This window comes from Vicugna pacos, chromosome 18 (assembly GCF_048564905.1).
Source record: "Vicugna pacos chromosome 18, VicPac4, whole genome shotgun sequence".
NCBI lineage: Eukaryota > Metazoa > Chordata > Mammalia > Artiodactyla > Camelidae > Vicugna > Vicugna pacos.
The window spans coordinates 7,666,826-7,738,914 of NC_133004.1; positions in this window are offsets into that span (position 1 = coordinate 7,666,826).

Sequence of the window (72,089 nt, forward strand, 5' to 3'; positions counted from 1 at the left end):
GTGAAAGCCGTCCTTCACCTAGCTTGAAGGGAACACAAAGTTTCTTTTCAGTTGCAAACTCCACTCCATACATAGATATGGGGAGGTACAAGCCCCAACTCGGTTTTACAGTGAAAACGGCAGGCACTTCCAACCGGCACTAGGAAACAGACTGAGAACCCAGAGTAAGTGTTTCTCCTGCAACCCGTTCCCTTTGTGCTGGATGAACGAACGTCTCTCCACATGCTCAGTTCTCAGAGAGAAGTGTGTGTGAAAGCCGTCCTTCACCTAGCTTGAAGGGAACACAAAGTTTCTTTTCAGTTGCAAACTCCACTCCATACATATATATGGGGAGGTACAAGCCCCAACTCGGTTTTACAGTGAAAACGGCAGGCACTTCAAACCGGCACTAGGAAACAGACTGAGAACCCAGAGGAAGGGTTTCTCCTGCAACCCGTTCCCTTTGTGCTGGATGAACGAACGTCTCTCCACATGCTCAGTTCTCAGAGAGAAGTGTGTGTGAAAGCCGTCCTTCACCTAGCTTGAAGGGAACACAAAGTTTCTTTTCAGTTGCAAACTCCACTCCATACATATATATGGGGAGGTACAAGCCCCAACTCGGTTTTACAGTGAAAACGGCAGGCACTTCAAACCGGCACTAGGAAACAGACTGAGAACCCAGAGTAAGTGTTTCTCCTGCAACCCGTTCCCTTTGTGCTGGATGAACGAACGTCTCTCCACATGCTCAGTTCTCAGAGAGAAGTGTGTGTGAAAGCCGTCCTTCACCTAGCTTGAAGGGAACACAAAGTTTCTTTTCAGTTGCAAACTCCACTCCATACATATATATGGGGAGGTACAAGCCCCAACTCGGTTTTACCGTGAAAAAGGCAGGCACTTCAAACCGGCACTAGGAAACAGACTGAGAACCCAGAGTAACTGTTTCTCCTGCAACCCGTTCCCTTTGTGCTGGATGAACGAACGTCTCTCCACATGCTCAGTTCTCAGAGAGAAGTGTGTGTGAAAGCCGTCCTTCACCTAGCTTGAAGGGAACACAAAGTTTCTTTTCAGTTGCAAACTCCACTCCATACATATATATGGGGAGGTACAAGCCCCAACTCGGTTTTACAGTGAAAACGGCAGGCACTTCAAACCGGCACTAGGAAACAGACTGAGAACCCAGAGTAAGTGTTTCTCCTGCAAACCGTTCCCTTTGTGCTGGATGAACGAACGTCTCTCCACATGCTCAGTTCTCAGAGAGAAGTGTGTGTGAAAGCCGTCCTTCACCTAGCTTGAAGGGAACACAAAGTTTCTTTTCAGTTGCAAACTCCACTCCATACATATATATGGGGAGGTACAAGCCCCAACTCGGTTTTACAGTGAAAACGGCAGGCACTTCAAACCGGCACTAGGAAACAGACTGAGAACCCAGAGTAAGTGTTTCTCCTGCAACCCGTTCCCTTTGTGCTGGATGAACGAACGTCTCTCCACATGCTCAGTTCTCAGAGATAAGTGTGTGTGAAAGCCGTCCTTCACCTAGCTTGAAGGGAACACAAAGTTTCTTTTCAGTTGCAAACTCCACCTCATACATATATATGGGGAGGTACAAGCCCCAACTCGGTTTTACCGTGAAAAAGGCAGGCACTTCAAACCGGCACTAGGAAACAGACTGAGAACCCAGAGTAACTGTTTCTCCTGCAACCCGTTCCCTTTGTGCTGGATGAACGAACGTCTCTCCACATGCTCAGTTCTCAGAGAGAAGTGTGTGTGAAAGCCGTCCTTCACCTAGCTTGAAGGGAACACAAAGTTTCTTTTCAGTTGCAAACTCCACTCCATACATATATATGGGGAGGTACAAGCCCCAACTCGGTTTTACAGTGAAAACGGCAGGCACATCAAACCGGAACTTGGAAACAGACTGAGAACCCAGAGAAAGTGTTTCTCCTGCAACCCGTTCCCTTTGTGCTGGATGAACGAACGTCTCTCCACATGCTCAGTTCTCAGAGATAAGTGTGTGTGAAAGCCGTCCTTCACCTAGCTTGAAGGGAACACAAAGTTTCTTTTCAGTTGCAAACTCCACTCCATACATATATATGGGGAGGTACAAGCCCCAACTCGGTTTTACAGTGAAAGCGGCAGGCACTTCAAACCGGCACTAGGAAACAGACTGAGAACCCAGAGTAAGTGTTTCTCCTGCAACCCGTTCCCTTTGTGCTGGATGAATGAACGTCTCTCCTCATGCTCAGTTCTCAGAGAGAAGTGTGTGTGAAAGCCGCCCTTCACCTAGCTTGAAGGGAACACAAAGTTTCTTTTCAGTTGCAAACTCCACTCCATACATATATATGGGGAGGTACAAGCCCCAACTCGGTTTTACAGTGAAAACGGTAGGCACTTCAAACCGGCACTAGGAAACAGACTGAGAACCCAGAGTAAGTGTTTCTCCTGCAACCCGTTCCCTTTGTGCTGGATGAACGAACGTCTCTCCACATGCTCAGTTCTCAGAGAGAAATGTGTGTGAAAGCCGTCCTTCACCTAGCTTGAAGGGAACACAAAGTTTCTTTTCAGTTGCAAACTCCACTCCATACATATATATGGGGAGGTACAAGCCCCAACTCGGTTTTACAGTGAAAACGGCAGGCACTTCAAACCGGCACTAGGAAACAGACTGAGAACCCAGAGTAAGTGTTTCTCCTGCAACCCGTTCCCTTAGTGCTGGATGAACGAACGTCTCTCCACATGCTCAGTTCTCAGAGATAAGTGTGTGTGAAAGCCGTCCTTCACCTAGCTTGAAGGGAACACAAAGTTTCTTTTCAGTTGCAAACTCCACTCCATACATATATATGGGGAGGTACAAGCCCCAACTCGGTTTTACAGTGAAAACGGCAGGCACTTCAAACCGGCACTAGGAAACAGACTGAGAACCCAGAGTAAGGGTTTCTCCTGCAACCCGTTCCCTTTGTGCTGGATGAACGAACGTCTCTCCACATGCTCAGTTCTCAGAGATAAGTGTGTGTGAAAGCCGTCCTTCACCTAGCTTGAAGGGAACACAAAGTTTCTTTTCAGTTGCAAACTCCACTCCATACATATATATGGGGAGGTACAAGCCCCAACTCGGTTTTACAGTGAAAACGGCAGGCACTTCAAACCGGCACTAGGAAACAGACTGAGAACCCAGAGTAAGTGTTTCTCCTGCAACCCGTTCCCTTTGTGCTGGATGAACGAACGTCTCTCCACATGCTCAGTTCTCAGAGATAAGTGTGTGTGAAAGCCGTCCTTCACCTAGCTTGAAGGGAACACAAAGTTTCTTTTCAGTTGCAAACTCCACTCCATACATATATATGGGGAGGTACAAGCCCCAACTCGGTTTTACAGTGAAAACGGCAGGCACTTCAAACCGGCACTAGGAAACAGACTGAGAACCCAGAGTAAGTGTTTCTCCTGCAACCCGTTCCCTTTGTGCTGGATGAACGAACGTCTCTCCACATGCTCAGTTCTCAGAGTTAAGTGTGTGTGAAAGCCGTCCTTCACCTAGCTTGAAGGGAACACAAAGTTTCTTTTCAGTTGCAAACTCCACTCCATACATATATATGGGGAGGTACAAGCCCCAACTCGGTTTTACAGTGAAAACGGCAGGCACTTCAAACCGGCACTAGGAAACAGACTGAGAACCCAGAGTAAGTGTTTCTTCTGCAACCCGTTCCCTTTGTGCTGGATGAACGAACGTCTCTCCACATGCTCAGTTCTCAGAGAGAAGTGTGTGTGAAAGCCGTCCTTCACCTAGCTTGAAGGGAACACAAAGTTTCTTTTCAGTTGCAAACTCCACTCCATACATATATATGGGGAGGTACAAGCCCCAACTCGGTTTTACAGTGAAAACGGTAGGCACTTCAAACCGGCACTAGGAAACAGACTGAGAACCCAGAGTAAGTGTTTCTCCTGCAACCCGTTCCCTTTGTGCTGGATGAACGAACGTCTCTCCACATGCTCAGTTCTCAGAGAGAAGTGTGTGTGAAAGCCGTCCTTCACCTAGCTTGAAGGGAACACAAAGTTTCTTTTCAGTTGCAAACTCCACTCCATACATATATATGGGGAGGTACAAGCCCCAACTCGGTTTTACAGTGAAAACGGCAGGCACTTCAAACCGGCACTAGGAAACAGACTGAGAACCCAGAGTAAGTGTTTCTCCTGCAACCCGTTCCCTTTGTGCTGGATGAACGAACGTCTCTCCACATGCTCAGTTCTCAGAGAGAAGTGTGTGTGAAAGCCGTCCTTCACCTAGCTTGAAGGGAACACAAAGTTTCTTTTCAGTTGCAAACTCCACTCCATACATATATATGGGGAGGTACAAGCCCCAACTCGGTTTTACAGTGAAAACGGCAGGCACTTCAAACCGGCACTAGGAAACAGACTGAGAACCCAGAGTAAGTGTTTCTCCTGCAACCCGTTCCCTTTGTGCTGGATGAACGAACGTCTCTCCACATGCTCAGTTCTCAGAGAGAAGTGTGTGTGAAAGCCGTCCTTCACCTAGCTTGAAGGGAACACAAAGTTTCTTTTCAGTTGCAAAATCCACTCCATACATATATATGGGGAGGTACAAGCCCCAACTCGGTTTTACAGTGAAAACGGCAGGCACTTCAAACCGGCACTAGGAAACAGACTGAGAACCCAGAGTAAGTGTTTCTCCTGCAACCCGTTCCCTTTGTGCTGGATGAACGAACGTCTCTCCTCATGCTCAGTTCTCAGAGATAAGTGTGTGTGAAAGCCGTCCTTCACCTAGCTTGAAGGGAACACAAAGTTTCTTTTCAGTTGCAAAATCCACTCCATACATATATATGGGGAGTTACAAGCCCCAACTCGGTTTTACAGTGAAAACGGCAGGCACTTCAAACCGGCACTAGGAAACAGACTGAGAACCCAGAGTAAGTGTTTCTCCTGCAACCCGTTCCCTTTGTGCTGGATGAACGAACGTCTCTCCACATGCTCAGTTCTCAGAGATAAGTGTGTGTGAAAGCCGTCCTTCACCTAGCTTGAAGGGAACACAAAGTTTCTTTTCAGTTGCAAACTCCACTCCATACATATATATGGGGAGGTACAAGCCCCAACTCGGTTTTACAGTGAAAACGGCAGGCACTTCGAACCGGCACTAGGAAACAGACTGAGAACCCAGAGTAAGTGTTTCTCCTGCAACCCGTTCCCGTTGTGCTGGATGAACGAACGTCTCTCCACATGCTCAGTTCTCAGAGATAAGTGTGTGTGAAAGCCGTCCTTCACCTAGCTTGAAGGGAACACAAAGTTTCTTTTCAGTTGCAAACTCCACTCCATACATATATATGGGGAGGTACAAGCCCCAACTCGGTTTTACAGTGAAAACGGCAGGCACTTCCAACCGGCACTAGGAAACAGACTGAGAACCCAGAGTAAGTGTTTCTCCTGCAACCCGTTCCCTTTGTGCTGGATGAACGAACGTCTCTCCACATGCTCAGTTCTCAGAGTTAAGTGTGTGTGAAAGCCGTCCTTCACCTAGCTTGAAGGGAACACAAAGTTTCTTTTCAGTTGCAAACTCCACTCCATACATATATATGGGGAGGTACAAGCCCCAACTCGGTTTTACAGTGAAAACGGCAGGCACTTCAAACCGGCACTAGGAAACAGACTGAGAACCCAGAGTAAGTGTTTCTTCTGCAACCCGTTCCCTTTGTGCTGGATGAACGAACGTCTCTCCACATGCTCAGTTCTCAGAGAGAAGTGTGTGTGAAAGCCGTCCTTCACCTAGCTTGAAGGGAACACAAAGTTTCTTTTCAGTTGCAAACTCCACTCCATACATATATATGGGGAGGTACAAGCCCCAACTCGGTTTTACAGTGAAAACGGCAGGCACTTCAAACCGGCACTAGGAAACAGACTGAGAACCCAGAGTAAGTGTTTCTCCTGCAACCCGTTCCCTTTGTGCTGGATGAACGAACGTCTCTCCACATGCTCAGTTCTCAGAGAGAAGTGTGTGTGAAAGCCGTCCTTCACCTAGCTTGAAGGGAACACAAAGTTTCTTTTCAGTTGCAAACTCCACTCCATACATATATATGGGGAGGTACAAGCCCCAACTCGGTTTTACAGTGAAAACGGCAGGCACTTCAAACCGGCACTAGGAAACAGACTGAGAACCCAGAGTAAGTGTTTCTCCTGCAACCCGTTCCCTTTGTGCTGGATGAACGAACGTCTCTCCACATGCTCAGTTCTCAGAGAGAAGTGTGTGTGAAAGCCGTCCTTCACCTAGCTTGAAAGGAACACAAAGTTTCTTTTCAGTTGCAAACTCCACTCCATACATATATATGGGGAGGTACAAGCCCCAACTCGGTTTTACAGTGAAAACGGCAGGCACTTCCAACCGGCACTAGGAAACAGAGTGAGAACCCAGAGTAAGTGTTTCTCCTGCAACCCGTTCCCTTTGTGCTGGATGAACGAACGTCTCTCCACATGCTCAGTTCTCAGAGAGAAGTGTGTGTGAAAGCCGTCCTTCACCTAGCTTGAAGGGAACACAAAGTTTCTTTTCAGTTGCAAACTCCACTCCATACATATATATGGGGAGGTACAAGCCCCAACTCGGTTTTACAGTGAAAACGGCAGGCACTTCAAACCGGCACTAGGAAACAGACTGAGAACCCAGAGTAAGTGTTTCTCCTGCAACCCGTTCCCTTTGTGCTGGATGAACGAACGTCTCTCCACATGCTCAGTTCTCAGAGATAAGTGTGTGTGAAAGCCGTCCTTCACCTAGCTTGAAGGGAACACAAAGTTTCTTTTCAGTTGCAAACTCCACTCCATACATATATATGGGGAGGTACAAGCCCCAACTCGGTTTTACAGTGAAAACGGCAGGCACTTCAAACCGGCACTAGGAAACAGACCGAGAACCCAGAGTAAGTGTTTCTCCTGCAACCCGTTCCCTTTGTGCTGGATGAACGAACGTCTCTCCACATGCTCAGTTCTCAGAGATAAGTGTGTGTGAAAGCCGTCCTTCACCTAGCTTGAAGGGAACACAAAGTTTCTTTTCAGTTGCAAACTCCACTCCATACATATATATGGGGAGGTACAAGCCCCAACTCGGTTTTACAGTGAAAACGGCAGGCACTTCCAACCGGCACTTGGAAACAGACTTAGAACCCAGAGTAAGTGTTTCTCCTGCAACCCGTTCCCTTTGTGCTGGATGAACGAACGTCTCTCCACATGCTCAGTTCTCAGAGATAAGTGTGTGTGAAAGCCGTCCTTCACCTAGCTTGAAGGGAACAAAAAGTTTCTTTTCAGTTGCAAACTCCACTCCATACATATATATGGGGAGGTACAAGCCCCAACTCGGTTTTACAGTGAAAACGGCAGGCACTTTCAACCGGCACTAGGAAACAGACTGAGAACCCAGAGTAAGTGTTTCTCCTGCAACCCGTTCCCTTTGTGCTGGATGAACGAACGTCTCTCCACATGCTCAGTTCTCAGAGATAAGTGTGTGTGAAAGCCGTCCTTCACCTAGCTTGAAGGGAACACAAAGTTTCTTTTCAGTTGCAAACTCCACTCCATACATATATATGGGGAGGTACAAGCCCCAACTCGGTTTTACAGTGAAAACGGCAGGCACTTCAAACCGACACTAGGTAACAGACTGAGAACCCAGAGTAAGTGTTTCTCCTGCAACCCGTTCCCTTTGTGCTGGATGAACGAACGTCTCTCCACATGCTCAGTTCTCAGAGATAAGTGTGTGTGAAAGCCGTCCTTCACCTAGCTTGAAGGGAACACAAAGTTTCTTTTCAGTTGCAAACTCCACTCCATACATATATATGGGGAGGTACAAGCCCCAACTCGGTTATACAGTGAAAACGGCAGGCACTTCCAACCGGCACTAGGAAACAGACAGAGAACCCAGAGTAAGTGTTTCTCCTACAACCCGTTCCCTTTGTGCTGGATGAACGAACGTCTCTCCACATGCTCAGTTCTCAGGGATAAGTGTGTGTGAAAGCCGTCCTTCACCTAGCTTGAAGGGAACACAAAGTTTCTTTTCAGTTGCAAACTCCACTCCATACATATATATGGAGAGGTACAAGCCCCAACTCGGTTTTACAGTGAAAACGGCAGGCACTTCAAACCGGCACTAGGAAACAGACTGAGAACCCAGAGTAAGTGTTTCTCCTGCAACCCGTTCCCTTTGTGCTGGATGAACGAACGTCTCTCCACATGCTCAGTTCTCAGAGATAAGTGTGTGTGAAAGCCGTCCTTCACCTAGCTTGAAGGGAACACAAAGTTTCTTTTCAGTTGCAAACTCCACTCCATACATATATATGGGGAGGTACAAGCCCCAACTCGGTTTTACAGTGAAAACGGCAGGCACTTCCAACCGGCACTAGGAAACAGACTGAGAACCCAGAGTAAGTGTTTCTCCTGCAACCCGTTCCCTTTGTGCTGGATGAACGAACGTCTCTCCACATGCTCAGTTCTCAGAGATAAGTGTGTGTGAAAGCCGTCCTTCACCTAGCTTGAAGGGAACACAAAGTTTCTTTTCAGTTGCAAACTCCACTCCATACATATATATGGGGAGGTACAAGCCCCAACTCGGTTATACAGTGAAAACGGCAGGTCCTTCCAACCGGCACTAGGAAACAGACAGAGAACCCAGAGTAAGTGTTTCTCCTACAACCCGTTCCCTTTGTGCTGGATGAACGAACGTCTCTCCACATGCTCAGTTCTCAGGGATAAGTGTGTGTGAAAGCCGTCCTTCAACTAGCTTGTAGGGAACACAAAGTTTCTTTTCAGTTGCAAACTCCACTCCATACATATATATGGGGAGGTACAAGCCGCAACTCGGTTTTACAGTGAAAACGGCAGGCACTTCAAACCGGCACTAGGAAACAGACTGAGAACCCAGAGTAAGTGTTTCTCCTGCAACCCGTTCCCTTTGTGCTGGATGAACGAACGTCTCTCCACATGCTCAGTTCTCAGAGAGAAGTGTGTGTGAAAGCCGTCCTTCACCTAGCTTGAAGGGAACACAAAGTTTCTTTTCAGTTGCAAACTCCACTCCATACATATATATGGGGAGGTACAAGCCCCAACTCGGTTTTACAGTGAAAACGGCAGGCACTTCAAACCGGCACTAGGAAACAGACTGAGAACCCAGAGTAAGTGTTTCTCCTGCAACCCGTTCCCTTTGTGCTGGATGAACGAACGTCTCTCCACATGCTCAGTTCTCAGAGAGAAGTGTGTGTGAAAGCCGTCCTTCACCTAGCTTGAAGGGAACACAAAGTTTCTTTTCAGTTGCAAACTCCACTCCATACATATATATGGGGAGGTACAAGCCCCAACTCGGTTTTACAGTGAAAACGGCAGGCACTTCAAACCGGCACTAGGAAACAGACTGAGAACCCAGAGTAAGTGTTTCTCCTGCAACCCGTTCCCTTTGTGCTGGATGAACGAACGTCTCTCCACATGCTCAGTTCTCAGAGAGAAGTGTGTGTGAAAGCCGTCCTTCACCTAGCTTGAAAGGAACACAAAGTTTCTTTTCAGTTGCAAACTCCACTCCATACATATATATGGGGAGGTACAAGCCCCAACTCGGTTTTACAGTGAAAACGGCAGGCACTTCCAACCGGCACTAGGAAACAGAGTGAGAACCCAGAGTAAGTGTTTCTCCTGCAACCCGTTCCCTTTGTGCTGGATGAACGAACGTCTCTCCACATGCTCAGTTCTCAGAGAGAAGTGTGTGTGAAAGCCGTCCTTCACCTAGCTTGAAGGGAACACAAAGTTTCTTTTCAGTTGCAAACTCCACTCCATACATATATATGGGGAGGTACAAGCCCCAACTCGGTTTTACAGTGAAAACGGCAGGCACTTCAAACCGGCACTAGGAAACAGACTGAGAACCCAGAGTAAGTGTTTCTCCTGCAACCCGTTCCCTTTGTGCTGGATGAACGAACGTCTCTCCACATGCTCAGTTCTCAGAGATAAGTGTGTGTGAAAGCCGTCCTTCACCTAGCTTGAAGGGAACACAAAGTTTCTTTTCAGTTGCAAACTCCACTCCATACATATATATGGGGAGGTACAAGCCCCAACTCGGTTTTACAGTGAAAACGGCAGGCACTTCAAACCGGCACTAGGAAACAGACCGAGAACCCAGAGTAAGTGTTTCTCCTGCAACCCGTTCCCTTTGTGCTGGATGAACGAACGTCTCTCCACATGCTCAGTTCTCAGAGATAAGTGTGTGTGAAAGCCGTCCTTCACCTAGCTTGAAGGGAACACAAAGTTTCTTTTCAGTTGCAAACTCCACTCCATACATATATATGGGGAGGTACAAGCCCCAACTCGGTTTTACAGTGAAAACGGCAGGCACTTCCAACCGGCACTTGGAAACAGACTTAGAACCCAGAGTAAGTGTTTCTCCTGCAACCCGTTCCCTTTGTGCTGGATGAACGAACGTCTCTCCACATGCTCAGTTCTCAGAGATAAGTGTGTGTGAAAGCCGTCCTTCACCTAGCTTGAAGGGAACAAAAAGTTTCTTTTCAGTTGCAAACTCCACTCCATACATATATATGGGGAGGTACAAGCCCCAACTCGGTTTTACAGTGAAAACGGCAGGCACTTTCAACCGGCACTAGGAAACAGACTGAGAACCCAGAGTAAGTGTTTCTCCTGCAACCCGTTCCCTTTGTGCTGGATGAACGAACGTCTCTCCACATGCTCAGTTCTCAGAGATAAGTGTGTGTGAAAGCCGTCCTTCACCTAGCTTGAAGGGAACACAAAGTTTCTTTTCAGTTGCAAACTCCACTCCATACATATATATGGGGAGGTACAAGCCCCAACTCGGTTTTACAGTGAAAACGGCAGGCACTTCAAACCGACACTAGGTAACAGACTGAGAACCCAGAGTAAGTGTTTCTCCTGCAACCCGTTCCCTTTGTGCTGGATGAACGAACGTCTCTCCACATGCTCAGTTCTCAGAGATAAGTGTGTGTGAAAGCCGTCCTTCACCTAGCTTGAAGGGAACACAAAGTTTCTTTTCAGTTGCAAACTCCACTCCATACATATATATGGGGAGGTACAAGCCCCAACTCGGTTATACAGTGAAAACGGCAGGCACTTCCAACCGGCACTAGGAAACAGACAGAGAACCCAGAGTAAGTGTTTCTCCTACAACCCGTTCCCTTTGTGCTGGATGAACGAACGTCTCTCCACATGCTCAGTTCTCAGGGATAAGTGTGTGTGAAAGCCGTCCTTCACCTAGCTTGAAGGGAACACAAAGTTTCTTTTCAGTTGCAAACTCCACTCCATACATATATATGGAGAGGTACAAGCCCCAACTCGGTTTTACAGTGAAAACGGCAGGCACTTCAAACCGGCACTAGGAAACAGACTGAGAACCCAGAGTAAGTGTTTCTCCTGCAACCCGTTCCCTTTGTGCTGGATGAACGAACGTCTCTCCACATGCTCAGTTCTCAGAGATAAGTGTGTGTGAAAGCCGTCCTTCACCTAGCTTGAAGGGAACACAAAGTTTCTTTTCAGTTGCAAACTCCACTCCATACATATATATGGGGAGGTACAAGCCCCAACTCGGTTTTACAGTGAAAACGGCAGGCACTTCCAACCGGCACTAGGAAACAGACTGAGAACCCAGAGTAAGTGTTTCTCCTGCAACCCGTTCCCTTTGTGCTGGATGAACGAACGTCTCTCCACATGCTCAGTTCTCAGAGATAAGTGTGTGTGAAAGCCGTCCTTCACCTAGCTTGAAGGGAACACAAAGTTTCTTTTCAGTTGCAAACTCCACTCCATACATATATATGGGGAGGTACAAGCCCCAACTCGGTTATACAGTGAAAACGGCAGGTCCTTCCAACCGGCACTAGGAAACAGACAGAGAACCCAGAGTAAGTGTTTCTCCTACAACCCGTTCCCTTTGTGCTGGATGAACGAACGTCTCTCCACATGCTCAGTTCTCAGGGATAAGTGTGTGTGAAAGCCGTCCTTCAACTAGCTTGTAGGGAACACAAAGTTTCTTTTCAGTTGCAAACTCCACTCCATACATATATATGGGGAGGTACAAGCCGCAACTCGGTTTTACAGTGAAAACGGCAGGCACTTCAAACCGGCACTAGGAAACAGACTGAGAACCCAGAGTAAGTGTTTCTCCTGCAACCCGTTCCCTTTGTGCTGGATGAACGAACGTCTCTCCACATGCTCAGTTCTCAGAGAGAAGTGTGTGTGAAAGCCGTCCTTCACCTAGCTTGAAGGGAACACAAAGTTTCTTTTCAGTTGCAAACTCCACTCCATACATATATATGGGGAGGTACAAGCCCCAACTCGGTTTTACAGTGAAAACGGCAGGCACTTCCAACCGGCACTTGGAAACAGACTGAGAACCCAGAGTAAGTGTTTCTCCTGCAACCCGTTCCCTTTGTGCTGGATGAACGAACGTCTCTCCACATGCTCAGTTCTCAGAGATAAGTGTGTGTGAAAGCCGTCCTTCACCTAGCTTGAAGGGAACAAAAAGTTTCTTTTCAGTTGCAAACTCCACTCCATACATATATATGGGGAGGTACAAGCCCCAACTCGGTTTTACAGTGAAAACGGCAGGCACTTTCAACCGGCACTAGGAAACAGACTGAGAACCCAGAATAAGTGTTTCTCCTGCAAACCGTTCCCTTTGTGCTGGATGAACGAACGTCTCTCCACATGCTCAGTTCTCAGAGATAAGTGTGTGTGAAAGCCGTCCTTCACCTAGCTTGAAGGGAACACAAAGTTTCTTTTCAGTTACAAACTCCACTCCATACATATATATGGGGAGGTACAAGCCCCAAATCGGTTTTACAGTGAAAACGGCAGGCACTTCAAACCGGCACTAGGAAACAGACTGAGAAACCAGAGTAAGTGTTTCACCTGCAAACCGTTCCCTTTGTGCTGGATGAACGAACGTCTCTCCACATGCTCAGTTCTCAGAGATAAGTGTGTGTGAAAGCCGCCCTTCACCTAGCTTGAAGGGAACACAAAGTTTCTTTTCAGTTGCAAACTCCACTCCATACATATATATGGGGAGGTACAAGCCCCAACTCGGTTTTACAGTGAAAACGGCAGGCACTTCCAACCGGCACTTGGAAACAGACTGAGAACCCAGAGTAAGTGTTGCTCCTGCAACCCGTTCCTTTTGTGCTGGATGAACGAACGTCTCTCCACTTGCTCAGTTCTCAGAGATAAGTGTGTGTGAAAGCCGTCCTTCACCTAGCTTGAAGGGAACACAAAGTTTCTTTTCAGTTGCAAACTCCACTCCATACATATATATGGGGAGGTACAAGCCCCAACTCGGTTATAAAGTGAAAACGGCATGCAATTCCAACCGGCACAAGGAAACAGACTGAGAACCCAGACTAAGGGTTTCTCCTGCAACCCGTTCCCTTTGTGCTGGATGAACGAACGTCTCTCCACATGCTCAGGTCTCAGAGAGAAGTGTGTGTGAAAGCCGTCCTTCACCTAGCTTGAAGGGAACACAAAGTTTCTTTTCAGTTGCAAACTCCACTCCATACATATATATGGGGAGGTACAAGCCCCAACTCGGTTTTACAGTGAAAACGGCAGGCACTTCAAACCGGCACTAGGAAACAGACTGAGAACCCAGAGTAAGTGTTTCTCCTGCAACCCGTTCCCTTTGTGCTGGATGATCGATCGTCTCTCCACAAGCTCAGTTCTCAGAGAGAAGTGTGTGTGAAAGCCGTCCTTCACCTAGCTTGAAGGGAACACAAAGTTTCTTTTCAGTTGCAAACTCCACTCCATACATATATATGGGGAGGTACAAGCCCCAACTCGGTTTTACAGTGAAAACGGCAGGCACTTCAAACCGGCACTAGGAAACAGACTGAGAACCCAGAGTAAGTGTTTCTCCTGCAACCCGTTCCCTTTGTGCTGGATGAACGAACGTCTCTCCACATGCTCAGTTCTCAGAGAGAAGTGTGTGTGAAAGCCGTCCTTCACCTAGCTTGAAGGGAACACAAAGTTTCTTTTCAGTTGCAAACTCCACTCCATACATATATATGGGGAGGTACAAGCCCCAACTCGGTTTTACAGTGAAAACGGCAGGCACTTCCAACCGGCACTAGGAAACAGACTGAGAACCCAGAGTAAGTGTTTCTCCTGCAACCCGTTCCCTTTGTGCTGGATGAACGAACGTCTCTCCACATGCTCAGTTCTCAGAGATAAGTGTGTGTGAAAGCCGTCCTTCACCTAGCTTGAAGGGAACACAAAGTTTCTTTTCAGTTGCAAACTCCACTCCATACATATATATGGGGAGGTACAAGCCCCAACTCGGTTTTACAGTGAAAACGGCAGGCACTTCAAACCGGCACTAGGAAACAGACTGAGAACCCAGAGTAAGTGTTTCTCCTGCAACCCGTTCCCTTTGTGCTGGATGAACGAACGTCTCTCCACATGCTCAGTTCTCAGAGATAAGTGTGTGTGAAAGCCGTCCTTCACCTAGCTTGAAGGGAACACAAAGTTTCTTTTCAGTTGCAAACTCCACTCCATACATATATATGGGGAGGTACAAGCCCCAACTCGGTTTTACCGTGAAAAAGGCAGGCACTTCGAACCGGCACTAGGAAACAGACTGAGAACCCAGAGTAAGTGTTTCTCCTGCAACCCGTTCCCTTTGTGCTGGATGAACGAACGTCTCTCCACATGCTCAGTTCTCAGAGAGAAGTGTGTGTGAAAGCCGTCCTTCACCTAGCTTGAAGGGAACACAAAGTTTCTTTTCAGTTGCAAACTCCACTCCATACATATATATGGGGAGGTACCAGCCCCAACTCGGTTTTACAGTGAAAACGGCAGGCACTTCGAACCGGCACTAGGAAACAGACTGAGAACCCAGAGTAAGTGTTTCTCCTGCAACCCGTTCCCTTTGTGCTGGATGAACGAACGTCTCTCCACATGCTCAGTTCTCAGAGATAAGTGTGTGTGAAAGCCGTCCTTCACCTAGCTTGAAGGGAACACAAAGTTTCTTTTCAGTTGCAAACTCCACTCCATACATATATATGGGGAGGTACAAGCCCCAACTCGGTTTTACAGTGAAAACGGCAGGCACTTCAAACCGGCACTAGGAAACAGACTGAGAACCCAGAGTAAGTGTTTCTCCTGCAACCCGTTCCCTTTGTGCTGGATGAACGAACGTCTCTCCACATGCTCAGTTCTCAGAGATAAGTGTGTGTGAAAGCCGTCCTTCACCTAGCTTGAAGGGAACACAAAGTTTCTTTTCAGTTGCAAACTCCACTCCATACATATATATGGGGAGGTACAAGCCCCAACTCGGTTTTACAGTGAAAACGGCAGGCACTTCAAACCGGCACTAGGAAACAGACTGAGAACCCAGAGTAAGTGTTTCTTCTGCAACCCGTTCCCTTTGCGCTGGATGAACGAACGTCTCTCCACATGCTCAGTTCTCAGAGAGAAGTGTGTGTGAAAGCCGTCCTTCACCTAGCTTGAAGGGAACACAAAGTTTCTTTTCAGTTGCAAACTCCACTCCATACATATATATGGGGAGGTACAAGCCCCAACTCGGTTTTACAGTGAAAACGGTAGGCACTTCAAACCGGCACTAGGAAACAGACTGAGAACCCAGAGTAAGTGTTTCTCCTGCAACCCGTTCCCTTTGTGCTGGATGAACGAACGTCTCTCCACATGCTCAGTTCTCAGAGAGAAGTGTGTGTGAAAGCCGTCCTTCACCTAGCTTGAAGGGAACACAAAGTTTCTTTTCAGTTGCAAACTCCACTCCATACATATATATGGGGAGGTACAAGCCCCAACTCGGTTTTACAGTGAAAACGGCAGGCACTTCAAACCGGCACTAGGAAACAGACTGAGAACCCAGAGTAAGTGTTTCCCCTGCAACCCGTTCCCTTTGTGCTGGATGAACGAACGTCTCTCCACATGCTCAGTTCTCAGAGATAAGTGTGTGTGAAAGCCGTCCTTCACCTAGCTTGAAGGGAACACAAAGTTTCTTTTCAGTTGCAAACTCCACTCCATACATATATATGGGGAGGTACAAGCCCCAACTCGGTTTTACAGTGAAAACGGCAGGCACTTCAAACCGGCACTAGGAAACAGACTGAGAACCCAGAGTAAGTGTTTCTCCTGCAACCCGTTCCCTTTGTGCTGGATGAACGAACGTCTCTCCACATGCTCAGTTCTCAGAGATAAGTGTGTGTGAAAGCCGTCCTTCACCTAGCTTGAAGGGAACACAAAGTTTCTTTTCAGTTGCAAACTCCACTCCATACATATATATGGGGAGGTACAAGCCCCAACTCGGTTTTACAGTGAAAACGGCGGGCACTTCAAACCGGCACTAGGAAACAGACTGAGAACCCAGAGTAAGTGTTTCTCCTGCAAACCGTTCCCTTTGTGCTGGATGAACGAACGTCTCTCCACATGCTCAGTTCTCAGAGATAAGTGTGTGTGAAAGCCGTCCTTCACCTAGCTTGAAGGGAACACAAAGTTTCTTTTCAGTTGCAAACTCCACTCCATACATATATATGGGGAGGTACAAGCCCCAACTCGGTTTTACAGTGAAAACGGCAGGCACTTCAACCCGGCACTAGGAAACAGACTGAGAACACAGAGTAAGTGTTTCTCCTGCAACCCGTTCCCTTTGTGCTGGATGGACGAATGTCTCTCCACATGCTCAGTTCTCAGAGATAAGTGTGTGTGAAAGCCGTCCTTCACCTAGCTTGAAGGGAACACAAAGTTTCTTTTCAGTTGCAAACTCCACTCCATAAATATATATGGGGAGGTAGAAGCCCCAACTCGGTTATACAGTGAAAACGGCAGGCACTTCCAACCGGCACTAGGAAACAGACAGAGAACCCAGAGTAAGTGTTTCTCCTGCAACCCGTTCCCTTTGTGCTGGATGAACGAACGTCTCTCCACATGCTCAGTTCTCAGGGATAAGTGTGTGTGAAAGCCGTCCTTCACCTAGCTTGAAGGGAACACAAAGTTTCTTTTCAGTTGCAAACTCCACTCCATACATATATATGGGGAGGTACAAGCCCCAACTCGGTTTTACAGTGAAAACGGCAGGCACTTCAAACCGGCACTAGGAAACAGACTGAGAACCCAGAGTAAGTGTTTCTCCTGCAACCCGTTCCCTTTGTGCTGGATGAACGAACGTCTCTCCACCTGCTCAGTTCTCAGAGATAAGTGTGTGTGAAAGCCGTCCTTCACCTAGCTTGAAGGGAACACAAAGTTTCTTTTCAGTTGCAAACTCCACTCCATACATATATATGGGGAGGTACAAGCCCCAACTCGGTTTTACAGTGAAAACGGCAGGCACTTCCAACCGGCACTTGGAAACAGACTTAGAACCCAGAGTAAGTGTTTCTCCTGCAACCCGTTCCCTTTGTGCTGGATGAACGAACGTCTCTCCACATGCTCAGTTCTCAGAGATAAGTGTGTGTGAAAGCCGTCCTTCACCTAGCTTGAAGGGAACAAAAAGTTTCTTTTCAGTTGCAAACTCCACTCCATACATATATATGGGGAGGTACAAGCCCCAACTCGGTTTTACAGTGAAAACGGCAGGCACTTTCAACCGGCACTAGGAAACAGACTGAGAACCCAGAGTAAGTGTTTCTCCTGCAACCCGTTCCCTTTGTGCTGGATGAACGAACGTCTCTCCACATGCTCAGTTCTCAGAGATAAGTGTGTGTGAAAGCCGTCCTTCACCTAGCTTGAAGGGAACACAAAGTTTCTTTTCAGTTGCAAACTCCACTCCATACATATATATGGGGAGGTACAAGCCCCAACTCGGTTTTACAGTGAAAACGGCAGGCACTTCAAACCGACACTAGGTAACAGACTGAGAACCCAGAGTAAGTGTTTCTCCTGCAACCCGTTCCCTTTGTGCTGGATGAACGAACGTCTCTCCACATGCTCAGTTCTCAGAGATAAGTGTGTGTGAAAGCCGTCCTTCACCTAGCTTGAAGGGAACACAAAGTTTCTTTTCAGTTGCAAACTCCACTCCATACATATATATGGGGAGGTACAAGCCCCAACTCGGTTATACAGTAAAAACGGCAGGCACTTCCAACCGGCACTAGGAAACAGACAGAGAACCCAGAGTAAGTGTTTCTCCTACAACCCGTTCCCTTTGTGCTGGATGAACGAACGTCTCTCCACATGCTCAGTTCTCAGGGATAAGTGTGTGTGAAAGCCGTCCTTCACCTAGCTTGAAGGGAACACAAAGTTTCTTTTCAGTTGCAAACTCCACTCCATACATATATATGGGGAGGTACAAGCCCCAACTCGGTTTTACAGTGAAAACGGCAGGCACTTTCAACCGGCACTAGGAAACAGACTGAGAACCCAGAGTAAGTGTTTCTCCTGCAACCCGTTCCCTTTGTGCTGGATGAACGAACGTCTCTCCACATGCTCAGTTCTCAGAGATAAGTGAGTGTGAAAGCCGTCCTTCACCTAGCTTGAAGGGAACACAAAGTTTCTTTTCAGTTGCAAACTCCACTCCATACATATATATGGGGAGGTACAAGCCCCAACTCGGTTTTACAGTGAAAACGGCAGGCACTTCAAACCGGCACTAGGAATCAGACTGAGAACCCAGAGTAAGTGTTTCTCCTGCAACCCGTTCCCTTTGTGCTGGATGAACGAACGTCTCTCCACATGCTCAGTTCTCAGAGATAAGTGTGTGTGAAAGCCGTCCTTCACCTAGCTTGAAGGGAACACAAAGTTTCTTTTCAGTTGCAAACTCCACTCCATACATATATATGGGGAGGTACAAGCCCCAACTCGGTTTTACAGTGAAAACGGCAGGCACTTCAAACCGGCACTAGGAAACAGACTGAGAACCCAGAGTAAGTGTTTCTCCTGCAACCCGTTCCCTTTGTGCTGGATGAACGAACGTCTCTCCACATGCTCAGTTCTCAGAGATAAGTGTGTGTGAAAGCCGTCCTTCACCTAGCTTGAAGGGAACACAAAGTTTCTTTTCAGTTGCAAACTCCACTCCATACATATATATGGGGAGGTACAAGCCCCAACTCGGTTATACAGTGAAAACGGCAGGTACTTCCAACCGGCACGAGGAAACAGACAGAGAACCCAGAGTAAGTGTTTCTCCTACAACCCGTTCCCTTTGTGCTGGATGAACGAACGTCTCTCCACATGCTCAGTTCTCAGAGATAAGTGTGTGTGAAAGCCGTCCTTCACCTAGCTTGAAGGGAACACAAAGTTTCTTTTCAGTTTCAAACTCCACTCCATACATATATATGGGGAGGTACAAGCCCCAACTCGGTTTTACAGTGAAAACGGCAGGCACTTCAAACCGGCACTAGGAAACAGACTGAGAACCCAGAGTAAGTGTTTCTCCTGCAACCCGTTCCCTTTGTGCTGGATGAACGAACGTCTCTCCACATGCTCAGTTCTCAGAGAGAAGTGTGTGTGAAAGCCGTCCTTCACCTAGCTTGAAGGGAACACAAAGTTTCTTTTCAGTTGCAAACTCCACTCCATACATATATATGGGGAGGTACAAGCTCCAACTCGGTGTTACAGTGAAAACGGCAGGCACTTCCAACCGTCACTTGGAAACAGACTGAGAACCCAGAGTAAGTGTTTCTCCTGCAACCCGTTCCCTTTGTGCTGGATGAACGAACGTCTCTCCACATGCTCAGTTCTCAGAGATAAGTGTGTGTGAAAGCCGTCCTTCACCTAGCTTGAAGGGAACAAAAAGTTTCTTTTCAGTAGCAAACTCCACTCCATAAATATATATGGGGAGGTACAAGCCCCAACTCGGTTTTACAGTGAAAACGGCAGGCACTTTCAACCGGCACTAGGAAACAGACTGAGAACCCAGAGTAAGTGTTTCTCCTGCAAACCGTTCCCTTTGTGCTGGATGAACGAACGTCTCTCCACATGCTCAGTTCTCAGAGATAAGTGTGTGTGAAAGTCGTCCTTCACCTAGCTTGAAGGGAACACAAAGTTTCTTTTCAGTTGCAAACTCCACTCCATACATATATATGGGGAGGTACAAGCCCCAAATCGGTTTTACAGTGAAAACGGCAAGCACTTCAAACCGGCACTAGGAAACAGACTGAGAAACCAGAGTAAGTGTTTCTCCTGCAAACCGTTCCCTTTGTGCTGGATGAACGAACGTCTCTCCACATGCTCAGTTCTCAGAGATAAGTGTGTGTGAAAGCCGCCCTTCACCTAGCTTGAAGGGAACACAAAGTTTCTTTTCAGTTGCAAACTCCACTCCATACATATATATGGGGAGGTACAAGCCCCAACTCGGTTTTACAGTGAAAACGGCAGGCACTTCCAACCGGCACTAGGAAACAGACTGAGAACCCAGAGTAAGTGTTGCTCCTGCAACCCGTTCCTTTTGTGCTGGATGAACGAACGTCTCTCCACTTGCTCAGTTCTCAGAGATAAGTGTGTGTGAAAGCCGTCCTTCACCTAGCTTGAAGGGAACACAAAGTTTCTTTTCAGTTGCAAACTCCACTCCATACATATATATGGGGAGGTACAAGCCCCAACTCGGTTATAAAGTGAAAACGGCATGCAATTCCAACCGGCACTAGGAAACAGACTGAGAACCCAGACTAAGGTTTTCTCCTGCAACCCGTTCCCTTTGTGCTGGATGAACGAACGTCTCTCCACATGCTCAGTTCTCAGAGAGAAGTGTGTGTGAAAGCCGTCCTTCACCTAGCTTGAAGGGAACACAAAGTTTCTTTTCAGTTGCAAACTCCACTCCATACATATATATGGGGAGGTACAAGCCCCAACTCGGTTTTACAGTGAAAACGGCAGGCACTTCAAACCGGCACTAGGAAACAGACTGAGAACCCAGAGTAAGTGTTTCTCCTGCAACCCGTTCCCTTTGTGCTGGATGATCGATCGTCTCTCCACAAGCTCAGTTCTCAGAGAGAAGTGTGTGTGAAAGCCGTCCTTCACCTAGCTTGAAGGGAACACAAAGTTTCTTTTCAGTTGCAAACTCCACTCCATACATATATATGGGGAGGTACAAGCCCCAACTCGGTTTTACAGTGAAAACGGCAGGCACTTCAAACCGGCACTAGGAAACAGACTGAGAACCCAGAGTAAGTGTTTCTCCTGCAACCCGTTCCCTTTGTGCTGGATGAACGAACGTCTCTCCACATGCTCAGTTCTCAGAGATAAGTGTGTGTGAAAGCCGTCCTTCACCTAGCTTGAAGGGAACACAAAGTTTCTTTTCAGTTGCAAACTCCACTCCATACATATATATGGGGAGGTACAAGCCCCAACTCGGTTTTACAGTGAAAACGGCAGGCACTTCGAACCGGCACTAGGAAACAGACTGAGAACCCAGAGTAAGTGTTTCTCCTGCAACCCGTTCCCTTTGTGCTGGATGAACGAACGTCTCTCCACATGCTCAGTTCTCAGAGAGAAGTGTGTGTGAAAGCCGTCCTTCACCTAGCTTGAAGGGAACACAAAGTTTCTTTTCAGTTGCAAACTCCACTCCATACATATATATGGGGAGGTACAAGCCCCAACTCGGTTTTACAGTGAAAACGGCAGGCACTTCGAACCGGCACTAGGAAACAGACTGAGAACCCAGAGTAAGTGTTTCTCCTGCAACCCGTTCCCTTTGTGCTGGATGAACGAACGTCTCTCCACATGCTCAGTTCTCAGAGATAAGTGTGTGTGAAAGCCGTCCTTCACCTAGCTTGAAGGGAACACAAAGTTTCTTTTCAGTTGCAAACTCCACTCCATACATATATATGGGGAGGTACAAGCCCCAACTCGGTTATACAGTAAAAACGGCAGGCACTTCCAACCGGCACTAGGAAACAGACAGAGAACCCAGAGTAAGTGTTTCTCCTACAACCCGTTCCCTTTGTGCTGGATGAACGAACGTCTCTCCACATGCTCAGTTCTCAGAGATAAGTGTGTGTGAAAGCCGTCCTTCACCTAGCTTGAAGGGAACACAAAGTTTCTTTTCAGTTGCAAACTCCACTCCATACATATATATGGGGAGGTACAAGCCCCAACTCGGTTTTACAGTGAAAACGGCAGGCACTTCAAACCGGCACTAGAAAACAGACTGAGAACCCAGAGTAAGTGTTTCTCCTGCAACCCGTTCCCTTTGTGCTGGATGAACGAACGTCTCTCCACATGCTCAGTTCTCAGAGATAAGTGTGTGTGAAAGCCGTCCTTCACCTAGCTTGAAGGGAACACAAAGTTTCTTTTCAGTTGCAAACTCCACTCCATACATATATATGGGGAGGTACAAGCCCCAACTCGGTTTTACAGTGAAAACGGCAGGCACTTCAAACCGGCACTAGGAAACAGACTGAGAACCCAGAGTAAGTGTTTCTCCTGCAACCCGTTCCCTTTGTGCTGGATGAACGAACGTCTCTCCACATGCTCAGTTCTCAGAGATAAGTGTGTGTGAAAGCCGTCCTTCACCTAGCTTGAAGGGAACACAAAGTTTCTTTTCAGTTGCAAACTCCACTCCATACATATATATGGGGAGGTACAAGCCCCAACTCGGTTATACAGTGAAAACGGCAGGTACTTCCAACCGGCACGAGGAAACAGACAGAGAACCCAGAGTAAGTGTTTCTCCTACAACCCGTTCCCTTTGTGCTGGATGAACGAACGTCTCTCCACATGCTCAGTTCTCAGGGATAAGTGTGTGTGAAAACCGTCCTTCACCTAGCTTGAAGGGAACACAAAGTTTCTTTTCAGTTTCAAACTCCACTCCATACATATATATGGGGAGGTACAAGCCCCAACTCGATTTTACAGTGAAAACGGCAGGCACTTCAAACCGGCACTAGGAAACAGACTGAGAACCCAGAGTAAGTGTTTCTCCTGCAACCCGTTCCCTTTGTGCTGGATGAACGAACGTCTCTCCACATGCTCAGTTCTCAGAGAGAAGTGTGTGTGAAAGCCGTCCTTCACCTAGCTTGAAGGGAACACAAAGTTTCTTTTCAGTTGCAAACTCCACTCCATACATATATATGGGGAGGTACAAGCTCCAACTCGGTTTTACAGTGAAAACGGCAGGCACTTCCAACCGGCACTTGGAAACAGACTGAGAACCCAGAGTAAGTGTTTCTCCTGCAACCCGTTCCCTTTGTGCTGGATGAACGAACGTCTCTCCACATGCTCAGTTCTCAGAGATAAGTGTGTGTGAAAGCCGTCCTTCACCTAGCTTGAAGGGAACAAAAAGTTTCTTTTCAGTTGCAAACTCCACTCCATAAATATATATGGGTAGGTACAAGCCCCAACTCGGTTTTACAGTGAAAACGGCAGGCACTTTCAACTGGCACTAGGAAACAGACTGAGAACCCAGAGTAAGTGTTTCTCCTGCAAACCGTTCCCTTTGTGCTGGATGAACGAACGTCTCTCCACATGCTCAGTTCTCAGAGATAAGTGTGTGTGAAAGCCGTCCTTCACCTAGCTTGAAGGGAACACAAAGTTTCTTTTCAGTTGCAAACTCCACTCCATACATATATATGGGGAGGTACAAGCCCCAAATCGGTTTTACAGTGAAAACGGCAGGCACTTCAAACCGGCACTAGGAAACAGACTGAGAACCCAGAGTAAGTGTTTCTCCTGCAAACCGTTCCCTTTGTGCTGGATGAACGAACGTCTCTCCACATGCTCAGTTCTCAGAGATAAGTGTGTGTGAAAGCCGCCCTTCACCTAGCTTGAAGGGAACACAAAGTTTCTTTTCAGTTGCAAACTCCACTCCATACATATATATGGGGAGGTACAAGCCCCAACTCGGTTTTACAGTGAAAACGGCAGGCACTTCCAACCGGCACTAGGAAACAGACTGAGAACCCAGAGTAAGTGTTGCTCCTGCAACCCGTTCCTTTTGTGCTGGATGAACGAACGTCTCTCCACTTGCTCAGTTCTCAGAGATAAGTGTGTGTGATAGCCGTCCTTCACCTAGCTTGAAGGGAACACAAAGTTTCTTTTCAGTTGCAAACTCCACTCCATACATATATATGGGGAGGTACAAGCCCCAACTCGGTTATAAAGTGAAAACGGCATGCAATTCCAACCGGCACTAGGAAACAGACTGAGAACCCAGACTAAGGGTTTCTCCTGCAACCCGTTCCCTTTGTGCTGGATGAACGAACGTCTCTCCACATGCTCAGTTCTCAGAGAGAAGTGTGTGTGAAAGCCGTCCTTCACCTAGCTTGAAGGGAACACAAAGTTTCTTTTCAGTTGCAAACTCCACTCCATACATATATATGGGGAGGTACAAGCCCCAACTCGGTTTTACAGTGAAAACGGCAGGCACTTCAAACCGGCACTAGGAAACAGACTGAGAACCCAGAGTAAGTGTTTCTCCTGCAACCCGTTCCCTTTGTGCTGGATGATCGATCGTCTCTCCACAAGCTCTGTTCTCAGAGAGAAGTGTGTGTGAAAGCCGTCCTTCACCTAGCTTGAAGGGAACACAAAGTTTCTTTTCAGTTGCAAACTCCACTCCATACATATATATGGGGAGGTACAAGCCCCAACTCGGTTTTACAGTGAAAACGGCAGGCACTTCAAACCGGCACTAGGAAACAGACTGAGAACCCAGAGTAAGTGTTTCTCCTGCAACCCGTTCCCTTTGTGCTGGATGAACGAACGTCTCTCCACATGCTCAGTTCTCAGAGATAAGTGTGTGTGAAAGCCGTCCTTCACCTAGCTTGAAGGGAACACAAAGTTTCTTTTCAGTTGCAAACTCCACTCCATACATATATATGGGGAGGTACAAGCCCCAACTCGGTTTTACAGTGAAAACGGCAGGCACTTCGAACCGGCACTAGGAAACAGACTGAGAACCCAGAGTAAGTGTTTCTCCTGCAACCCGTTCCCTTTGTGCTGGATGAACGAACGTCTCTCCACATGCTCAGTTCTCAGAGATAAGTGTGTGTGAAAGCCGTCCTTCACCTAGCTTGAAGGGAACACAAAGTTTCTTTTCAGTTGCAAACTCCACTCCATACATATATATGGGGAGGTACAAGCCCCAACTCGATTTTACAGTTAAAACGGCAGGCACTTCCAACCGGCACTTGGAAACAGACTGAGAACCCAGAGTAAGTGTTTCTCCTGCAACCCGTTCCCTTTGTGCTGGATGAACGAACGTCTCTCCACATGCTCAGTTCTCAGAGATAAGTGTGTGTGAAAGCCGTCCTTCACCTAGCTTGAAGGAAACAAAAAGTTTCTTTTCAGTTGCAAACTCCACTCCATAAATATATATGGGGAGGTACAAGCCCCAACTCGGTTTTACAGTGAAAACGGCAGGCACTTTCAACCGGCACTAGGAAACAGACTGAGAACCCAGAGTAAGTGTTTCTCCTGCAAACCGTTCCCTTTGTGCTGGATGAACGAACGTCTCTCCACATGCTCAGTTCTCAGAGATAAGTGTGTGTGAAAGCCGTCCTTCACCTAGCTTGAAGGGAACACAAAGTTTCTTTTCAGTTGCAAACTCCACTCCATACATATATATGGGGAGGTACAAGCCCCAAATCGGTTTTACAGTGAAAACGGCAGGCACTTCAAACCGGCACTAGGAAACAGACTGAGAAACCAGAGTAAGTGTTTCTCCTGCAAACCGTTCCCTTTGTGCTGGATGAACGAACGTCTCTCCACATGCTCAGTTCTCAGAGATAAGTGTGTGTGAAAGCCGCCCTTCACCTAGCTTGAAGGGAACACAAAGTTTCTTTTCAGTTGCAAACTCCACTCCATACATATATATGGGGAGGTACAAGCCCCAACTCGGTTTTACAGTGAAAACGGCAGGCACTTCCAACCGGCACTAGGAAACAGACTGAGAACCCAGAGTAAGTGTTTCTCCTGCAACCCGTTCTTTTGTGCTGGATGAACGAACGTCTCTCCACTTGCTCAGTTCTCAGAGATAAGTGTGTGTGAAAGCCGTCCTTCACCTAGCTTGAAGGGAACACAAAGTTTCTTTTCAGTTGCAAACTCCACTCCATACATATATATGGGGAGGTACAAGTCCCAACTCGGTTATAAAGTGAAAACGGCATGCAATTCCAACCGGCACTAGGAAACAGACTGAGAACCCAGACTAAGGGTTTCTCCTGCAACCCGTTCCCTTTGTGCTGGATGAACGAACGTCTCTCCACATGCTCAGTTCTCAGAGATAAGTGTGTGTGAAAGCCGTCCTTCACCTAGCTTGAAGGGAACACAAAGTTTCTTTTCAGTTGCAAACTCCACTCCATACATATATATGGGGAGGTACAAGCCCCAACTCGGTTTTACAGTGAAAACGGCAGGCACTTCAAACCGGCACTAGGAAACAGACTGAGAACCCAGAGTAAGTGTTTCTCCTGCAACCCGTTCCCTTTGTGCTGGATGAACGAACGTCTCTCCACATGCTCAGTTCTCAGAGATAAGTGTGTGTGAAAGCCGTCCTTCACCTAGCTTGAAGGGAACACAAAGTTTCTTTTCAGTTGCAAACTCCACTCCATACATATATATGGGGAGGTACAAGCCCCAACTCGGTTTTACAGTGAAAACGGCAGGCACTTCAAACCGGCACTAGGAAACAGACTGAGAACCCAGAGTAAGTGTTTCTTCTGCAACCCGTTCCCTTTGTGCTGGATGAACGAACGTCTCTCCACATGCTCAGTTCTCAGAGAGAAGTGTGTGTGAAAGCCGTCCTTCACCTAGCTTGAAGGGAACACAAAGTTTCTTTTCAGTTGCAAACTCCACTCCATACATATATATGGGGAGGTACAAGCCCCAACTCGGTTTTACAGTGAAAACGGCAGGCACTTTGAACCGGCACTAGGAAACAGACTGAGAACCCAGAGTAAGTGTTTCTCCTGCAACCCGTTCCCTTTGTGCTGGATGAACGAACGTCTCTCCACATGCTCAGTTCTCAGAGATAAGTGTGTGTGAAAGCCGTCCTTCACCTAGCTTGAAGGGAACACAAAGTTTCTTTTCAGTTGCAAACTCCACTCCATACATATATATGGGGAGGTACAAGCCCCAACTCGGTTTTACAGTGAAAACGGCAGGCACTTCAAACCGGCACTAGGAAACAGACTTAGAAACCAGAGTAAGTGTTTCTCCTGCAACCCGTTCCCTTTGTGCTGGATGAACGAAAGTCTCTCCACATGCTCAGTTCTCAGAGAGAAGTGTGTGTGAAAGCCGTCCTTCACCTAGCTTGAAGGGAACACAAAGTTTCTTTTCAGTTGCAAACTCCACTCCATACATATATATGGGGAGGTACAAGCCCCAACTCGGTTTTACAGTGAAAACGGCAGGCACTTCAAACCGGCACTAGGAAACAGACTGAGAACCCAGAGTAAGTGTTTCTTCTGCAACCCGTTCCCTTTGTGCTGGATGAACGAACGTCTCTCCACATGCTCAGTTCTCAGAGAGAAGTGTGTGTGAAAGCCGTCCTTCACCTAGCTTGAAGGGAACACAAAGTTTCTTTTCAGTTGCAAACTCCACTCCATACATATATATGGGGAGGTACAAGCCCCAACTCGGTTTTACAGTGAAAACGGCAGGCACTTTGAACCGGCACTAGGAAACAGACTGAGAACCCAGAGTAAGTGTTTCTCCTGCAACCCGTTCCCTTTGTGCTGGATGAACGAACGTCTCTCCACATGCTCAGTTCTCAGAGATAAGTGTGTGTGAAAGCCGTCCTTCACCTAGCTTGAAGGGAACACAAAGTTTCTTTTCAGTTGCAAACTCCACTCCATACATATATATGGGGAGGTACAAGCCCCAACTCGGTTTTACAGTGAAAACGGCAGGCACTTCAAACCGGCACTAGGAAACAGACTGAGAACCCAGAGTAAGTGTTTCTTCTGCAACCCGTTCCCTTTGTGCTGGATGAACGAACGTCTCTCCACATGCTCAGTTCTCAGAGAGAAGTGTGTGTGAAAGCCGTCCTTCACCTAGCTTGAAGGGAACACAAAGTTTCTTTTCAGTTGCAAACTCCACTCCATACATATATATGGGGAGGTACAAGCCCCAACTCGGTTTTACAGTGAAAACGGCAGGCACTTCGAACCGGCACTAGGAAACAGACTGAGAACCCAGAGTAAGTGTTTCTCCTGCAACCCGTTCCCTTTGTGCTGGATGAACGAACGTCTCTCCACATGCTCAGTTCTCAGAGAGAAGTGTGTGTGAAAGCCGTCCTTCACCTAGCTTGAAGGGAACACAAAGTTTCTTTTCAGTTGCAAACTCCACTCCATACATATATATGGGGAGGTACAAGCCCCAACTCGGTTTTACAGTGAAAACGGCAGGCACTTTGAACCGGCACTAGGAAACAGACTGAGAACCCAGAGTAAGTGTTTCTCCTGCAACCCGTTCCCTTTGTGCTGGATGAACGAACGTCTCTCCACATGCTCAGTTCTCAGAGATAAGTGTGTGTGAAAGCCGTCCTTCACCTAGCTTGAAGGGAACACAAAGTTTCTTTTCAGTTGCAAACTCCACTCCATACATATATATGGGGAGGTACAAGCCCCAACTCGGTTTTACAGTGAAAACGGCAGGCACTTCAAACCGGCACTAGGAAACAGACTTAGAAACCAGAGTAAGTGTTTCTCCTGCAACCCGTTCCCTTTGTGCTGGATGAACGAAAGTCTCTCCACATGCTCAGTTCTCAGAGAGAAGTGTGTGTGAAAGCCGTCCTTCACCTAGCTTGAAGGGAACACAAAGTTTCTTTTCAGTTGCAAACTCCACTCCATACATATATATGGGGAGGTACAAGCCCCAACTCGGTTTTACAGTGAAAACGGCAGGCACTTCAAACCGGCACTAGAAAACAGACTGAGAACCCAGAGTAAGTGTTTCTCCTGCAACCCGTTCCCTTTGTGCTGGATGAACGAACGTCTCTCCACATGCTCAGTTCTCAGAGAGAAGTGTGTGTGAAAGCCGTCCTTCACCTAGCTTGAAGGGAACACAAAGTTTCTTTTCAGTTGCAAACTCCACTCCATACATATATATGGGGAGGTACAAGCCCCAACTCGGTTTTACAGTGAAAACGGCAGGCACTTCAAACCGGCACTAGGAAACAGACTGAGAACCCAGAGTAAGTGTTTCTTCTGCAACCCGTTCCCTTTGTGCTGGATGAACGAACGTCTCTCCACATGCTCAGTTCTCAGAGAGAAGTGTGTGTGAAAGCCGTCCTTCACCTAGCTTGAAGGGAACACAAAGTTTCTTTTCAGTTGCAAACTCCACTCCATACATATATATGGGGAGGTACAAGCCCCAACTCGGTTTTACAGTGAAAACGGCAGGCACTTCAAACCGGCACTAGGAAACAGACTGAGAACCCAGAGTAAGTGTTTCTCCTGCAACCCGTTCCCTTTGTGCTGGATGAACGAACGTCTCTCCACATGCTCAGTTCTCAGAGATAAGTGTGTGTGAAAGCCGTCCTTCACCTAGCTTGAAGGGAACACAAAGTTTCTTTTCAGTTGCAAACTCCACTCCATACATATATATGGGGAGGTACAAGCCCCAACTCGGTTTTACAGTGAAAACGGCAGGCACTTCAAACCGGCACTAGGAAACAGACTGAGAACCCAGAGTAAGTGTTTCTCCTGCAACCCGTTCCCTTTGTGCTGGATGAACGAACGTCTCTCCACATGCTCAGTTCTCAGAGATAAGTGTGTGTGAAAGCCGTCCTTCACCTAGCTTGAAGGGAACACAAAGTTTCTTTTCAGTTGCAAACTCCACTCCATACATATATATGGGGAGGTACAAGCCCCAACTCGGTTTTACAGTGAAAACGGCAGGCACTTCAAACCGGCACTAGGAAACAGACTTAGAAACCAGAGTAAGTGTTTCTCCTGCAACCCGTTCCCTTTGTGCTGGATGAACGAAAGTCTCTCCACATGCTCAGTTCTCAGAGAGAAGTGTGTGTGAAAGCCGTCCTTCACCTAGCTTGAAGGGAACACAAAGTTTCTTTTCAGTTGCAAACTCCACTCCATACATATATATGGGGAGGTACAAGCCCCAACTCGGTTTTACAGTGAAAACGGCAGGCACTTCAAACCGGCACTAGGAAACAGACTTAGAAACCAGAGTAAGTGTTTCTCCTGCAACCCGTTCCCTTTGTGCTGGATGAACGAAAGTCTCTCCACATGCTCAGTTCTCAGAGAGAAGTGTGTGTGAAAGCCGTCCTTCACCTAGCTTGAAGGGAACACAAAGTTTCTTTTCAGTTGCAAACTCCACTCCATACATATATATGGGGAGGTACAAGCCCCAACTCGGTTTTACAGTGAAAACGGCAGGCACTTCAAACCGGCACTAGAAAACAGACTGAGAACCCAGAGTAAGTGTTTCTCCTGCAACCCGTTCCCTTTGTGCTGGATGAACGAACGTCTCTCCACATGCTCAGTTCTCAGAGAGAAGTGTGTGTGAAAGCCGTCCTTCACCTAGCTTGAAGGGAACACAAAGTTTCTTTTCAGTTGCAAACTCCACTCCATACATATATATGGGGAGGTACAAGCCCCAACTCGGTTTTACAGTGAAAACGGCAGGCACTTCAAACCGGCACTAGGAAACAGACTGAGAACCCAGAGTAAGTGTTTCTCCTGCAACCCGTTCCCTTTGTGCTGGATGAACGAACGTCTCTCCACATGCTCAGTTCTCAGAGATAAGTGTGTGTGAAAGCCGTACTTCACCTAGCTTGAAGGGAACACAAAGTTTCTTTTCAGTTGCAAACTCCACTCCATACATATATATGGGGAGGTACAAGCCCCAACTCGGTTTTACAGTGAAAACGGCAGGCACTTCAAACCGGCACTAGGAAACAGACTGAGAACCCAGAGTAAGTGTTTCTCCTGCAACCCGTTCCCTTTGTGCTGGATGAACGAACGTCTCTCCACATGCTCAGTTCTCAGAGATAAGTGTGTGTGAAAGCCGTCCTTCACCTAGCTTGAAGGGAACACAAAGTTTCTTTTCAGTTGCAAACTCCACTCCATACATATATATGGGGAGGTACAAGCCCCAACTCGGTTTTACAGTGAAAACGGCAGGCACTTCAAACCGGCACTAGGAAACAGACTGAGAACCCAGAGTAAGTGTTTCTCCTGCAACCCGTTCCCTTTGTGCTGGATGAACGAACGTCTCTCCACATGCTCAGTTCTCAGAGAGAAGTGTGTGTGAAAGCCGTCCTTCACCTAGCTTGAAGGGAACACAAAGTTTCTTTTCAGTTGCAAACTCCACTCCATACATATATATGGGGAGGTACAAGCCCCAACTCGGTTTTACAGTGAAAACGGCAGGCACTTTGAACCGGCACTAGGAAACAGACTGAGAACCCAGAGTAAGTGTTTCTCCTGCAACCCGTTCCCTTTGTGCTGGATGAACGAACGTCTCTCCACATGCTCAGTTCTCAGAGAGAAGTGTGTGTGAAAGCCGTCCTTCACCTAGCTTGAAGGGAACACAAAGTTTCTTTTCAGTTGCAAACTCCACTCCATACATATATATGGGGAGGTACAAGCCCCAACTCGGTTTTACAGTGAAAACGGCAGGCACTTCAAACCGGCACTAGGAAACAGACTTAGAAACCAGAGTAAGTGTTTCTCCTGCAACCCGTTCCCTTTGTGCTGGATGAACGAAAGTCTCTCCACATGCTCAGTTCTCAGAGAGAAGTGTGTGTGAAAGCCGTCCTTCACCTAGCTTGAAGGGAACACAAAGTTTCTTTTCAGTTGCAAACTCCACTCCATACATATATATGGGGAGGTACAAGCCCCAACTCGGTTTTACAGTGAAAACGGCAGGCACTTCAAACCGGCACTAGGAAACAGACTGAGAACCCAGAGTAAGTGTTTCTCCTGCAACCCGTTCCCTTTGTGCTGGATGAACGAACGTCTCTCCACATGCTCAGTTCTCAGAGAGAAGTGTGTGTGAAAGCCGTCCTTCACCTAGCTTGAAGGGAACACAAAGTTTCTTTTCAGTTGCAAACTCCACTCCATACATATATATGGGGAGGTACAAGCCCCAACTCGGTTTTACAGTGAAAACGGCAGGCACTTCAAACCGGCACTAGGAAACAGACTGAGAACCCAGAGTAAGTGTTTCTCCTGCAACCCGTTCCCTTTGTGCTGGATGAACGAACGTCTCTCCACATGCTCAGTTCTCAGAGAGAAGTGTGTGTGAAAGCCGTCCTTCACCTAGCTTGAAGGGAACACAAAGTTTCTTTTCAGTTGCAAACTCCACTCCATACATATATATGGGGAGGTACAAGCCCCAACTCGGTTTTACAGTGAAAACGGCAGGCACTTCAAACCGGCACTAGGAAACAGACTGAGAACCCAGAGTAAGTGTTTCTCCTGCAACCCGTTCCCTTTGTGCTGGATGAACGAACGTCTCTCCACATGCTCAGTTCTCAGAGATAAGTGTGTGTGAAAGCCGTCCTTCACCTAGCTTGAAGGGAACACAAAGTTTCTTTTCAGTTGCAAACTCCACTCCATACATATATATGGGGAGGTACAAGCCCCAACTCGGTTTTACAGTGAAAACGGCAGGCACTTTGAACCGGCACTAGGAAACAGACTGAGAACCCAGAGTAAGTGTTTCTCCTGCAACCCGTTCCCTTTGTGCTGGATGAACGAACGTCTCTCCACATGCTCAGTTCTCAGAGATAAGTGTGTGTGAAAGCCGTCCTTCACCTAGCTTGAAGGGAACACAAAGTTTCTTTTCAGTTGCAAACTCCACTCCATACATATATATGGGGAGGTACAAGCCCCAACTCGGTTTTACAGTGAAAACGGCAGGCACTTCAAACCGGCACTAGGAAACAGACTGAGAACCCAGAGTAAGTGTTTCTCCTGCAACCCGTTCCCTTTGTGCTGGATGAACGAACGTCTCTCCACATGCTCAGTTCTCAGAGATAAGTGTGTGTGAAAGCCGTCCTTCACCTAGCTTGAAGGGAACACAAAGTTTCTTTTCAGTTGCAAACTCCACTCCATACATATATATGGGGAGGTACAAGCCCCAACTCGGTTTTACAGTGAAAACGGCAGGCACTTCAAACCGGCACTAGGAAACAGACTTAGAAACCAGAGTAAGTGTTTCTCCTGCAACCCGTTCCCTTTGTGCTGGATGAACGAAAGTCTCTCCACATGCTCAGTTCTCAGAGAGAAGTGTGTGTGAAAGCCGTCCTTCACCTAGCTTGAAGGGAACACAAAGTTTCTTTTCAGTTGCAAACTCCACTCCATACATATATATGGGGAGGTACAAGCCCCAACTCGGTTTTACAGTGAAAACGGCAGGCACTTCAAACCGGCACTAGAAAACAGACTGAGAACCCAGAGTAAGTGTTTCTCCTGCAACCCGTTCCCTTTGTGCTGGATGAACGAACGTCTCTCCACATGCTCAGTTCTCAGAGAGAAGTGTGTGTGAAAGCCGTCCTTCACCTAGCTTGAAGGGAACACAAAGTTTCTTTTCAGTTGCAAACTCCACTCCATACATATATATGGGGAGGTACAAGCCCCAACTCGGTTTTACAGTGAAAACGGCAGGCACTTCAAACCGGCACTAGGAAACAGACTGAGAACCCAGAGTAAGTGTTTCTCCTGCAACCCGTTCCCTTTGTGCTGGATGAACGAACGTCTCTCCACATGCTCAGTTCTCAGAGATAAGTGTGTGTGAAAGCCGTACTTCACCTAGCTTGAAGGGAACACAAAGTTTCTTTTCAGTTGCAAACTCCACTCCATACATATATATGGGGAGGTACAAGCCCCAACTCGGTTTTACAGTGAAAACGGCAGGCACTTCAAACCGGCACTAGGAAACAGACTGAGAACCCAGAGTAAGTGTTTCTCCTGCAACCCGTTCCCTTTGTGCTGGATGAACGAACGTCTCTCCACATGCTCAGTTCTCAGAGATAAGTGTGTGTGAAAGCCGTCCTTCACCTAGCTTGAAGGGAACACAAAGTTTCTTTTCAGTTGCAAACTCCACTCCATACATATATATGGGGAGGTACAAGCCCCAACTCGGTTTTACAGTGAAAACGGCAGGCACTTCAAACCGGCACTAGGAAACAGACTGAGAACCCAGAGTAAGTGTTTCTTCTGCAACCCGTTCCCTTTGTGCTGGATGAACGAACGTCTCTCCACATGCTCAGTTCTCAGAGAGAAGTGTGTGTGAAAGCCGTCCTTCACCTAGCTTGAAGGGAACACAAAGTTTCTTTTCAGTTGCAAACTCCACTCCATACATATATATGGGGAGGTACAAGCCCCAACTCGGTTTTACAGTGAAAACGGCAGGCACTTTGAACCGGCACTAGGAAACAGACTGAGAACCCAGAGTAAGTGTTTCTCCTGCAACCCGTTCCCTTTGTGCTGGATGAACGAACGTCTCTCCACATGCTCAGTTCTCAGAGATAAGTGTGTGTGAAAGCCGTCCTTCACCTAGCTTGAAGGGAACACAAAGTTTCTTTTCAGTTGCAAACTCCACTCCATACATATATATGGGGAGGTACAAGCCCCAACTCGGTTTTACAGTGAAAACGGCAGGCACTTCAAACCGGCACTAGGAAACAGACTTAGAAACCAGAGTAAGTGTTTCTCCTGCAACCCGTTCCCTTTGTGCTGGATGAACGAAAGTCTCTCCACATGCTCAGTTCTCAGAGAGAAGTGTGTGTGAAAGCCGTCCTTCACCTAGCTTGAAGGGAACACAAAGTTTCTTTTCAGTTGCAAACTCCACTCCATACATATATATGGGGAGGTACAAGCCCCAACTCGGTTTTACAGTGAAAACGGCAGGCACTTCAAACCGGCACTAGAAAACAGACTGAGAACCCAGAGTCAGTGTTTCTCCTGCAACCCGTTCCCTTTGTGCTGGATGAACGAACGTCTCTCCACATGCTCAGTTCTCAGAGAGAAGTGTGTGTGAAAGCCGTCCTTCACCTAGCTTGAAGGGAACACAAAGTTTCTTTTCAGTTGCAAACTCCACTCCATACATATATATGGGGAGGTACAAGCCCCAACTCGGTTTTACAGTGAAAACGGCAGGCACTTCAAACCGGCACTAGGAAACAGACTGAGAACCCAGAGTAAGTGTTTCTCCTGCAACCCGTTCCCTTTGTGCTGGATGAACGAACGTCTCTCCACATGCTCAGTTCTCAGAGATAAGTGTGTGTGAAAGCCGTACTTCACCTAGCTTGAAGGGAACACAAAGTTTCTTTTCAGTTGCAAACTCCACTCCATACATATATATGGGGAGGTACAAGCCCCAACTCGGTTTTACAGTGAAAACGGCAGGCACTTCAAACCGGCACTAGGAAACAGACTGAGAACCCAGAGTAAGTGTTTCTCCTGCAACCCGTTCCCTTTGTGCTGGATGAACGAAAGTCTCTCCACATGCTCAGTTCTCAGAGATAAGTGTGTGTGAAAGCCGTCCTTCACCTAGCTTGAAGGGAACACAAAGTTTCTTTTCAGTTGCAAACTCCACTCCATACATATATATGGGGAGGTACAAGCCCCAACTCGGTTTTACAGTGAAAACGGCAGGCACTTCAAACCGGCACTAGGAAACAGACTGAGAACCCAGAGTAAGTGTTTCTTCTGCAACCCGTTCCCTTTGTGCTGGATGAACGAACGTCTCTCCACATGCTCAGTTCTCAGAGAGAAGTGTGTGTGAAAGCCGTCCTTCACCTAGCTTGAAGGGAACACAAAGTTTCTTTTCAGTTGCAAACTCCACTCCATACATATATATGGGGAGGTACAAGCCCCAACTCGGTTTTACAGTGAAAACGGCAGGCACTTTGAACCGGCACTAGGAAACAGACTGAGAACCCAGAGTAAGTGTTTCTCCTGCAACCCGTTCCCTTTGTGCTGGATGAACGAACGTCTCTCCACATGCTCAGTTCTCAGAGAGAAGTGTGTGTGAAAGCCGTCCTTCACCTAGCTTGAAGGGAACACAAAGTTTCTTTTCAGTTGCAAACTCCACTCCATACATATATATGGGGAGGTACAAGCCCCAACTCGGTTTTACAGTGAAAACGGCAGGCACTTCAAACCGGCACTAGGAAACAGACTGAGAACCCAGAGTAAGTGTTTCTCCTGCAACCCGTTCCCTTTGTGCTGGATGAACGAACGTCTCTCCACATGCTCAGTTCTCAGAGAGAAGTGTGTGTGAAAGCCGTCCTTCACCTAGCTTGAAGGGAACACAAAGTTTCTTTTCAGTTGCAAACTCCACTCCATACATATATATGGGGAGGTACAAGCCCCAACTCGGTTTTACAGTGAAAACGGCAGGCACTTCAAACCGGCACTAGAAAACAGACTGAGAACCCAGAGTAAGTGTTTCTCCTGCAACCCGTTCCCTTTGTGCTGGATGAACGAACGTCTCTCCACATGCTCAGTTCTCAGAGAGAAGTGTGTGTGAAAGCCGTCCTTCACCTAGCTTGAAGGGAACACAAAGTTTCTTTTCAGTTGCAAACTCCACTCCATACATATATATGGGGAGGTACAAGCCCCAACTCGGTTTTACAGTGAAAACGGCAGGCACTTCAAACCGGCACTAGGAAACAGACTTAGAAACCAGAGTAAGTGTTTCTCCTGCAACCCGTTCCCTTTGTGCTGGATGAACGAAAGTCTCTCCACATGCTCAGTTCTCAGAGAGAAGTGTGTGTGAAAGCCGTCCTTCACCTAGCTTGAAGGGAACACAAAGTTTCTTTTCAGTTGCAAACTCCACTCCATACATATATATGGGGAGGTACAAGCCCCAACTCGGTTTTACAGTGAAAACGGCAGGCACTTCAAACCGGCACTAGAAAACAGACTGAGAACCCAGAGTAAGTGTTTCTCCTGCAACCCGTTCCCTTTGTGCTGGATGAACGAACGTCTCTCCACATGCTCAGTTCTCAGAGAGAAGTGTGTGTGAAAGCCGTCCTTCACCTAGCTTGAAGGGAACACAAAGTTTCTTTTCAGTTGCAAACTCCACTCCATACATATATATGGGGAGGTACAAGCCCCAACTCGGTTTTACAGTGAAAACGGCAGGCACTTCAAACCGGCACTAGGAAACAGACTGAGAACCCAGAGTAAGTGTTTCTCCTGCAACCCGTTCCCTTTGTGCTGGATGAACGAACGTCTCTCCACATGCTCAGTTCTCAGAGATAAGTGTGTGTGAAAGCCGTACTTCACCTAGCTTGAAGGGAACACAAAGTTTCTTTTCAGTTGCAAACTCCACTCCATACATATATATGGGGAGGTACAAGCCCCAACTCGGTTTTACAGTGAAAACGGCAGGCACTTCAAACCGGCACTAGGAAACAGACTGAGAACCCAGAGTAAGTGTTTCTCCTGCAACCCGTTCCCTTTGTGCTGGATGAACGAACGTCTCTCCACATGCTCAGTTCTCAGAGATAAGTGTGTGTGAAAGCCGTCCTTCACCTAGCTTGAAGGGAACACAAAGTTTCTTTTCAGTTGCAAACTCCACTCCATACATATATATGGGGAGGTACAAGCCCCAACTCGGTTTTACAGTGAAAACGGCAGGCACTTCAAACCGGCACTAGGAAACAGACTGAGAACCCAGAGTAAGTGTTTCTTCTGCAACCCGTTCCCTTTGTGCTGGATGAACGAACGTCTCTCCACATGCTCAGTTCTCAGAGAGAAGTGTGTGTGAAAGCCGTCCTTCACCTAGCTTGAAGGGAACACAAAGTTTCTTTTCAGTTGCAAACTCCACTCCATACATATATATGGGGAGGTACAAGCCCCAACTCGGTTTTACAGTGAAAACGGCAGGCACTTTGAACCGGCACTAGGAAACAGACTGAGAACCCAGAGTAAGTGTTTCTCCTGCAACCCGTTCCCTTTGTGCTGGATGAACGAACGTCTCTCCACATGCTCAGTTCTCAGAGATAAGTGTGTGTGAAAGCCGTCCTTCACCTAGCTTGAAGGGAACACAAAGTTTCTTTTCAGTTGCAAACTCCACTCCATACATATATATGGGGAGGTACAAGCCCCAACTCGGTTTTACAGTGAAAACGGCAGGCACTTCAAACCGGCACTAGGAAACAGACTTAGAAACCAGAGTAAGTGTTTCTCCTGCAACCCGTTCCCTTTGTGCTGGATGAACGAAAGTCTCTCCACATGCTCAGTTCTCAGAGAGAAGTGTGTGTGAAAGCCGTCCTTCACCTAGCTTGAAGGGAACACAAAGTTTCTTTTCAGTTGCAAACTCCACTCCATACATATATATGGGGAGGTACAAGCCCCAACTCGGTTTTACAGTGAAAACGGCAGGCACTTCAAACCGGCACTAGGAAACAGACTGAGAACCCAGAGTAAGTGTTTCTTCTGCAACCCGTTCCCTTTGTGCTGGATGAACGAACGTCTCTCCACATGCTCAGTTCTCAGAGAGAAGTGTGTGTGAAAGCCGTCCTTCACCTAGCTTGAAGGGAACACAAAGTTTCTTTTCAGTTGCAAACTCCACTCCATACATATATATGGGGAGGTACAAGCCCCAACTCGGTTTTACAGTGAAAACGGCAGGCACTTTGAACCGGCACTAGGAAACAGACTGAGAACCCAGAGTAAGTGTTTCTCCTGCAACCCGTTCCCTTTGTGCTGGATGAACGAACGTCTCTCCACATGCTCAGTTCTCAGAGAGAAGTGTGTGTGAAAGCCGTCCTTCACCTAGCTTGAAGGGAACACAAAGTTTCTTTTCAGTTGCAAACTCCACTCCATACATATATATGGGGAGGTACAAGCCCCAACTCGGTTTTACAGTGAAAACGGCAGGCACTTCAAACCGGCACTAGGAAACAGACTGAGAACCCAGAGTAAGTGTTTCTCCTGCAACCCGTTCCCTTTGTGCTGGATGAACGAACGTCTCTCCACATGCTCAGTTCTCAGAGAGAAGTGTGTGTGAAAGCCGTCCTTCACCTAGCTTGAAGGGAACACAAAGTTTCTTTTCAGTTGCAAACTCCACTCCATACATATATATGGGGAGGTACAAGCCCCAACTCGGTTTTACAGTGAAAACGGCAGGCACTTCAAACCGGCACTAGGAAACAGACTGAGAACCCAGAGTAAGTGTTTCTTCTGCAACCCGTTCCCTTTGTGCTGGATGAACGAACGTCTCTCCACATGCTCAGTTCTCAGAGAGAAGTGTGTGTGAAAGCCGTCCTTCACCTAGCTTGAAGGGAACACAAAGTTTCTTTTCAGTTGCAAACTCCACTCCATACATATATATGGGGAGGTACAAGCCCCAACTCGGTTTTACAGTGAAAACGGCAGGCACTTTGAACCGGCACTAGGAAACAGACTTAGAAACCAGAGTAAGTGTTTCTCCTGCAACCCGTTCCCTTTGTGCTGGATGAACGAAAGTCTCTCCACATGCTCAGTTCTCAGAGAGAAGTGTGTGTGAAAGCCGTCCTTCACCTAGCTTGAAGGGAACACAAAGTTTCTTTTCAGTTGCAAACTCCACTCCATACATATATATGGGGAGGTACAAGCCCCAACTCGGTTTTACAGTGAAAACGGCAGGCACTTCAAACCGGCACTAGGAAACAGACTTAGAAACCAGAGTAAGTGTTTCTCCTGCAACCCGTTCCCTTTGTGCTGGATGAACGAAAGTCTCTCCACATGCTCAGTTCTCAGAGAGAAGTGTGTGTGAAAGCCGTCCTTCACCTAGCTTGAAGGGAACACAAAGTTTCTTTTCAGTTGCAAACTCCACTCCATACATATATATGGGGAGGTACAAGCCCCAACTCGGTTTTACAGTGAAAACGGCAGGCACTTCAAACCGGCACTAGGAAACAGACTTAGAAACCAGAGTAAGTGTTTCTCCTGCAACCCGTTCCCTTTGTGCTGGATGAACGAAAGTCTCTCCACATGCTCAGTTCTCAGAGAGAAGTGTGTGTGAAAGCCGTCCTTCACCTAGCTTGAAGGGAACACAAAGTTTCTTTTCAGTTGCAAACTCCACTCCATACATATATATGGGGAGGTACAAGCCCCAACTCGGTTTTACAGTGAAAACGGCAGGCACTTTGAACCGGCACTAGGAAACAGACTGAGAACCCAGAGTAAGTGTTTCTCCTGCAACCCGTTCCCTTTGTGCTGGATGAACGAACGTCTCTCCACATGCTCAGTTCTCAGAGAGAAGTGTGTGTGAAAGCCGTCCTTCACCTAGCTTGAAGGGAACACAAAGTTTCTTTTCAGTTGCAAACTCCACTCCATACATATATATGGGGAGGTACAAGCCCCAACTCGGTTTTACAGTGAAAACGGCAGGCACTTCAAACCGGCACTAGGAAACAGACTGAGAACCCAGAGTAAGTGTTTCTCCTGCAACCCGTTCCCTTTGTGCTGGATGAACGAACGTCTCTCCACATGCTCAGTTCTCAGAGATAAGTGTGTGTGAAAGCCGTCCTTCACCTAGCTTGAAGGGAACACAAAGTTTCTTTTCAGTTGCAAACTCCACTCCATACATATATATGGGGAGGTACAAGCCCCAACTCGGTTTTACAGTGAAAACGGCAGGCACTTCGAACCGGCACTAGGAAACAGACTGAGAACCCAGAGTAAGTGTTTCTTCTGCAACCCGTTCCCTTTGTGCTGGATGAACGAACGTCTCTCCACATGCTCAGTTCTCAGAGAGAAGTGTGTGTGAAAGCCGTCCTTCACCTAGCTTGAAGGGAACACAAAGTTTCTTTTCAGTTGCAAACTCCACTCCATACATATATATGGGGAGGTACAAGCCCCAACTCGGTTTTACAGTGAAAACGGCAGGCACTTTGAACCGGCACTAGGAAACAGACTGAGAACCCAGAGTAAGTGTTTCTCCTGCAACCCGTTCCCTTTGTGCTGGATGAACGAACGTCTCTCCACATGCTCAGTTCTCAGAGAGAAGTGTGTGTGAAAGCCGTCCTTCACCTAGCTTGAAGGGAACACAAAGTTTCTTTTCAGTTGCAAACTCCACTCCATACATATATATGGGGAGGTACAAGCCCCAACTCGGTTTTACAGTGAAAACGGCAGGCACTTCGAACCGGCACTAGGAAACAGACTGAGAACCCAGAGTAAGTGTTTCTCCTGCAACCCGTTCCCTTTGTGCTGGATGAACGAAAGTCTCTCCACATGCTCAGTTCTCAGAGAGAAGTGTGTGTGAAAGCCGTCCTTCACCTAGCTTGAAGGGAACACAAAGTTTCTTTTCAGTTGCAAACTCCACTCCATACATATATATGGGGAGGTACAAGCCCCAACTCGGTTTTACAGTGAAAACGGCAGGCACTTCAAACCGGCACTAGGAAACAGACTGAGAACCCAGAGTAAGTGTTTCTTCTGCAACCCGTTCCCTTTGTGCTGGATGAACGAACGTCTCTCCACATGCTCAGTTCTCAGAGAGAAGTGTGTGTGAAAGCCGTCCTTCACCTAGCTTGAAGGGAACACAAAGTTTCTTTTCAGTTGCAAACTCCACTCCATACATATATATGGGGAGGTACAAGCCCCAACTCGGTTTTACAGTGAAAACGGCAGGCACTTTGAACCGGCACTAGGAAACAGACTGAGAACCCAGAGTAAGTGTTTCTCCTGCAACCCGTTCCCTTTGTGCTGGATGAACGAACGTCTCTCCACATGCTCAGTTCTCAGAGAGAAGTGTGTGTGAAAGCCGTCCTTCACCTAGCTTGAAGGGAACACAAAGTTTCTTTTCAGTTGCAAACTCCACTCCATACATATATATGGGGAGGTACAAGCCCCAACTCGGTTTTACAGTGAAAACGGCAGGCACTTCGAACCGGCACTAGGAAACAGACTGAGAACCCAGAGTAAGTGTTTCTTCTGCAACCCGTTCCCTTTGTGCTGGATGAACGAACGTCTCTCCACATGCTCAGTTCTCAGAGATAAGTGTGTGTGAAAGCCGTCCTTCACCTAGCTTGAAGGGAACACAAAGTTTCTTTTCAGTTGCAAACTCCACTCCATACATATATATGGGGAGGTACAAGCCCCAACTCGGTTTTACAGTGAAAACGGCAGGCACTTCAAACCGGCACTAGGAAACAGACTGAGAACCCAGAGTAAGTGTTTCTCCTGCAACCCGTTCCCTTTGTGCTGGATGAACGAACGTCTCTCCACATGCTCAGTTCTCAGAGAGAAGTGTGTGTGAAAGCCGTCCTTCACCTAGCTTGAAGGGAACACAAAGTTTCTTTTCAGTTGCAAACTCCACTCCATACATATATATGGGGAGGTACAAGCCCCAACTCGGTTTTACAGTGAAAACGGCAGGCACTTTGAACCGGCACTAGGAAACAGACTGAGAACCCAGAGTAAGTGTTTCTCCTGCAACCCGTTCCCTTTGTGCTGGATGAACGAACGTCTCTCCACATGCTCAGTTCTCAGAGATAAGTGTGTGTGAAAGCCGTCCTTCACCTAGCTTGAAGGGAACACAAAGTTTCTTTTCAGTTGCAAACTCCACTCCATACATATATATGGGGAGGTACAAGCCCCAACTCGGTTTTACAGTGAAAACGGCAGGCACTTCGAACCGGCACTAGGAAACAGACTGAGAACCCAGAGTAAGTGTTTCTCCTGCAACCCGTTCCCTTTGTGCTGGATGAACGAACGTCTCTCCACATGCTCAGTTCTCAGAGATAAGTGTGTGTGAAAGCCGTCCTTCACCTAGCTTGAAGGGAACACAAAGTTTCTTTTCAGTTGCAAACTCCACTCCATACATATATATGGGGAGGTACAAGCCCCAACTCGGTTTTACAGTGAAAACGGCAGGCACTTCAAACCGGCACTAGGAAACAGACTGAGAACCCAGAGTAAGTGTTTCTTCTGCAACCCGTTCCCTTTGTGCTGGATGAACGAACGTCTCTCCACATGCTCAGTTCTCAGAGAGAAGTGTGTGTGAAAGCCGTCCTTCACCTAGCTTGAAGGGAACACAAAGTTTCTTTTCAGTTGCAAACTCCACTCCATACATATATATGGGGAGGTACAAGCCCCAACTCGGTTTTACAGTGAAAACGGCAGGCACTTTGAACCGGCACTAGGAAACAGACTGAGAACCCAGAGTAAGTGTTTCTCCTGCAACCCGTTCCCTTTGTGCTGGATGAACGAACGTCTCTCCACATGCTCAGTTCTCAGAGATAAGTGTGTGTGAAAGCCGTCCTTCACCTAGCTTGAAGGGAACACAAAGTTTCTTTTCAGTTGCAAACTCCACTCCATACATATATATGGGGAGGTACAAGCCCCAACTCGGTTTTACAGTGAAAACGGCAGGCACTTCAAACCGGCACTAGGAAACAGACTTAGAAACCAGAGTAAGTGTTTCTCCTGCAACCCGTTCCCTTTGTGCTGGATGAACGAAAGTCTCTCCACATGCTCAGTTCTCAGAGAGAAGTGTGTGTGAAAGCCGTCCTTCACCTAGCTTGAAGGGAACACAAAGTTTCTTTTCAGTTGCAAACTCCACTCCATACATATATATGGGGAGGTACAAGCCCCAACTCGGTTTTACAGTGAAAACGGCAGGCACTTCAAACCGGCACTAGGAAACAGACTGAGAACCCAGAGTAAGTGTTTCTTCTGCAACCCGTTCCCTTTGTGCTGGATGAACGAACGTCTCTCCACATGCTCAGTTCTCAGAGGTAAGTGTGTGTGAAAGCCGTCCTTCACCTAGCTTGAAGGGAACACAAAGTTTCTTTTCAGTTGCAAACTCCACTCCATACATATATATGGGGAGGTACAAGCCCCAACTCGGTTTTACAGTGAAAACGGCAGGCACTTTGAACCGGCACTAGGAAACAGACTGAGAACCCAGAGTAAGTGTTTCTCCTGCAACCCGTTCCCTTTGTGCTGGATGAACGAACGTCTCTCCACATGCTCAGTTCTCAGAGATAAGTGTGTGTGAAAGCCGTCCTTCACCTAGCTTGAAGGGAACACAAAGTTTCTTTTCAGTTGCAAACTCCACTCCATACATATATATGGGGAGGTACAAGCCCCAACTCGGTTTTACAGTGAAAACGGCAGGCACTTCAAACCGGCACTAGGAAACAGACTGAGAACCCAGAGTAAGTGTTTCTTCGGCAACCCGTTCCCTTTGTGCTGGATGAACGAACGTCTCTCCACATGCTCAGTTCTCAGAGAGAAGTGTGTGTGAAAGCCGTCCTTCACCTAGCTTGAAGGGAACACAAAGTTTCTTTTCAGTTGCAAACTCCACTCCATACATATATATGGGGAGGTACAAGCCCCAACTCGGTTTTACAGTGAAAACGGCAGGCACTTTGAACCGGCACTAGGAAACAGACTGAGAACCCAGAGTAAGTGTTTCTCCTGCAACCCGTTCCCTTTGTGCTGGATGAACGAACGTCTCTCCACATGCTCAGTTCTCAGAGATAAGTGTGTGTGAAAGCCGTCCTTCACCTAGCTTGAAGGGAACACAAAGTTTCTTTTCAGTTGCAAACTCCACTCCATACATATATATGGGGAGGTACAAGCCCCAACTCGGTTTTACAGTGAAAACGGCAGGCACTTCAAACCGGCACTAGGAAACAGACTTAGAAACCAGAGTAAGTGTTTCTCCTGCAACCCGTTCCCTTTGTGCTGGATGAACGAAAGTCTCTCCACATGCTCAGTTCTCAGAGAGAAGTGTGTGTGAAAGCCGTCCTTCACCTAGCTTGAAGGGAACACAAAGTTTCTTTTCAGTTGCAAACTCCACTCCATACATATATATGGGGAGGTACAAGCCCCAACTCGGTTTTACAGTGAAAACGGCAGGCACTTCAAACCGGCACTAGGAAACAGACTGAGAACCCAGAGTAAGTGTTTCTTCTGCAACCCGTTCCCTTTGTGCTGGATGAACGAACGTCTCTCCACATGCTCAGTTCTCAGAGAGAAGTGTGTGTGAAAGCCGTCCTTCACCTAGCTTGAAGGGAACACAAAGTTTCTTTTCAGTTGCAAACTCCACTCCATACATATATATGGGGAGGTACAAGCCCCAACTCGGTTTTACAGTGAAAACGGCAGGCACTTTGAACCGGCACTAGGAAACAGACTGAGAACCCAGAGTAAGTGTTTCTCCTGCAACCCGTTCCCTTTGTGCTGGATGAACGAACGTCTCTCCACATGCTCAGTTCTCAGAGATAAGTGTGTGTGAAAGCCGTCCTTCACCTAGCTTGAAGGGAACACAAAGTTTCTTTTCAGTTGCAAACTCCACTCCATACATATATATGGGGAGGTACAAGCCCCAACTCGGTTTTACAGTGAAAACGGCAGGCACTTTGAACCGGCACTAGGAAACAGACTGAGAACCCAGAGTAAGTGTTTCTCCTGCAACCCGTTCCCTTTGTGCTGGATGAACGAACGTCTCTCCACATGCTCAGTTCTCAGAGAGAAGTGTGTGTGAAAGCCGTCCTTCACCTAGCTTGAAGGGAACACAAAGTTTCTTTTCAGTTGCAAACTCCACTCCATACATATATATGGGGAGGTACAAGCCCCAACTCGGTTTTACAGTGAAAACGGCAGGCACTTTGAACCGGCACTAGGAAACAGACTGAGAACCCAGAGTAAGTGTTTCTCCTGCAACCCGTTCCCTTTGTGCTGGATGAACGAACGTCTCTCCACATGCTCAGTTCTCAGAGATAAGTGTGTGTGAAAGCCGTCCTTCACCTAGCTTGAAGGGAACACAAAGTTTCTTTTCAGTTGCAAACTCCACTCCATACATATATATGGGGAGGTACAAGCCCCAACTCGGTTTTACAGTGAAAACGGCAGGCACTTCAAACCGGCACTAGGAAACAGACTGAGAACCCAGAGTAAGTGTTTCTCCTGCAACCCGTTCCCTTTGTGCTGGATGAACGAACGTCTCTCCACATGCTCAGTTCTCAGAGATAAGTGTGTGTGAAAGCCGTCCTTCACCTAGCTTGAAGGGAACACAAAGTTTCTTTTCAGTTGCAAACTCCACTCCATACATATATATGGGGAGGTACAAGCCCCAACTCGGTTTTACAGTGAAAACGGCAGGCACTTCGAACCGGCACTAGGAAACAGACTGAGAACCCAGAGTAAGTGTTTCTTCTGCAACCCGTTCCCTTTGTGCTGGATGAACGAACGTCTCTCCACATGCTCAGTTCTCAGAGAGAAGTGTGTGTGAAAGCCGTCCTTCACCTAGCTTGAAGGGAACACAAAGTTTCTTTTCAGTTGCAAACTCCACTCCATACATATATATGGGGAGGTACAAGCCCCAACTCGGTTTTACAGTGAAAACGGCAGGCACTTTGAACCGGCACTAGGAAACAGACTGAGAACCCAGAGTAAGTGTTTCTCCTGCAACCCGTTCCCTTTGTGCTGGATGAACGAACGTCTCTCCACATGCTCAGTTCTCAGAGATAAGTGTGTGTGAAAGCCGTCCTTCACCTAGCTTGAAGGGAACACAAAGTTTCTTTTCAGTTGCAAACTCCACTCCATACATATATATGGGGAGGTACAAGCCCCAACTCGGTTTTACAGTGAAAACGGCAGGCACTTCAAACCGGCACTAGGAAACAGACTTAGAAACCAGAGTAAGTGTTTCTCCTGCAACCCGTTCCCTTTGTGCTGGATGAACGAAAGTCTCTCCACATGCTCAGTTCTCAGAGAGAAGTGTGTGTGAAAGCCGTCCTTCACCTAGCTTGAAGGGAACACAAAGTTTCTTTTCAGTTGCAAACTCCACTCCATACATATATATGGGGAGGTACAAGCCCCAACTCGGTTTTACAGTGAAAACGGCAGGCACTTCAAACCGGCACTAGGAAACAGACTGAGAACCCAGAGTAAGTGTTTCTTCTGCAACCCGTTCCCTTTGTGCTGGATGAACGAACGTCTCTCCACATGCTCAGTTCTCAGAGAGAAGTGTGTGTGAAAGCCGTCCTTCACCTAGCTTGAAGGGAACACAAAGTTTCTTTTCAGTTGCAAACTCCACTCCATACATATATATGGGGAGGTACAAGCCCCAACTCGGTTTTACAGTGAAAACGGCAGGCACTTTGAACCGGCACTAGGAAACAGACTGAGAACCCAGAGTAAGTGTTTCTCCTGCAACCCGTTCCCTTTGTGCTGGATGAACGAACGTCTCTCCACATGCTCAGTTCTCAGAGATAAGTGTGTGTGAAAGCCGTCCTTCACCTAGCTTGAAGGGAACACAAAGTTTCTTTTCAGTTGCAAACTCCACTCCATACATATATATGGGGAGGTACAAGCCCCAACTCGGTTTTACAGTGAAAACGGCAGGCACTTCAAACCGGCACTAGGAAACAGACTGAGAACCCAGAGTAAGTGTTTCTTCTGCAACCCGTTCCCTTTGTGCTGGATGAACGAACGTCTCTCCACATGCTCAGTTCTCAGAGAGAAGTGTGTGTGAAAGCCGTCCTTCACCTAGCTTGAAGGGAACACAAAGTTTCTTTTCAGTTGCAAACTCCACTCCATACATATATATGGGGAGGTACAAGCCCCAACTCGGTTTTACAGTGAAAACGGCAGGCACTTTGAACCGGCACTAGGAAACAGACTGAGAACCCAGAGTAAGTGTTTCTCCTGCAACCCGTTCCCTTTGTGCTGGATGAACGAACGTCTCTCCACATGCTCAGTTCTCAGAGAGAAGTGTGTGTGAAAGCCGTCCTTCACCTAGCTTGAAGGGAACACAAAGTTTCTTTTCAGTTGCAAACTCCACTCCATACATATATATGGGGAGGTACAAGCCCCAACTCGGTTTTACAGTGAAAACGGCAGGCACTTTGAACCGGCACTAGGAAACAGACTGAGAACCCAGAGTAAGTGTTTCTCCTGCAACCCGTTCCCTTTGTGCTGGATGAACGAACGTCTCTCCACATGCTCAGTTCTCAGAGATAAGTGTGTGTGAAAGCCGTCCTTCACCTAGCTTGAAGGGAACACAAAGTTTCTTTTCAGTTGCAAACTCCACTCCATACATATATATGGGGAGGTACAAGCCCCAACTCGGTTTTACAGTGAAAACGGCAGGCACTTCAAACCGGCACTAGGAAACAGACTTAGAAACCAGAGTAAGTGTTTCTCCTGCAACCCGTTCCCTTTGTGCTGGATGAACGAAAGTCTCTCCACATGCTCAGTTCTCAGAGAGAAGTGTGTGTGAAAGCCGTCCTTCACCTAGCTTGAAGGGAACACAAAGTTTCTTTTCAGTTGCAAACTCCACTCCATACATATATATGGGGAGGTACAAGCCCCAACTCGGTTTTACAGTGAAAACGGCAGGCACTTCAAACCGGCACTAGGAAACAGACTGAGAACCCAGAGTAAGTGTTTCTCCTGCAACCCGTTCCCTTTGTGCTGGATGAACGAACGTCTCTCCACATGCTCAGTTCTCAGAGAGAAGTGTGTGTGAAAGCCGTCCTTCACCTAGCTTGAAGGGAACACAAAGTTTCTTTTCAGTTGCAAACTCCACTCCATACATATATATGGGGAGGTACAAGCCCCAACTCGGTTTTACAGTGAAAACGGCAGGCACTTCAAACCGGCACTAGGAAACAGACTGAGAACCCAGAGTAAGTGTTTCTTCTGCAACCCGTTCCCTTTGTGCTGGATGAACGAACGTCTCTCCACATGCTCAGTTCTCAGAGAGAAGTGTGTGTGAAAGCCGTCCTTCACCTAGCTTGAAGGGAACACAAAGTTTCTTTTCAGTTGCAAACTCCACTCCATACATATATATGGGGAGGTACAAGCCCCAACTCGGTTTTACAGTGAAAACGGCAGGCACTTCAAACCGGCACTAGGAAACAGACTGAGAACCCAGAGTAAGTGTTTCTCCTGCAACCCGTTCCCTTTGTGCTGGATGAACGAACGTCTCTCCACATGCTCAGTTCTCAGAGATAAGTGTGTGTGAAAGCCGTCCTTCACCTAGCTTGAAGGGAACACAAAGTTTCTTTTCAGTTGCAAACTCCACTCCATACATATATATGGGGAGGTACAAGCCCCAACTCGGTTTTACAGTGAAAACGGCAGGCACTTCAAACCGGCACTAGGAAACAGACTGAGAACCCAGAGTAAGTGTTTCTCCTGCAACCCGTTCCCTTTGTGCTGGATGAACGAACGTCTCTCCACATGCTCAGTTCTCAGAGATAAGTGTGTGTGAAAGCCGTCCTTCACCTAGCTTGAAGGGAACACAAAGTTTCTTTTCAGTTGCAAACTCCACTCCATACATATATATGGGGAGGTACAAGCCCCAACTCGGTTTTACAGTGAAAACGGCAGGCACTTCAAACCGGCACTAGGAAACAGACTTAGAAACCAGAGTAAGTGTTTCTCCTGCAACCCGTTCCCTTTGTGCTGGATGAACGAAAGTCTCTCCACATGCTCAGTTCTCAGAGAGAAGTGTGTGTGAAAGCCGTCCTTCACCTAGCTTGAAGGGAACACAAAGTTTCTTTTCAGTTGCAAACTCCACTCCATACATATATATGGGGAGGTACAAGCCCCAACTCGGTTTTACAGTGAAAACGGCAGGCACTTCAAACCGGCACTAGGAAACAGACTTAGAAACCAGAGTAAGTGTTTCTCCTGCAACCCGTTCCCTTTGTGCTGGATGAACGAAAGTCTCTCCACATGCTCAGTTCTCAGAGAGAAGTGTGTGTGAAAGCCGTCCTTCACCTAGCTTGAAGGGAACACAAAGTTTCTTTTCAGTTGCAAACTCCACTCCATACATATATATGGGGAGGTACAAGCCCCAACTCGGTTTTACAGTGAAAACGGCAGGCACTTCAAACCGGCACTAGAAAACAGACTGAGAACCCAGAGTAAGTGTTTCTCCTGCAACCCGTTCCCTTTGTGCTGGATGAACGAACGTCTCTCCACATGCTCAGTTCTCAGAGAGAAGTGTGTGTGAAAGCCGTCCTTCACCTAGCTTGAAGGGAACACAAAGTTTCTTTTCAGTTGCAAACTCCACTCCATACATATATATGGGGAGGTACAAGCCCCAACTCGGTTTTACAGTGAAAACGGCAGGCACTTCAAACCGGCACTAGGAAACAGACTGAGAACCCAGAGTAAGTGTTTCTCCTGCAACCCGTTCCCTTTGTGCTGGATGAACGAACGTCTCTCCACATGCTCAGTTCTCAGAGATAAGTGTGTGTGAAAGCCGTACTTCACCTAGCTTGAAGGGAACACAAAGTTTCTTTTCAGTTGCAAACTCCACTCCATACATATATATGGGGAGGTACAAGCCCCAACTCGGTTTTACAGTGAAAACGGCAGGCACTTCAAACCGGCACTAGGAAACAGACTGAGAACCCAGAGTAAGTGTTTCTCCTGCAACCCGTTCCCTTTGTGCTGGATGAACGAACGTCTCTCCACATGCTCAGTTCTCAGAGATAAGTGTGTGTGAAAGCCGTCCTTCACCTAGCTTGAAGGGAACACAAAGTTTCTTTTCAGTTGCAAACTCCACTCCATACATATATATGGGGAGGTACAAGCCCCAACTCGGTTTTACAGTGAAAACGGCAGGCACTTCAAACCGGCACTAGGAAACAGACTGAGAACCCAGAGTAAGTGTTTCTTCTGCAACCCGTTCCCTTTGTGCTGGATGAACGAACGTCTCTCCACATGCTCAGTTCTCAGAGAGAAGTGTGTGTGAAAGCCGTCCTTCACCTAGCTTGAAGGGAACACAAAGTTTCTTTTCAGTTGCAAACTCCACTCCATACATATATATGGGGAGGTACAAGCCCCAACTCGGTTTTACAGTGAAAACGGCAGGCACTTTGAACCGGCACTAGGAAACAGACTGAGAACCCAGAGTAAGTGTTTCTCCTGCAACCCGTTCCCTTTGTGCTGGATGAACGAACGTCTCTCCACATGCTCAGTTCTCAGAGATAAGTGTGTGTGAAAGCCGTCCTTCACCTAGCTTGAAGGGAACACAAAGTTTCTTTTCAGTTGCAAACTCCACTCCATACATATATATGGGGAGGTACAAGCCCCAACTCGGTTTTACAGTGAAAACGGCAGGCACTTCAAACCGGCACTAGGAAACAGACTTAGAAACCAGAGTAAGTGTTTCTCCTGCAACCCGTTCCCTTTGTGCTGGATGAACGAAAGTCTCTCCACATGCTCAGTTCTCAGAGAGAAGTGTGTGTGAAAGCCGTCCTTCACCTAGCTTGAAGGGAACACAAAGTTTCTTTTCAGTTGCAAACTCCACTCCATACATATATATGGGGAGGTACAAGCCCCAACTCGGTTTTACAGTGAAAACGGCAGGCACTTCAAACCGGCACTAGGAAACAGACTGAGAACCCAGAGTAAGTGTTTCTTCTGCAACCCGTTCCCTTTGTGCTGGATGAACGAACGTCTCTCCACATGCTCAGTTCTCAGAGAGAAGTGTGTGTGAAAGCCGTCCTTCACCTAGCTTGAAGGGAACACAAAGTTTCTTTTCAGTTGCAAACTCCACTCCATACATATATATGGGGAGGTACAAGCCCCAACTCGGTTTTACAGTGAAAACGGCAGGCACTTTGAACCGGCACTAGGAAACAGACTGAGAACCCAGAGTAAGTGTTTCTCCTGCAACCCGTTCCCTTTGTGCTGGATGAACGAACGTCTCTCCACATGCTCAGTTCTCAGAGATAAGTGTGTGTGAAAGCCGTCCTTCACCTAGCTTGAAGGGAACACAAAGTTTCTTTTCAGTTGCAAACTCCACTCCATACATATATATGGGGAGGTACAAGCCCCAACTCGGTTTTACAGTGAAAACGGCAGGCACTTTGAACCGGCACTAGGAAACAGACTGAGAACCCAGAGTAAGTGTTTCTCCTGCAACCCGTTCCCTTTGTGCTGGATGAACGAACGTCTCTCCACATGCTCAGTTCTCAGAGATAAGTGTGTGTGAAAGCCGTCCTTCACCTAGCTTGAAGGGAACACAAAGTTTCTTTTCAGTTGCAAACTCCACTCCATACATATATATGGGGAGGTACAAGCCCCAACTCGGTTTTACAGTGAAAACGGCAGGCACTTCAAACCGGCACTAGGAAACAGACTTAGAAACCAGAGTAAGTGTTTCTCCTGCAACCCGTTCCCTTTGTGCTGGATGAACGAACGTCTCTCCACATGCTCAGTTCTCAGAGAGAAGTGTGTGTGAAAGCCGTCCTTCACCTAGCTTGAAGGGAACACAAAGTTTCTTTTCAGTTGCAAACTCCACTCCATACATATATATGGGGAGGTACAAGCCCCAACTCGGTTTTACAGTGAAAACGGCAGGCACTTTGAACCGGCACTAGGAAACAGACTGAGAACCCAGAGTAAGTGTTTCTCCTGCAACCCGTTCCCTTTGTGCTGGATGAACGAACGTCTCTCCACATGCTCAGTTCTCAGAGATAAGTGTGTGTGAAAGCCGTCCTTCACCTAGCTTGAAGGGAACACAAAGTTTCTTTTCAGTTGCAAACTCCACTCCATACATATATATGGGGAGGTACAAGCCCCAACTCGGTTTTACAGTGAAAACGGCAGGCACTTCAAACCGGCACTAGGAAACAGACTTAGAAACCAGAGTAAGTGTTTCTCCTGCAACCCGTTCCCTTTGTGCTGGATGAACGAAAGTCTCTCCACATGCTCAGTTCTCAGAGAGAAGTGTGTGTGAAAGCCGTCCTTCACCTAGCTTGAAGGGAACACAAAGTTTCTTTTCAGTTGCAAACTCCACTCCATACATATATATGGGGAGGTACAAGCCCCAACTCGGTTTTACAGTGAAAACGGCAGGCACTTCAAACCGGCACTAGAAAACAGACTGAGAACCCAGAGTAAGTGTTTCTCCTGCAACCCGTTCCCTTTGTGCTGGATGAACGAACGTCTCTCCACATGCTCAGTTCTCAGAGAGAAGTGTGTGTGAAAGCCGTCCTTCACCTAGCTTGAAGGGAACACAAAGTTTCTTTTCAGTTGCAAACTCCACTCCATACATATATATGGGGAGGTACAAGCCCCAACTCGGTTTTACAGTGAAAACGGCAGGCACTTCAAACCGGCACTAGGAAACAGACTGAGAACCCAGAGTAAGTGTTTCTCCTGCAACCCGTTCCCTTTGTGCTGGATGAACGAACGTCTCTCCACATGCTCAGTTCTCAGAGATAAGTGTGTGTGAAAGCCGTACTTCACCTAGCTTGAAGGGAACACAAAGTTTCTTTTCAGTTGCAAACTCCACTCCATACATATATATGGGGAGGTACAAGCCCCAACTCGGTTTTACAGTGAAAACGGCAGGCACTTCAAACCGGCACTAGGAAACAGACTGAGAACCCAGAGTAAGTGTTTCTCCTGCAACCCGTTCCCTTTGTGCTGGATGAACGAACGTCTCTCCACATGCTCAGTTCTCAGAGTTAAGTGTGTGTGAAAGCCGTCCTTCACCTAGCTTGAAGGGAACACAAAGTTTCTTTTCAGTTGCAAACTCCACTCCATACATATATATGGGGAGGTACAAGCCCCAACTCGGTTTTACAGTGAAAACGGCAGGCACTTCAAACCGGCACTAGGAAACAGACTGAGAACCCAGAGTAAGTGTTTCTTCTGCAACCCGTTCCCTTTGTGCTGGATGAACGAACGTCTCTCCACATGCTCAGTTCTCAGAGAGAAGTGTGTGTGAAAGCCGTCCTTCACCTAGCTTGAAGGGAACACAAAGTTTCTTTTCAGTTGCAAACTCCACTCCATACATATATATGGGGAGGTACAAGCCCCAACTCGGTTTTACAGTGAAAACGGCAGGCACTTTGAACCGGCACTAGGAAACAGACTGAGAACCCAGAGTAAGTGTTTCTCCTGCAACCCGTTCCCTTTGTGCTGGATGAACGAACGTCTCTCCACATGCTCAGTTCTCAGAGAGAAGTGTGTGTGAAAGCCGTCCTTCACCTAGCTTGAAGGGAACACAAAGTTTCTTTTCAGTTGCAAACTCCACTCCATACATATATATGGGGAGGTACAAGCCCCAACTCGGTTTTACAGTGAAAACGGCAGGCACTTCAAACCGGCACTAGGAAACAGACTGAGAACCCAGAGTAAGTGTTTCTCCTGCAACCAGTTCCCTTTGTGCTGGATGAACGAACGTCTCTCCACATGCTCAGTTCTCAGAGATAAGTGTGTGTGAAAGCCGTACTTCACCTAGCTTGAAGGGAACACAAAGTTTCTTTTCAGTTGCAAACTCCACTCCATACATATATATGGGGAGGTACAAGCCCCAACTCGGTTTTACAGTGAAAACGGCAGGCACTTCAAACCGGCACTAGGAAACAGACTGAGAACCCAGAGTAAGTGTTTCTCCTGCAACCCGTTCCCTTTGTGCTGGATGAACGAACGTCTCTCCACATGCTCAGTTCTCAGAGATAAGTGTGTGTGAAAGCCGTCCTTCACCTAGCTTGAAGGGAACACAAAGTTTCTTTTCAGTTGCAAACTCCACTCCATACATATATATGGGGAGGTACAAGCCCCAACTCGGTTTTACAGTGAAAACGGCAGGCACTTCAAACCGGCACTAGGAAACAGACTGAGAACCCAGAGTAAGTGTTTCTTCTGCAACCCGTTCCCTTTGTGCTGGATGAACGAACGTCTCTCCACATGCTCAGTTCTCAGAGAGAAGTGTGTGTGAAAGCCGTCCTTCACCTAGCTTGAAGGGAACACAAAGTTTCTTTTCAGTTGCAAACTCCACTCCATACATATATATGGGGAGGTACAAGCCCCAACTCGGTTTTACAGTGAAAACGGCAGGCACTTTGAACCGGCACTAGGAAACAGACTGAGAACCCAGAGTAAGTGTTTCTCCTGCAACCCGTTCCCTTTGTGCTGGATGAACGAACGTCTCTCCACATGCTCAGTTCTCAGAGATAAGTGTGTGTGAAAGCCGTCCTTCACCTAGCTTGAAGGGAACACAAAGTTTCTTTTCAGTTGCAAACTCCACTCCATACATATATATGGGGAGGTACAAGCCCCAACTCGGTTTTACAGTGAAAACGGCAGGCACTTCAAACCGGCACTAGGAAACAGACTTAGAAACCAGAGTAAGTGTTTCTCCTGCAACCCGTTCCCTTTGTGCTGGATGAACGAAAGTCTCTCCACATGCTCAGTTCTCAGAGAGAAGTGTGTGTGAAAGCCGTCCTTCACCTAGCTTGAAGGGAACACAAAGTTTCTTTTCAGTTGCAAACTCCACTCCATACATATATATGGGGAGGTACAAGCCCCAACTCGGTTTTACAGTGAAAACGGCAGGCACTTCAAACCGGCACTAGGAAACAGACTGAGAACCCAGAGTAAGTGTTTCTTCTGCAACCCGTTCCCTTTGTGCTGGATGAACGAACGTCTCTCCACATGCTCAGTTCTCAGAGAGAAGTGTGTGTGAAAGCCGTCCTTCACCTAGCTTGAAGGGAACACAAAGTTTCTTTTCAGTTGCAAACTCCACTCCATACATATATATGGGGAGGTACAAGCCCCAACTCGGTTTTACAGTGAAAACGGCAGGCACTTTGAACCGGCACTAGGAAACAGACTGAGAACCCAGAGTAAGTGTTTCTCCTGCAACCCGTTCCCTTTGTGCTGGATGAACGAACGTCTCTCCACATGCTCAGTTCTCAGAGATAAGTGTGTGTGAAAGCCGTCCTTCACCTAGCTTGAAGGGAACACAAAGTTTCTTTTCAGTTGCAAACTCCACTCCATACATATATATGGGGAGGTACAAGCCCCAACTCGGTTTTACAGTGAAAACGGCAGGCACTTTGAACCGGCACTAGGAAACAGACTGAGAACCCAGAGTAAGTGTTTCTCCTGCAACCCGTTCCCTTTGTGCTGGATGAACGAACGTCTCTCCACATGCTCAGTTCTCAGAGATAAGTGTGTGTGAAAGCCGTCCTTCACCTAGCTTGAAGGGAACACAAAGTTTCTTTTCAGTTGCAAACTCCACTCCATACATATATATGGGGAGGTACAAGCCCCAACTCGGTTTTACAGTGAAAACGGCAGGCACTTCAAACCGGCACTAGGAAACAGACTTAGAAACCAGAGTAAGTGTTTCTCCTGCAACCCGTTCCCTTTGTGCTGGATGAACGAACGTCTCTCCACATGCTCAGTTCTCAGAGAGAAGTGTGTGTGAAAGCCGTCCTTCACCTAGCTTGAAGGGAACACAAAGTTTCTTTTCAGTTGCAAACTCCACTCCATACATATATATGGGGAGGTACAAGCCCCAACTCGGTTTTACAGTGAAAACGGCAGGCACTTTGAACCGGCACTAGGAAACAGACTGAGAACCCAGAGTAAGTGTTTCTCCTGCAACCCGTTCCCTTTGTGCTGGATGAACGAACGTCTCTCCACATGCTCAGTTCTCAGAGATAAGTGTGTGTGAAAGCCGTCCTTCACCTAGCTTGAAGGGAACACAAAGTTTCTTTTCAGTTGCAAACTCCACTCCATACATATATATGGGGAGGTACAAGCCCCAACTCGGTTTTACAGTGAAAACGGCAGGCACTTCAAACCGGCACTAGGAAACAGACTTAGAAACCAGAGTAAGTGTTTCTCCTGCAACCCGTTCCCTTTGTGCTGGATGAACGAAAGTCTCTCCACATGCTCAGTTCTCAGAGAGAAGTGTGTGTGAAAGCCGTCCTTCACCTAGCTTGAAGGGAACACAAAGTTTCTTTTCAGTTGCAAACTCCACTCCATACATATATATGGGGAGGTACAAGCCCCAACTCGGTTTTACAGTGAAAACGGCAGGCACTTCAAACCGGCACTAGAAAACAGACTGAGAACCCAGAGTAAGTGTTTCTCCTGCAACCCGTTCCCTTTGTGCTGGATGAACGAACGTCTCTCCACATGCTCAGTTCTCAGAGAGAAGTGTGTGTGAAAGCCGTCCTTCACCTAGCTTGAAGGGAACACAAAGTTTCTTTTCAGTTGCAAACTCCACTCCATACATATATATGGGGAGGTACAAGCCCCAACTCGGTTTTACAGTGAAAACGGCAGGCACTTCAAACCGGCACTAGGAAACAGACTGAGAACCCAGAGTAAGTGTTTCTCCTGCAACCCGTTCCCTTTGTGCTGGATGAACGAACGTCTCTCCACATGCTCAGTTCTCAGAGATAAGTGTGTGTGAAAGCCGTACTTCACCTAGCTTGAAGGGAACACAAAGTTTCTTTTCAGTTGCAAACTCCACTCCATACATATATATGGGGAGGTACAAGCCCCAACTCGGTTTTACAGTGAAAACGGCAGGCACTTCAAACCGGCACTAGGAAACAGACTGAGAACCCAGAGTAAGTGTTTCTCCTGCAACCCGTTCCCTTTGTGCTGGATGAACGAACGTCTCTCCACATGCTCAGTTCTCAGAGTTAAGTGTGTGTGAAAGCCGTCCTTCACCTAGCTTGAAGGGAACACAAAGTTTCTTTTCAGTTGCAAACTCCACTCCATACATATATATGGGGAGGTACAAGCCCCAACTCGGTTTTACAGTGAAAACGGCAGGCACTTCAAACCGGCACTAGGAAACAGACTGAGAACCCAGAGTAAGTGTTTCTTCTGCAACCCGTTCCCTTTGTGCTGGATGAACGAACGTCTCTCCACATGCTCAGTTCTCAGAGAGAAGTGTGTGTGAAAGCCGTCCTTCACCTAGCTTGAAGGGAACACAAAGTTTCTTTTCAGTTGCAAACTCCACTCCATACATATATATGGGGAGGTACAAGCCCCAACTCGGTTTTACAGTGAAAACGGCAGGCACTTTGAACCGGCACTAGGAAACAGACTGAGAACCCAGAGTAAGTGTTTCTCCTGCAACCCGTTCCCTTTGTGCTGGATGAACGAACGTCTCTCCACATGCTCAGTTCTCAGAGAGAAGTGTGTGTGAAAGCCGTCCTTCACCTAGCTTGAAGGGAACACAAAGTTTCTTTTCAGTTGCAAACTCCACTCCATACATATATATGGGGAGGTACAAGCCCCAACTCGGTTTTACAGTGAAAACGGCAGGCACTTCAAACCGGCACTAGGAAACAGACTGAGAACCCAGAGTAAGTGTTTCTCCTGCAACCAGTTCCCTTTGTGCTGGATGAACGAACGTCTCTCCACATGCTCAGTTCTCAGAGATAAGTGTGTGTGAAAGCCGTCCTTCACCTAGCTTGAAGGGAACACAAAGTTTCTTTTCAGTTGCAAACTCCACTCCATACATATATATGGGGAGGTACAAGCCCCAACTCGGTTTTACAGTGAAAACGGCAGGCACTTCGAACCGGCACTAGGAAACAGACTGAGAACCCAGAGTAAGTGTTTCTCCTGCAACCCGTTCCCTTTGTGCTGGATGAACGAACGTCTCTCCACATGCTCAGTTCTCAGAGATAAGTGTGTGTGAAAGCCGTCCTTCACCTAGTTTGAAGGGAACACAAAGTTTCTTTTCAGTTGCAAACTCCACTCCATACATATATATGGGGAGGTACAAGCCCCAACTCGGTTTTACAGTGAAAACGGCAGGCACTTCGAACCGGCACTAGGAAACAGACTGAGAACCCAGAGTAAGTGTTTCTCCTGCAACCCGTTCCCTTTGTGCTGGATGAACGAACGTCTCTCCACATGCTCAGTTCTCAGAGAGAAGTGTGTGTGAAAGCCGTCCTTCACCTAGCTTGAAGGGAACACAAAGTTTCTTTTCAGTTGCAAACTCCACTCCATACATATATATGGGGAGGTACAAGCCCCAACTCGGTTTTACAGTGAAAACGGCAGGCACTTCGAACCGGCACTAGGAAACAGACTGAGAACCCAGAGTAAGTGTTTCTCCTGCAACCCGTTCCCTTTGTGCTGGATGAACGAACGTCTCTCCACATGCTCAGTTCTCAGAGATAAGTGTGTGTGAAAGCCGTCCTTCACCTAGCTTGAAGGGAACACAAAGTTTCTTTTCAGTTGCAAACTCCACTCCATACATATATATGGGGAGGTACAAGCCCCAACTCGGTTTTACAGTGAAAACGGCAGGCACTTCAAACCGGCACTAGGAAACAGACTGAGAACCCAGAGTAAGTGTTTCTCCTGCAACCCGTTCCCTTTGTGCTGGATGAACGAACGTCTCTCCACATGCTCAGTTCTCAGAGAGAAGTGTGTGTGAAAGCCGTCCTTCACCTAGCTTGAAGGGAACACAAAGTTTCTTTTCAGTTGCAAACTCCACTCCATACATATATATGGGGAGGTACAAGCCCCAACTCGGTTTTACAGTGAAAACGGCAGGCACTTCAAACCGGCACTAGGAAACAGACTGAGAACCCAGAGTAAGTGTTTCTCCTGCAACCCGTTCCCTTTGTGCTGGATGAACGAACGTCTCTCCACATGCTCAGTTCTCAGAGAGAAGTGTGTGTGAAAGCCGTCCTTCACCTAGCTTGAAGGGAACACAAAGTTTCTTTTCAGTTGCAAACTCCACTCCATACATATATATGGGGAGGTACAAGCCCCAACTCGGTTTTACAGTGAAAACGGCAGGCACTTCAAACCGGCACTAGGAAACAGACTGAGAACCCAGAGTAAGTGTTTCTCCTGCAACCCGTTCCCTTTGTGCTGGATGAACGAACGTCTCTCCACATGCTCAGTTCTCAGAGATAAGTGTGTGTGAAAGCCGTCCTTCACCTAGCTTGAAGGGAACACAAAGTTTCTTTTCAGTTGCAAACTCCACTCCATACATATATATGGGGAGGTACAAGCCCCAACTCGGTTTTACAGTGAAAACGGCAGGCACTTCGAACCGGCACTAGGAAACAGACTGAGAACCCAGAGTAAGTGTTTCTCCTGCAACCCGTTCCCTTTGTGCTGGATGAACGAACGTCTCTCCACATGCTCAGTTCTCAGAGATAAGTGTGTGTGAAAGCCGTCCTTCACCTAGCTTGAAGGGAACACAAAGTTTCTTTTCAGTTGCAAACTCCACTCCATACATATATATGGGGTGGTACAAGCCCCAACTCGGTTTTACAGTGAAAACGGCAGGCACTTCAAACCGGCACTAGGAAACAGACTGAGAACCCAGAGTAAGTGTTTCTTCTGCAACCCGTTCCCTTTGCGCTGGATGAACGAACGTCTCTCCACAAGCTCAGTTCTCAGAGAGAAGTGTGTGTGAAAGCCGTCCTTCACCTAGCTTGAAGGGAACACAAAGTTTCTTTTCAGTTGCAAACTCCACTCCATACATATATATGGGGAGGTACAAGCCCCAACTCGGTTTTACAGTGAAAACGGTAGGCACTTCAAACCGGCACTAGGAAACAGACTGAGAACCCAGAGTAAGTGTTTCTCCTGCCACCCGTTCCCTTTGTGCTGGATGAACGAACGTCTCTCCACATGCTCAGTTCTCAGAGAGAAGTGTGTGTGAAAGCCGTCCTTCACCTAGCTTGAAGGGAACACAAAGTTTCTTTTCAGTTGCAAACTCCACTTCATACATATATATGGGGAGGTACAAGCCCCAACTCGGTTTTACAGTGAAAACGGCAGGCACTTCAAACCGGCACTAGGAAACAGACTGAGAACCCAGAGTAAGTGTTTCTCCTGCAACCCGTTCCCTTTGTGCTGGATGAACGAACGTCTCTCCACATGCTCAGTTCTCAGAGATAAGTGTGTGTGAAAGCCGTCCTTCACCTAGCTTGAAGGGAACACAAAGTTTCTTTTCAGTTGCAAATTCCACTCCATACATATATATGGGGAGGTACAAGCCCCAACTCGGTTTTACAGTGAAAACGGCAGGCACTTCAAACCGGCACTAGGAAACAGACTGAGAACCCAGAGTAAGTGTTTCTCCTGCAACCCGTTCCCTTTGTGCTGGATGAACGAACGTCTCTCCACATGCTCAGTTCTCAGAGATAAGTGTGTGTGAAAGCCGTCCTTCACCTAGCTTGAAGGGAACACAAAGTTTCTTTTCAGTTGCAAACTCCACTCCATACATATATATGGGGAGGTACAAGCCCCAACTCGGTTTTACAGTGAAAACGGCGGGCACTTGAAACCGGCACTAGGAAACAGACTGAGAACCCAGAGTAAGTGTTTCTCCTGCAAACCGTTCCCTTTGTGCTGGATGAACGAACGTCTCTCCACATGCTCAGTTCTCAGAGATAAGTGTGTGTGAAAGCCGTCCTTCACCTAGCTTGAAGGGAACACAAAGTTTCTTTTCAGTTGCAAACTCCACTCCATACATATATATGGGGAGGTACAAGCCCCAACTCGGTTTTACAGTGAAAACGGCAGGCACTTCAAACCTGCACTAGGAAACAGACTGAGAACACAGTGTAAGTGTTTCTCCTGCAACCCGTTCCCTTTGTGCTGGATGGACGAATGTCTCTCCACATGCTCAGTTCTCAGAGATAAGTGTGTGTGAAAGCCGTCCTTCACCTAGCTTGAAGGGAACACAAAGTTTCTTTTCAGTTGCAAACTCCAATCCATAAATATATATGGGGAGGTAGAAGCCCCAACTCGGTTATACAGTGAAAACGGCAGGCACTTCCAACCGGCACTAGGAAACAGACAGAGAACCCAGAGTAAGTGTTTCTCCTGCAACCCGTTCCCTTTGTGCTGGATGAACGAACGTCTCTCCACATGCTCAGTTCTCAGGGATAAGTGTGTGTGAAAGCCGTCCTTCACCTAGCTTGAAGGGAACACAAAGTTTCTTTTCAGTTGCAAACTCCACTCCATACATATATATGGGGAGGTACAAGCCCCAACTCGGTTTTACAGTGAAAACGGCAGGCACTTCAAACCGGCACTAGGAAACAGACTGAGAACCCAGAGTAAGTGTTTCTCCTGCAACCCGTTCCCTTTGTGCTGGATGAACGAACGTCTCTCCACATGCTCAGTTCTCAGAGATAAGTGTGTGTGAAAGCCGTCCTTCACCTAGCTTGAAGGGAACACAAAGTTTCTTTTCAGTTGCAAACTCCACTCCATACATATATATGGGGAGGTACAAGCCCCAACTCGGTTTTACAGTGAAAACGGCAGGCACTTCCAACCGGCACTTGGAAACAGACTTAGAACCCAGAGTAATTGTTTCTCCTGCAACCCGTTCCCTTTGTGCTGGATGAACGAACGTCTCTCCACATGCTCAGTTCTCAGAGATAAGTGTGTGTGAAAGCCGTCCTTCACCTAGCTTGAAGGGAACAAAAAGTTTCTTTTCAGTTGCAAACTCCACTCCATACATATATATGGGGAGGTACAAGCCCCAACTCGGTTTTACAGTGAAAACGGCAGGCACTTTCAACCGGCACTAGGAAACAGACTGAGAACCCAGAGTAAGTGTTTCTCCTGCAACCCGTTCCCTTTGTGCTGGATGAACGAACGTCTCTCCACATGCTCAGTTCTCAGAGATAAGTGTGTGTGAAAGCCGTCCTTCACCTAGCTTGAAGGGAACACAAAGTTTCTTTTCAGTTGCAAACTCCACTCCATACATATATATGGGGAGGTACAAGCCCCAACTCGGTTTTACAGTGAAAACGGCAGGCACTTCAAACCGACACTAGGTAACAGACTGAGAACCCAGAGTAAGTGTTTCTCCTGCAACCCGTTCCCTTTGTGCTGGATGAACGAACGTCTCTCCACATGCTCAGTTCTCAGAAATAAGTGTGTGTGAAAGCCGTCCTTCACCTAGCTTGAAGGGAACACAAAGTTTCTTTTCAGTTGCAAACTCCACTCCATACATATATATGGGGAGGTACAAGCCCCAACTCGGTTATATAGTAAAAACGGCAGGCACTTCCAACCGGCACTAGGAAACAGACAGAGAACCCAGAGTAAGTGTTTCTCCTACAACCCGTTCCCTTTGTGCTGGATGAACGAACGTCTCTCCACATGCTCAGTTCTCAGGGATAAGTGTGTGTGAAAGCCGTCCTTCACCTAGCTTGAAGGGAACACAAAGTTTCTTTTCAGTTGCAAACTCCACTCCATACATATATATGGGGAGGTACAAGCCCCAACTCGGTTTTACAGTGAAAACGGCAGGCACTTCAAACAGGCACTAGGAAACAGACTGAGAACCCAGAGTAAGTGTTTCTCCTGCAACCCGTTCCCTTTGTGCTGGATGAACGAACGTCTCTCCACATGCTCAGTTCTCAGAGATAAGTGTGTGTGAAAGCCGTCCTTCACCTAGCTTGAAGGGAACACAAAGTTTCTTTTCAGTTGCAAACTCCACTCCATACATATATATGGGGAGGTACAAGCCCCAACTCGGTTTTACAGTGAAAACGGCAGGCACTTCAAACCGGCACTAGGAAACAGACTGAGAACCCAGAGTAAGTGTTTCTCCTGCAACCCGTTCCCTTTGTGCTGGATGAACGAACGTCTCTCCACATGTCAGTTCTCAGAGATAAGTGTGTGTGAAAGCCGTCCTTCACCTAGCTTGAAGGGAACACAAAGTTTCTTTTCAGTTGCAAACTCCACTCCATACATATATATGGGGAGGTTCAAGCCCCAACTCGGTTATACAGTGAAAACGGCAGGTACTTCCAACCGGCACTAGGAAACAGACAGAGAACCCAGAGTAAGTGTTTCTCCTACAAACCGTTCCCTTTGTGCTGGATGAACGAACGTCTCTCCACATGCTCAGTTCTCAGGGATAAGTGTGTGTGAAAGCCGTCCTTCACCTAGCTTGAAGGGAACACAAAGTTTCTTTTCAGTTTCAAACTCCACTCCATACATATATATGGGGAGGTACAAGCCCCAACTCGGTTTTACAGTGAAAACGGCAGGCACTTCAAACCGGCACTAGGAAACAGACTGAGAACCCAGAGTAAGTGTTTCTCCTGCAACCCGTTCCCTTTGTGCTGGATGAACGAACGTCTCTCCACATGCTCAGTTCTCAGAGAGAAGTGTGTGTGAAAGCCGTCCTTCACCTAGCTTGAAGGGAACACAAAGTTTCTTTTCAGTTGCAAACTCCACTCCATACATATATATGGGGAGGTACAAGCTCCAACTCGGTTTTACAGTGAAAACGGCAGGCACTTCCAACCGGCACTTGGAAACAGACTGAGAACCCAGAGTAAGTGTTTCTCCTGCAACCCGTTCCCTTTGTGCTGGATGAACGAACGTCTCTCCACATGCTCAGTTCTCAGAGATAAGTGTGTGTGAAAGCCGTCCTTCACCTAGCTTGAAGGGAACACAAAGTTTCTTTTCAGTTGCAAACTCCACTCCATACATATATATGGGGAGGTACAAGCCCCAAATCGGTTTTACAGTGAAAACGGCAGGCACTTCAAACCGGCACTAGGAAACAGACTGAGAAACCAGAGTAAGTGTTTCTCCTGCAAACCGTTCCCTTTGTGCTGGATGAACGAACGTCTCTCCACATGCTCAGTTCTCAGAGAGAAGTGTGTGTGAAAGCCGCCCTTCACCTAGCTTGAAGGGAACACAAAGTTTCTTTTCAGTTGCAAACTCCACTCCATACATATATATGGGGAGGTACAAGCCCCAACTCGGTTTTACAGTGAAAACGGCAGGCACTTCCAACCGGCACTAGGAAACAGACTGAGAACCCAGGGTAAGTGTTGCTCCTGCAACCCGTTCCTTTTGTGCTGGATGAACGAACGTCTCTCCACTTGCTCAGTTCTCAGAGATAAGTGTGTGTGAAAGCCGTCCTTCACCTAGCTTGAAGGGAACACAAAGTTTCTTTTCAGTTGCAAACTCCACTCCATACATATATATGGGGAGGTACAAGCCCCAACTCGGTTATAAAGTGAAAACGGCATGCAATTCCAACCGGCACTAGGAAACAGACTGAGAACCCAGACTAAGGGTTTCTCCTGCAACCCGTTCCCTTTGTGCTGGATGAACGAACGTCTCTCCACATGCTCAGTTCTCAGAGAGAAGTGTGTGTGAAAGCCGTCCTTCACCTAGCTTGAAGGGAACACAAAGTTTCTTTTCAGTTGCAAACTCCACTCCATACATATATATGGGGAGGTACAAGCCCCTACTCGGTTTTACAGTGAAAACGGCAGGCACTTCAAACCGGCACTAGGAAACAGACTGAGAACCCAGAGAAAGTGTTTCTCCTGCAACCCGTTCCCTTTGTGCTGGATGATCGATCGTCTCTCCACAAGCTCAGTTCTCAGAGAGAAGTGTGTGTGAAAGCCGTCCTTCACCTAGCTTGAAGGGAACACAAAGTTTCTTTTCAGTTGCAAACTCCACTCCATACATATATATGGGGAGGTACAAGCCCCAACTCGGTTTTACAGTGAAAACGGCAGGCACTTCAAACCGGCACTAGGAAACAGACTGAGAACCCAGAGTAAGTGTTTCTCCTGCAACCCGTTCCCTTTGTGCTGGATGAACGAACGTCTCTCCACATGCTCAGTTCTCAGAGATAAGTGTGTGTGAAAGCCGTCCTTCACCTAGCTTGAAGGGAACACAAAGTTTCTTTTCAGTTGCAAACTCCACTCCATACATATATATGGGGAGGTACAAGCCCCAACTCGGTTTTACAGTGAAAACGGCAGGCACTTCGAACCGGCACTAGGAAACAGACTGAGAACCCAGAGTAAGTGTTTCTCCTGCAACCCGTTCCCTTTGTGCTGGATGAACGAACGTCTCTCCACATGCTCAGTTCTCAGAGATAAGTGTGTGTGAAAGCCGTCCTTCACCTAGCTTGAAGGGAACACAAAGTTTCTTTTCAGTTGCAAACTCCACTCCATACATATATATGGGGAGGTACAAGCCCCAACTCGGTTTTACAGTGAAAACGGCAGGCACTTCCAACCGGCACTTGGAAACAGACTGAGAACCCAGAGTAAGTGTTTCTCCTGCAACCCGTTCCCTTTGTGCTGGATGAACGAACGTCTCTCCACATGCTCAGTTCTCAGAGATAAGTGTGTGTGAAAGCCGTCCTTCACCTAGCTTGAAGGGAACAAAAAGTTTCTTTTCAGTTGCAAACTCCACTCCATAAATATATATGGGGAGGTACAAGCCCCAACTCGGTTTTACAGTGAAAACGGCAGGCACTTTCAACCGGCACTAGGAAACAGACTGAGAACCCAGAGTAAGTGTTTCTCCTGCAAACCGTTCCCTTTGTGCTGGATGAACGAACGTCTCTCCACATGCTCAGTTCTCAGAGATAAGTGTGTGTGAAAGCCGTCCTTCACCTAGCTTGAAGGGAACACAAAGTTTCTTTTCAGTTGCAAACTCCACTCCATACATATATATGGGGAGGTACAAGCCCCAAATCGGTTTTACAGTGAAAACGGCAGGCACTTCAAACCGGCACTAGGAAACAGACTGAGAATCCAGAGTAAGTGTTTCTCCTGCAAACCGTTCCCTTTGTGCTGGATGAACGAACGTCTCTCCACATGCTCAGTTCTCAGAGATAAGTGTGTGTGAAAGCCGCCCTTCACCTAGCTTGAAGGGAACACAAAGTTTCTTTTCAGTTGCAAACTCCACTCCATACATATATATGGGGAGGTACAAGCCCCAACTCGGTTTTTCAGTGAAAACGGCAGGCACTTCCAACCGGCACTAGGAAACAGACTGAGAACCCAGAGTAAGTGTTGCTCCTGCAACCCGTTCCTTTTGTGCTGGATGAACGAACGTCTCTCCACTTGCTCAGTTCTCAGAGATAAGTGTGTGTGAAAGCCGTCCTTCACCTAGCTTGAAGGGAACACAAAGTTTCTTTTCAGTTGCAAACTCCACTCCATACATATATATGGGGAGGTACAAGTCCCAACTCGGTTATAAAGTGAAAACGGCATGCAATTCCAACCGGCACTAGGAAACAGACTGAGAACCCAGACTAAGGGTTTCTCCTGCAACCCGTTCCCTTTGTGCTGGATGAACGAACGTCTCTCCACATGCTCAGTTCTCAGAGAGAAGTGTGTGTGAAAGCCGTCCTTCACCTAGCTTGAAGGGAACACAAAGTTTCTTTTCAGTTGCAAACTCCACTCCATACATATATATGGGGAGGTACAAGCCCCAACTCGGTTTTACAGTGAAAACGGCAGGCACTTCAAACCGGCACTAGGAAACAGACTGAGAACCCAGAGTAAGTGTTTCTCCTGCAACCCGTTCCCTTTGTGCTGGATGATCGATCGTCTCTCCACAAGCTCAGTTCTCAGAGAGAAGTGTGTGTGAAAGCCGTCCTTCACCTAGCTTGAAGGGAACACAAAGTTTCTTTTCAGTTGCAAACTCCACTCCATACATATATATGGGGAGGTACAAGCCCCAACTCGGTTTTACAGTGAAAACGGCAGGCACTTCAAACCGGCACTAGGAAACAGACTGAGAACCCAGAGTAAGTGTTTCTCCTGCAACCCGTTCCCTTTGTGCTGGATGAACGAACGTCTCTCCACATGCTCAGTTCTCAGAGATAAGTGTGTTTGAAAGCCGTCCTTCACCTAGCTTGAAGGGAACACAAAGTTTCTTTTCAGTTGCAAACTCCACTCCATACATATATATGGGGAGGTACAAGCCCCAACTCGGTTTTACAGTGAAAACGGCAGGCACTTCGAACCGGCACTAGGAAACAGACTGAGAACCCAGAGTAAGTGTTTCTCCTGCAACCCGTTCCCTTTGTGCTGGATGAACGAACGTCTCTCCACATGCTCAGTTCTCAGAGATAAGTGTGTGTGAAAGCCGTCCTTCACCTAGCTTGAAGGGAACACAAAGTTTCTTTTCAGTTGCAAACTCCACTCCATACATATATATGGGGAGGTACAAGCCCCAACTCGGTTTTACAGTGAAAACGGCAGGCACTTCAAACCGGCACTAGGAAACAGACTGAGAACCCAGAGTAAGTGTTTCTCCTGCAACCCGTTCCCTTTGTGCTGGATGAACGAACGTCTCTCCACATGCTCAGTTCTCAGAGATAAGTGTGTGTGAAAGCCGTCCTTCACCTAGCTTGAAGGGAACACAAAGTTTCTTTTCAGTTGCAAACTCCACTCCATACTTATATATGGGGAGGTACAAGCCCCAACTCGGTTTTACAGTGAAAACGGCAGGCACTTCAAACCGGCACTAGGAAACAGACTGAGAACCCAGAGTAAGTGTTTCTCCTGCAACCTGTTCCCTTTGTGCTGGATGAACGAACGTCTCTCCACATGCTCAGTTCTCAGAGAGAAGTGTGTGTGAAAGCCGTCCTTCACCTAGCTTGAAGGGAACACAAAGTTTCTTTTCAGTTGCAAACACCACTCCATACATATATATGGGGAGGTACAAGCCCCAACTCGGTTTTACAGTGAAAACGGCAGGCACTTCAAACCGGCACTAGGAAACAGACTGAGAACCCAGAGTAAGTGTTTCTCCTGCAACCCGTTCCCTTTGTGCTGGATGAACGAACGTCTCTCCACATGCTCAGTTCTCAGAGATAAGTGTGTGTGAAAGCCGTCCTTCACCTAGCTTGAAGGGAACACAAAGTTTCTTTTCAGTTGCAAACTCCACTCCATACATATATATGGGGAGGTACAAGCCCCAACTCGGTTTTACAGTGAAAACGGCAGGCACTTCGAACCGGCACTAGGAAACAGACTGAGAACCCAGAGTAAGTGTTTCTCCTGCAACCCGTTCCCTTTGTGCTGGATGAACGAACGTCTCTCCACATGCTCAGTTCTCAGAGAGAAGTGTGTGTGAAAGCCGTCCTTCACCTAGCTTGAAGGGAACACAAAGTTTCTTTTCAGTTGCAAACTCCACTCCATACATATATATGGGGAGGTACAAGCCCCAACTCGGTTTTACAGTGAAAACGGCAGGCACTTCAAACCGGCACTAGGAAACAGACTGAGAACCCAGAGTAAGTGTTTCTCCTGCAACCCGTTCCCTTTGTGCTGGATGAACGAACGTCTCTCCACATGCTCAGTTCTCAGAGATAAGTGTGTGTGAAAGCCGTCCTTCACCTAGCTTGAAGGGAACACAAAGTTTCTTTTCAGTTGCAAACTCCACTCCATACATATATATGGGGAGGTACAAGCCCCAACTCGGTTTTACAGTGAAAACGGCAGGCACTTCGAACCGGCACTAGGAAACAGACTGAGAACCCAGAGTAAGTGTTTCTCCTGCAACCCGTTCCCTTTGTGCTGGATGAACGAACGTCTCTCCACATGCTCAGTTCTCAGAGAGAAGTGTGTGTGAAAGCCGTCCTTCACCTAGCTTGAAGGGAACACAAAGTTTCTTTTCAGTTGCAAACACCACTCCATACATATATATGGGGAGGTACAAGCCCCAACTCGGTTTTACAGTGAAAACGGCAGGCACTTCAAACCGGCACTAGGAAACAGACTGAGAACCCAGAGTAAGTGTTTCTCCTGCAACCCGTTCCCTTTGTGCTGGATGAACGAACGTCTCTCCACATGCTCAGTTCTCAGAGATAAGTGTGTGTGAAAGCCGTCCTTCACCTAGCTTGAAGGGAACACAAAGTTTCTTTTCAGTTGCAAACTCCACTCCATACATATATATGGGGAGGTACAAGCCCCAACTCGGTTTTACAGTGAAAACGGCAGGCACTTCGAACCGGCACTAGGAAACAGACTGAGAACCCAGAGTAAGTGTTTCTCCTGCAACCCGTTCCCTTTGTGCTGGATGAACGAACGTCTCTCCACATGCTCAGTTCTCAGAGATAAGTGTGTGTGAAAGCCGTCCTTCACCTAGCTTGAAGGGAACACAAAGTTTCTTTTCAGTTGCAAACTCCACTCCATACATATATATGGGGAGGTACAAGCCCCAACTCGGTTTTACAGTGAAAACGGCAGGCACTTCAAACCGGCACTAGGAAACAGACTGAGAACCCAGAGTAAGTGTTTCTCCTGCAACCCGTTCCCTTTGTGCTGGATGAACGAACGTCTCTCCACATGCTCAGTTCTCAGAGATAAGTGTGTGTGAAAGCCGTCCTTCACCTAGCTTGAAGGGAACACAAAGTTTCTTTTCAGTTGCAAACTCCACTCCATACATATATATGGGGAGGTACAAGCCCCAACTCGGTTTTACAGTGAAAACGGCAGGCACTTCGAACCGGCACTAGGAAACAGACTGAGAACCCAGAGTAAGTGTTTCTCCTGCAACCCGTTCCCTTTGTGCTGGATGAACGAACGTCTCTCCACATGCTCAGTTCTCAGAGAGAAGTGTGTGTGAAAGCCGTCCTTCACCTAGCTTGAAGGGAACACAAAGTTTCTTTTCAGTTGCAAACTCCACTCCATACATATATATGGGGAGGTACAAGCCCCAACTCGGTTTTACAGTGAAAACGGCAGGCACTTCAAACCGGCACTAGGAAACAGACTGAGAACCCAGAGTAAGTGTTTCTCCTGCAACCCGTTCCCTTTGTGCTGGATGAACGAACGTCTCTCCACATGCTCAGTTCTCAGAGATAAGTGTGTGTGAAAGCCGTCCTTCACCTAGCTTGAAGGGAACACAAAGTTTCTTTTCAGTTGCAAACTCCACTCCATACATATATATGGGGAGGTACAAGCCCCAACTCGGTTTTACAGTGAAAACGGCAGGCACTTCGAACCGGCACTAGGAAACAGACTGAGAACCCAGAGTAAGTGTTTCTCCTGCAACCCGTTCCCTTTGTGCTGGATGAACGAACGTCTCTCCACATGCTCAGTTCTCAGAGAGAAGTGTGTGTGAAAGCCGTCCTTCACCTAGCTTGAAGGGAACACAAAGTTTCTTTTCAGTTGCAAACTCCACTCCATACATATATATGGGGAGGTACAAGCCCCAACTCGGTTTTACAGTGAAAACGGCAGGCACTTCAAACCGGCACTAGGAAACAGACTGAGAACCCAGAGTAAGTGTTTCTCCTGCAACCCGTTCCCTTTGTGCTGGATGAACGAACGTCTCTCCACATGCTCAGTTCTCAGAGATAAGTGTGTGTGAAAGCCGTCCTTCACCTAGCTTGAAGGGAACACAAAGTTTCTTTTCAGTTGCAAACACCACTCCATACATATATATGGGGAGGTACAAGCCCCAACTCGGTTTTACAGTGAAAACGGCAGGCACTTCAAACCGGCACTAGGAAACAGACTGAGAACCCAGAGTAAGTGTTTCTCCTGCAACCCGTTCCCTTTGTGCTGGATGAACGAACGTCTCTCCACATGCTCAGTTCTCAGAGATAAGTGTGTGTGAAAGCCGTCCTTCACCTAGCTTGAAGGGAACACAAAGTTTCTTTTCAGTTGCAAACTCCACTCCATACATATATATGGGGAGGTACAAGCCCCAACTCGGTTTTACAGTGAAAACGGCAGGCACTTCAAACCGGCACTAGGAAACAGACTGAGAACCCAGAGTAAGTGTTTCTCCTGCAACCCGTTCCCTTTGTGCTGGATGAACGAACGTCTCTCCACATGCTCAGTTCTCAGAGATAAGTGTGTGTGAAAGCCGTCCTTCACCTAGCTTGAAGGGAACACAAAGTTTCTTTTCAGTTGCAAACTCCACTCCATACATATATATGGGGAGGTACAAGCCCCAACTCGGTTTTACAGTGAAAACGGCAGGCACTTCGAACCGGCACTAGGAAACAGACTGAGAACCCAGAGTAAGTGTTTCTCCTGCAACCCGTTCCCTTTGTGCTGGATGAACGAACGTCTCTCCACATGCTCAGTTCTCAGAGATAAGTGTGTGTGAAAGCCGTCCTTCACCTAGCTTGAAGGGAACACAAAGTTTCTTTTCAGTTGCAAACTCCACTCCATACATATATATGGGGAGGTACAAGCCCCAACTCGGTTTTACAGTGAAAACGGCAGGCACTTCAAACCGGCACTAGGAAACAGACTGAGAACCCAGAGTAAGTGTTTCTCCTGCAACCCGTTCCCTTTGTGCTGGATGAACGAACGTCTCTCCACATGCTCAGTTCTCAGAGATAAGTGTGTGTGAAAGCCGTCCTTCACCTAGCTTGAAGGGAACACAAAGTTTCTTTTCAGTTGCAAACTCCACTCCATACATATATATGGGGAGGTACAAGCCCCAACTCGGTTTTACAGTGAAAACGGCAGGCACTTCGAACCGGCACTAGGAAACAGACTGAGAACCCAGAGTAAGTGTTTCTCCTGCAACCCGTTCCCTTTGTGCTGGATGAACGAACGTCTCTCCACATGCTCAGTTCTCAGAGAGAAGTGTGTGTGAAAGCCGTCCTTCACCTAGCTTGAAGGGAACACAAAGTTTCTTTTCAGTTGCAAACTCCACTCCATACATATATATGGGGAGGTACAAGCCCCAACTCGGTTTTACAGTGAAAACGGCAGGCACTTC